Source organism: Pagrus major, chromosome 6 (genome assembly GCF_040436345.1).
Source record: "Pagrus major chromosome 6, Pma_NU_1.0".
Lineage (NCBI taxonomy): Eukaryota > Metazoa > Chordata > Actinopteri > Spariformes > Sparidae > Pagrus > Pagrus major.
In genome coordinates this window covers 22,785,323-22,857,411 of record NC_133220.1, presented here as the reverse complement: position 1 = coordinate 22,857,411, position 72,089 = coordinate 22,785,323, and the positions used below count along the sequence as shown (strand labels likewise).

The 72,089-nt window shown below is 39.1% G+C and overlaps 5 protein-coding genes across 5 annotated transcripts; 2 read left to right on the top strand and 3 right to left on the bottom strand.

Annotated features, from left to right (window-relative positions):
- The first annotated feature begins 7,759 nt into the window (after positions 1-7,759).
- Positions 7,760-10,129, top strand: LOC140997948 (leucine-rich repeat neuronal protein 2-like). The gene has a single exon (XM_073468046.1). The coding sequence runs from the start codon at positions 7,760-7,762 to the stop codon at positions 10,127-10,129; it is 2,370 nt and encodes a 789-aa protein (XP_073324147.1).
- A 7,544-nt stretch (positions 10,130-17,673) lies between these two features.
- On the bottom strand, positions 17,674-40,393 carry elmo2 (engulfment and cell motility 2). Its single transcript, XM_073468619.1, has 23 exons — positions 40,335-40,393; positions 33,954-34,023; positions 33,221-33,319; positions 32,117-32,157; positions 30,975-31,047; positions 30,831-30,881; positions 28,972-29,141; positions 28,689-28,788; positions 28,088-28,239; positions 27,296-27,374; positions 24,387-24,422; positions 23,833-23,883; positions 22,907-23,029; positions 22,069-22,188; positions 21,830-21,934; positions 21,634-21,742; positions 21,304-21,440; positions 19,224-19,387; positions 18,906-19,018; positions 18,707-18,814; positions 18,455-18,537; positions 18,265-18,342; positions 17,674-17,874 (listed from the first exon to the last, which is right to left on the bottom strand). The coding sequence occupies exons 3-23, from the start codon at positions 33,296-33,298 to the stop codon at positions 17,674-17,676; spliced, it is 2,172 nt and encodes a 723-aa protein (XP_073324720.1). The 5' UTR covers positions 33,299-33,319; positions 33,954-34,023; positions 40,335-40,393.
- A 4,474-nt stretch (positions 40,394-44,867) lies between these two features.
- arfgap1 (ADP-ribosylation factor GTPase activating protein 1) lies at positions 44,868-57,249 on the bottom strand. Its single transcript, XM_073468277.1, has 13 exons — positions 57,035-57,249; positions 53,116-53,186; positions 52,358-52,467; positions 51,845-52,016; positions 51,494-51,594; positions 50,086-50,172; positions 49,878-49,992; positions 49,726-49,782; positions 49,576-49,608; positions 48,469-48,525; positions 46,936-46,995; positions 46,324-46,379; positions 44,868-46,210 (listed from the first exon to the last, which is right to left on the bottom strand). Exons 2-13 carry the CDS (start codon positions 53,173-53,175, stop codon positions 45,871-45,873), a joined length of 1,248 nt encoding a protein of 415 aa, XP_073324378.1. The 5' UTR covers positions 53,176-53,186; positions 57,035-57,249; the 3' UTR covers positions 44,868-45,870.
- A 1,450-nt stretch (positions 57,250-58,699) lies between these two features.
- Positions 58,700-60,145, top strand: rh50 (Rh50-like protein). Its single transcript, XM_073468045.1, has one exon. The coding sequence runs from the start codon at positions 58,700-58,702 to the stop codon at positions 60,143-60,145; it is 1,446 nt and encodes a 481-aa protein (XP_073324146.1).
- A 5,083-nt stretch (positions 60,146-65,228) lies between these two features.
- On the bottom strand, positions 65,229-70,276 carry LOC140998581 (signaling threshold-regulating transmembrane adapter 1-like). Its single transcript, XM_073468906.1, has 6 exons — positions 70,140-70,276; positions 66,561-66,680; positions 66,439-66,472; positions 66,246-66,304; positions 66,098-66,168; positions 65,229-65,847 (listed from the first exon to the last, which is right to left on the bottom strand). The coding sequence occupies exons 1-6, from the start codon at positions 70,168-70,170 to the stop codon at positions 65,599-65,601; spliced, it is 564 nt and encodes a 187-aa protein (XP_073325007.1). The 5' UTR covers positions 70,171-70,276; the 3' UTR covers positions 65,229-65,598.
- Between the last annotated feature and the right edge of the window lie 1,813 nt (positions 70,277-72,089).

Sequence of the window (72,089 nt, the reverse complement as noted above, 5' to 3'; positions counted from 1 at the left end):
CTAGTCTGTAAAGAGGATTTAATTTAATTTTGCAGTTTTGACTGTGGGCTATTTTATGTATTTCACTAGTTTATTGATACAGGCGTACCCTTTGCACAAGGTGTGTGCGAGCCTGATTGAGCTCAGAGCACCATTAGAATAAGGCTCAAGTGAAATCGGAAGTTGTCAAAGCTCACAAAATGATTTAAGCTCACACAGTGGAAAATTGAGATCTGGAATTAATGCTCTGCAGTCTGAGCTGTACGTTTCTGAGGATTTAGAGACTACTCCAACATTGAAACAGAAATGAAACAGCTCAACAAGTCTGTTTCATGCAGAGATGAGACACAGCTTCAGCTCTGACAAAAGTTACATTCAGCAGTGTATAGATACAGTAATAAAGATGCTGAAATACAGAAAGAATCACTTTCATCATTGTAACTGCGTCTCTCCTGCTGCTTTGCAACTGGCTCTTCACGACCTGGCATTATAAGCAAGTCTTTAATCTGCAGACGATGGCAGAAAACAAAAAAAATGCCACCAGGAGCCAAAGAAAACTTCTCATGCAGAAAAAGTAACACACTGTAACTAACGCAAGTGACTTTCCTTCGGCTTGTGACACAGGAAAGGAGAAAAGGGGGAGAGAGAGCGAAGCAGGCAGTAGAAAGAGAGGAGGAGAGGGACAGAAGCTCTGCTGCAGAACACACCTCATCTCCATTTTAGCTGGAGGGAGAGAAAGAGAGAGAGACAGAGGGAGAGAGAGATCCAGTCTGTGCCAATTTGCTCTTCAGCTCCAGTGACAGAGAGGGGAGAGCTAGGGAAGTGATATTTCAGGAATCTTAAGAGATCCACAAACGTGTGACTGAGAGGGAGAAGAGGAAGAAAAAAGAAAAAAACAACAACATCCAGACCCGTGAAGCCTCTGCAAAGAAAGACTGACAGCACATGAAGACGAAAAGAGTCGACAGGGAGAGATGTAGCCGGTGCTTCGGTTGCGGTAAGAAACCTGAAATATGTTGAATTTTTTAAGCAAACAGGACAATACAGCGCTCACACAGACATGCAGCCACTCGTGCACACAGTCTCTGTCTCTGAGTGTATTGATTCAAAGGTGCTGGTAGCAGGTGTGTTAGACATGGAGAAGCAAGGGGTCTCTAGTAGCAGAGGGGGGTATATAAATCACAAGTTTGTGTATATTTGTGTCTGTGTTGGCATGCTGGAACAGATTTGGCTTAAATTTTAGTTTTCTTTTTTAATATAGGTTTATTATTAGTATCTGCATCCAGCACCTCTATCTCTGTCAAACATCCCTCTCTCCTGCTCTCTAAATCCTCCCTCTCTCTAGTCCGCCCTGTTGCAGTGTCTCTCTGTGTCGTAGCTGCACAGCACAAACAAACCTTATGCAATGGACCGTTTTAATGCAAGCATGTATTTTCTGCTCCATACTGAATCTCTCCCTCTGTCTATTATTCCATTGTAAGACTTAAAAGCTTTTCTCTCTCTTTCTGTTGGGTTTGGAAAAAAAGCAGAGTCAAATGGAGCCGACACAGAGAGGCATGTTTGACTTGAACTTCTGCAGAAGCATTAATGTGACTGGTCTGAAAATAACACTTTGAATTGCTGTTTCACCTCCACAGGGGTTCTGAAAACTTTCAGGCCATTAACTTCCTGGTAGTTGCCCATTAGAGGATAGAGCCCAACATCTCATCAATTGCCCCACACCTAATTTTCTAAATGAAGACTAGAATTTCATGGCGCAAGCTGTATTGCAAGAAGTGTTTCTGGAAAGTAAAAGAGTTCTTTAGTTTAGCGTCAAATGTCAAATTTTCTCTCCAAAAATAGAAGTGAAGGTAAAAGAAAAAAGCCAAACATTGACATATTTCTCTCTAGAAAACCAAGGTGTGTGATAGTGAGTATAGGGTTTTTAGTTCTTCTTCTCTTACAGCAAACGTTAAGTGTCTGTTACCTTCCTCCAGTCATGAAAGTACCAGACAGGCGAGAGTTTGTGACGTTCTCACAAAAATTACTAACTGTTAAGAAAGTCTAACAAAGGTGATCAAACTAATACCATTTCTAATCTCCTTACTGCACCTACACATCAAGGATACATATAGGGGCAGTAAGTAGTGGAGGTTTGGCAAATATGCATATGTATTGTCTGCGTGGGTGGGTGTGTGGGAGAGAAGTAGATCCATTTTGTGTGCGACAGAATAGTGTCAAGAATCGGTTAAAAAAAACGAAAAAGAAAAATGGAAAAGTGGGTAGATAAGGTATTGATCTGGAGACTTCCAATGAATCTGGTGGGTTAGGGTTGGATATGAAAGTCAAATATTCCAGAAAAATGTGTAGTATTCTGAGAAGCATGGCATGTTAAGAAATAAAGGTTTAGGAGACTGTTAATTAAATAAGAAGTCCAAAATATGCAAAAATACACAACTTTATAAGGACTTCAGTCTGACTACCCTGGTAAAAAAAACAAAAAACTGGACTTTATTGTATTAGAAATAGACTGTAAGTATCCAACGGTTAGTACACTTTCATTAGTATATCTAAAACACATATTTAAAAAAAGAATAGATCTCATTAAGTTCAACTTCAAAAAATAAATATACTATTTCTGCAAAACTTAAAGGTATTTCAGTGTAGTTTTTTGTATTCACACAAGTGTAAAAATTAAACTGATTTGCAAATACTTTAGTGTACTTATGGAAAGTATACTTATTTTCATGTCCTTTGTAATACACTGTTAGTGTGTGTTTCTTATGTTTACTTTAATTTCACTTCACTATATGTGTATTTACATCAACTGACAAACAATGGACTTTCTGTACATTTTAATGTTTACTGCGATGCAAAACTGAAAGTGGTAATTCAGTGTACTCTTTTGTTAGGGTATTGTAAACTGTACATAAGAGTACTTTTTAAATAATATTAAATTGCAAATATTTATAGAGGTAATTAATACTAATAGAAAGTATACTTATACCCATAGTAACAGTAGTGTTAGTATACTTTCTTAATGTGTACTTTAATTTCACTTCATTTAGTATTTTAATGCTGGAAAGATGGTCCTTGCATACAGGAGGGAACTGGGTGAAGACTGATAAATTACCTCAAATGACGTCACTTGAGTCTGCATCAGTTGTGGATGAAGACTACAGGTTTTAATTTTTTTTTTAAGTATAATCTAGGAAACACAATTAGAAGTTAGAGGAAGTTAAAAAGAAGTGAGTTTACCAGAGCTGGTTTAGCTCATGTCTGCTTGAGGTTAGCAACTGGAGGCTACATTAGCCACTAGCATAACATATTTAAATCTCAAATTGAAGTGTTGGAGGTTGAGCTGTATTGTGAGTAATGTACGTAGGTGCCAGGTTTTGACAAGGTAGAAAAGACGTGAAATAAAAACGATGATATACCTGCTGCATCAGTTTGATCATTTTTAACCGTCAGTCCAACAACGTTTGAAGAGTGCAATGCTAAATCTTTTGTGTACTGTTTTATGAGTCTTCACAAAATGGATGGACAAGTGGGATAAGATGTGCTTCATATTAATGTTAGTGCATGATTGATTGATTGATTGATTGATTGATTGATTGATTGATTGATTGATTGACTGTCAGCATTTCAAGAAGGAGGAGTATTGTCAAAGCTACTGAGAGGGGACACGCAATGTGTTTACTGTGAGATTACCTGAAACATTAACTACACTCTTGGATCTGCATCTTTCTTTGAAACATGATCAGGTTGCCCAGTTATATTCAGACACTATTTTGTAAATAGTCATACAACTATTTACATTGGTTCAAGACACATTTCTTCTGTCTCAGCTGTTCGCTGGAGGATCAGGTCAGATTTTGGATTAAGGTCAGTGCAGCTTTTTGCCATTGTTACTCATCCTGGCACGGCCGGGGTATTGCTGCGGATAAAATGTGAGCTACCATGCAGTCATACATACTTTCAAAGAAATCTGAGTCAGATGAGTCAGGGGAGTAATAACGGTCACTGAGGGCAAACATATACACTATTTTTCCACAGGACAAGCGGATTGTGGAGAGCTGGGAGGACACAAAGTTATGAAAGCCGCTGAGTCATACCGATCAATTTTACACTGCTTTTTTGAATAGGTTAAATTACAAGGCAGCGCAGGCCTTTTGAATATCAGCACACAGTCCTGCTTTCCTGAAACTGCCAAAAACACTGTGAGCTTTTGAGAGCGAGTGACAAAAATGGGGGACATCAAAATTAAATGATGAATCCATTATTGAGCAGGTTGCATGTGAAAAGATGAGAGAGTGGAGATGAAAGTGAATGGCTGATAGAGGAGTAAGAAGAGCCCCAGGAGGTAAGAACTGCTCCCGTGTTTTTACTGTTACAGCTCCCAAAGTACACACAAAGTCATGCGAACACACAGCGCTCACTTTGCGCTGCTCACGCAATTAAACTACATGGTGTTTGACTGCTGATAGCTTTTATCCCCATCTCAATAACTATGCTAAATTGAATCTGTCAATTAGTTTTCCTTCCTGTTTGTGGAGAAAACTTGGCAAGCATCTCTCCACACTTTGTCCTCATCCACTAACAGCCTGTACTTCCTGTTAGTCATGTAGATTGCAGACCTCAGTGGCAGATGTAGAGTTTTATCGCACCAGCTGTCAGGAAGGAAAGAGTTTGCGAGTGACAGGAAAGGTTACGAGTTCACCTAATACAAACTTTAATTATAATCACACAGAACTTTGATTTACAGATTATGATTGATTGAGAGGAAATGCAGTTTTTTTGCAGCTTCAGAAATGTGGACATGATGTTCTCTCCTCACTCCAGTCAGTCAGTGTTGTTCCGTCTGTGTTCTTATCAACTGATGCCCAGATTGGACCAAAACAAATTCCTAAGTAAATCTCAAAACACTGAGAGAGAGTGAGGCTGGGAGATTTGTTTCCATGGCAACTACACAGTAAGCCTTGCATGGCTTCTCGGCATGTGTGTAATACCAATATCACATAATACAACTCTTGTGTGTCCCACGAAATTTTGTTTTTCTTATCAGCGTGACAAAAAGAATCATATTGAGGACATTAAGGACAGAAAGAACAGTAAACATTACTCACCCAACGTTGGTTCAACTGCAAGTAAACTTAAATGATTATTCATGAATAGCCATAATGTATAATAATGTAATAATGTATTCAACCAGTTGACAAAGACCCCCGTCTTTGTGCACAACGCCAAAACAAATTAGTTACTGTTGTTGAACCCTTTTAGCTACAGTCCTGATCCTGGTCTCTTCTCAAAGTTCAAGCCCCTCTATGTCTAATGAAAGCACAATAATTTGTTCTGTGACATAAGGAATTCTTGATGATGATTGATGGCCAATTTTAACATTTTCTGCAGTTTTGCATAATCTTAATATTAAAGGTGGGTGTTTTAATGAAACTGTGGAAACTTAAAGCTGCTAAATTCATATTATCAAAAAAACTATGATATGATCAAGTGATAATATGTCATTTAAAATGTGGCACTACCTCTTCTCAGCTCTATGGAGCCCATCAGTGTGTTTCAGCTCATTATTTTGGTTTAACAACCCAAATCTTTAATGTTTTGATTCTCTCTAAGGGCTACTATTAGTGCAGTTTTTAAAGCAGGCAAATGTTTTCAGTGAAGACTCCTAAAAACCCTCTAAACAAGAGGTTCGTAAAGCAGGAGGCAGGCCTCCCCTTAAGGAACTTAAGCACACTAAGTCGTGACCAAACCGGACCTGAACCTGGACATTATCTCTAAAATTTTGTCGAGATACATTCCTCAGGCCGTGGGGTGCGACAGGTCCCAATGGGTTCAGGTCAGGTATCCATGCTCAGGTATCCATGCTATTGAAAACCAGCGCTCTAAACACTATCTGTTCACCAAACAGCAGACGGAATAAGTCAGCAACTCGCTTCTACACAGTGAATATTAGACTAACAGTACATTCATTAGTTGGACAGAAAATTAGACAATAGCCTAATGAATGAATGATAATGTTGCTCCATGTCTGCTGAATGTCTACATACGCAGCTGCTTGCTAACAAATTTGCAATATGTCAGTGTTGTTTATGTCATTCTGCTGCCCTCAAGTGGTCAAAAGAACAGTAATGCAGATTTAATAAAATGATAAAATATGGTTGTACTTTTTATTTATTGTAACCAAAGGTGTAATATGTAAGAATTTTAGTTGAGAACATTTTAAAATTAACTCAAATTATCAAAAGAATGTGAAGAAATAACAGTTTTGTGTATTGTGTTGGAGAGATATCCATCTAAGTTAGCGTGTTAACCAGCTAGCCCCGGCCTGTCCAGGTCCAATGCTCCTGTGCTAGCGGTGTAAACACCCACACTTACCCAATGCTCCAAACTGCACAACTAATTAAGCTACCTGGCTAACGGCGGCTACAGTTAGCAGCAATTAGCGGCAATCGTTGTGATATGCTGCCCCCTATTTGTTTTGAGGATAAATTTGACAGGTGACCAAATCTTACATACTGTAATAACATAACAGTAACTAACACGCATTTTGACCTGTACTCTCATGCTTTGTTCAGTGTACTTTATTAATTCAAATCTTCTGTCGAGAACAGGTTGATACTTGTTGGTCCAACACATAAAACTTCTCCTCATGGAGTGTTTTTGCAAAACTGGTCAGCTAATTACTAGGAATTGTCTCCAATCAGTTAGTGTGGTGTTGCTGTACCATAAATACTGAGCAGTAATGTCGGTCACTCCGGATAAGACTGTCTGTATAATGCTGTAAATGTAAATAATGACATAACTGGTGTGTGTGTGTGTGTGTGCGTGCGTGCGTGCGTGCGTGCGCACAGCCACATCCGAGCAGTCTTTCCCCTTACATCCTTAAGTACAGAAGGCCGATAATATAACAGATCCTTGGGGTCTTTTTAACTGTTACATAATAAATAACATTTATGGGACGCTATGTTCTAACAGGCACTGAATGAGAAGCACTGGCATGAAATATTTAAGAGCTACACGATTTGATCGCTTCTGCATATTTACCTATTCTCCTGTACGCTTTTTCTTCATCCATATATTCCTGCTCTCCTTCTTTCGTTCTTTCACTTTCAGTAATCATGAATTACTCGCTGCATCTATAAATGTGCTACTACAGTCAAGGCAAAGAGGAGACTCTCCTCTACATGCTCTCTCTGTGCTCATCCATCTTCTCTGCAGAAAACATCCTTGAAAACTCCACGTGACCTTGCTAAGACATCTATTGCTTCGGAATTCACACATATTGGGTTTAGATTGGGAACTCATGTGTAATGCTTAAAAATGTGTTTGTATTTAAGTGATACATTTAGTTTTATTAGACCGTATTAAACAGCTAATTCCTTTCGGGTTTTTTTCATTTCTCACTGAATCTCTTCCTTTCTCTTCTTGTGTTTCTGACTAATCAGTGAGCCGCCACGCTGCGAGCCATGAGCCCTCCACCTGTGTCCAGGATATGAGCTGAGAAGCCCGTCATCGAGCTACAGCCATTGTGCCACCTCTGATCTACCACTGCAATCAGTTACACATAAAAACACTTACTATAAAGTGAACACATTTCAGTTTTTCATTTGTGTCTGAAGCCACTGTATATAATCACTTTTATGAATGATGTCACTGAAAAATCTGGTCTACATTTTATTGTTTGCACACACACCTTGAAACTGTTAATACCAGGACTTCAACCAAATTTCTCATAAACTCTTCCTCACCTCGTCTGAATCCGCTCCTGTGACCTGTGAGGATTATGAGGCCGATTTTGGTGTTTCTACAGACACAGTGTCTCCTGTGTGTGTTTGTCGGTGTATGTGTGCCCGGCGTAGTGGGCTCGCTACCTCATGCCCTACCGTGGCACGTCTCCTGCCCATCACGGTGCGTGTGTCAGATCAAGCCGTGGTTCTCCCCTGATTCTGTCTACCATGAAGCTCCCACTGTGGACTGCAATGACTTGCTGTTGACCAAGCTCCCGTTGCCCATACCCACGGACACACACACGCTTCGCCTGCAGAGTAACCTTCTGTCTGAGCTCGACACTGCTGTGCTGCATGGACTCCCCAACCTCACTGACCTTGACCTTTCCCAGAATCGCTTCAGTCGTGTCAGGACAATAACTCAGAGCTCCACCCTGCCAACTCTGCTGTCGCTACACCTGGAGGAAAACCATCTCAGTCGCCTCCCTGATGCCTCCTTCTCCTCGCTGCCAGCTTTGCAGGAACTCTTTCTCAGCCACAACAACTTACACTCAATAGCACCCGGAGCCTTCACCGGGCTGGACTCCCTACTGCGTCTGCATATCAACAACAACAGGCTCACCACTGTTGACCCTCGATGGTTCAGGGCCTTGCCTCGCTTGGAAGTTCTCATGCTCGGTGGAAACCCTGTGGAGGTCCTGCCTGAGCGGGGCTTCCTGGCCTTGAAATCCCTCCGCAGTCTTGTGCTTGGTGGTATGGGTTTGAGAAGCTTGGCTGAAAAAGCACTGGAAGGGTTGGAAGGCTTGGAGAGCCTCTCCTTCTACGATAACCTGCTGACAAAGGTCCCCACTCAGGCCCTTAGGAGAGTGCCAGGACTGAAGTTCCTCGACCTCAACAAGAACCGCATCAAACTGATCGAGACAGGAGACTTCCAAGACATGATCCACCTAAAGGAACTTGGTCTGAACAACATGGAGGAGCTGGTATCCATTGAGAAAGCCGCCCTGGAGAACCTTCCAGAGCTCACCAAGCTCGAGATCACCAACAACCCGCGACTATCCTACATTCATCCACAGGCTTTCCTCCAGCTGAGCAGGCTGGAGAGTCTAATGCTCAACTCCAACTCTCTGAGCGCTCTGCACCAGCACATCATGCTCTCCCTACCGAGACTTCAGGAGGTGAGCTTACACTCCAATCCGCTACGATGTGACTGCCTGTTTCACTGGGCCGCAGAGGAGGCCTCTCACCCTCACATTGAAGACACACAAACAGACACGCGAACGCCCCGGATGGTGCGTTTCATCCAACCCCAGGCCACACTGTGCTCTGAGCCACCAGAGCTGAGAGCCCGCAGGGTGAGAGAGGTGTCCTCCAGGGAGATGTCAGCCTCATGCCTCCCCATGATCCCTACCAGCTCCCTCCCCTCCTACGTCGGAGTAAGAGAGGGAGGGAAACTGATCTTGCACTGCCGTGCTCTTGCAGATCCACAGCCTGAACTGTACTGGGTGACTCCCTCTGGGCTGAGACTTGGTCCTGCACCGAGCCATGCATCCAAAAGTTTACCAGCTCCCGCTCCCTGCCACAGCCTGACAACCTCTGAGGGATATAACCACACATCCGCCTCCAGCATCTCTACCAACCAGGCTCCAGATGACACTCCTTGTAATCCCTCCAAACACTACAGGCTACTGCCTGAGGGAACTCTGGAGATAAACAAGGTCACCCCCAGCGAGGCAGGATTGTACACCTGTGTAGCTGAGAATGCACTGGGAGCTGATACGCGCAGTGTTGCTGTGGGTGTTCATGGCAGAGAAAAAAAGAGAAAGAAGGGGATGGCTGCTTACATGAAGAGATATCCACTATTCAGAGCAGATGCAAGGTTGGAGGTGAGAGAAGTCGGACAACACTATGCCATCCTGTCCTGGCAGAGCGGGCGCAACCTCCCATCAACTCGTCTATCCTGGCAAGCCATATACTCAAATGCACACACACCTACATACACCACACGTATCCTGGCTGGCACACAAAGTTTCAACCTGACCCACCTGCAGGCAGAGACATTTTACCGAGTGTGTCTACATTTAGGGATCAGCGAGGGCACCAAGCATGCCAGTAGGAGATCAAGAGAGAGCAAAAAGACTGAGTGTGTTTCATTCAGGACAAAGGATGTTCCAGAGCCTCAGCCCAGCCTGCAGCTAAGTCCAGAGCTGACCTCCACAGCAGTCACACTACTGCTCCTCGCACTCATCTTGCTGCTGCTGGCAGGTCAGGGCTGCGAGCCCGGTGAGGGGGCAGGAAAGCACCACAGTACCATCCTGCAGGAAGTCAAAAGCCCCAAGGCTCTGATCGTCAATCATAAGACAGACGGGAGCAATGAACACCAGCCAAAGCTGAGCGAGAAACTGCTGTTACATCAGGACTGCTGAGATAATTATGTTTGAGCACATTAAACCCAGATGAGAAACAGTGACACACACACACACACACACACACACACACACACACTTACATACATACAAATGTCAAATATACACTTTGTGAATTACAGCTAGCAGAGAAGAGTCAGAGATCAGAGCGGAGGTGAAGAAAGAGATTTGTATTTATTTTATATACCGTATAAAGTATATATTGACATTGTTTCTGTGTTAAGATGTATTGTAAAGAATGCCTAAACTCTAACCAGGGAAACACAACTGGACAATCAGAAACTCCTGCAGCACAAAGACTGAACACAGGAGAAAGAGTCTGAGCTGCCGACGACCACTGGACTGAAACTAAAGAAAACCTAATTCAATCAAGGGACTGATGTTTCCAGTGGACAGCGGCTCAGACCTCCAGGGTATTCGTCATGTTTCCTCTCTACATGTTTCACAGACTGAACCATACTTTGTCCAAGCAGATGAAGCTATGTCTTCAGAGTGATACTGAATGGAACTCCTGCGTTGATGTAAACAACCTTTTTGCTTAGCTTTCAGTACCTTGGACTGGGTTGTCCATCTTGCAGTACATATACAGTATACTCATCCAGATCCCCTGCCTAACATCCTCTTTCAGTATAAAAGTGATCTAAAAGTGATTGTGTTAAATTCTATTTTGAGCTATTATACAATAAAATCTTTTTAATTTACACAATTTTATTGTTTATTTCTGCCGTCTTGCCACAATATTGAGTTTAGTTGATACAGACAATAAAATGACAATAGAGGGACAAAGCAACAGTTGTTTAAAGGAGCAGTTCACCCAAAATGAAGAATTCAGCAATTATATACTCATCCTCATGCTGATAGAAAGTTGGGTGAGGTTTTGTAGTCCACACATCATTTCTGGAGCTTCACATCAAACCAGCTTTCTCCAAAACAACTGAAGGAAACGGGTACTTGTTTTAAAATGTAAAAAAAAAGAACATGAAATGTTTTTTACAGCTCGTCAGGTGTAATTCAGGTCTCTGGGAGCCCAGAGATCCAAAATTAATTTGAAAAGACATTATTTCCACCGTTTTTAGGCAGAAATATTCACTGTTTTTCAAATCAATCTGGGATCTCTCCACTTCGGGAGACTTGGATAAGCTGTGTGGATCCAAATAATGCTTTTTTTTTTTTCAAAACAAGTCCCCATCTACTTCAGTTGTTAAGGAGAATGCTGCCATGCTGTTTGCTGTGAAATTCCAGACATGTTTTGTGGACTACAAAACTTCACCCAACTTCCCACCAGCAAGAGTCATGAGTGAGTAGATAATTACTGAATTTTAATTTTTGGGTGAACTGTTCCTTAAAGCATAGCATGACAGATGATGGACTTTAACCCAAACTCCCTACATAAAAGCCACATATTAGGGATTCATCTACAGCTACAACTCTCTGCTTCTCTGTATGCAGTAGCTGTTGCTCCGCAGCAGGCATAAGTATGATAATAGCTCAGGACATCTGACACCCACTCAGTAAACACAAGACACAGTGTGTCCCCTGCTGGATAAGACCTGGAACTGAGCGGGGGGTTAAAGGATAGGTTGACATTTTTCAAGAATGTCTTAATACAATACAAACATCCCCACCTGTTCTTCAAGGTACTCGTCACTGTTCCTGGGGAATGGGGGACTAAATCCACAGTCCTCGTTTTGTGTTAAAATGACTTCCAAAAGGTAATATGAGGTTTCAGCAGTCTGAGTCAGTCAAATCAAGGGATAAGCTTCCAAAGTTACAGTGTTTAAAGTCCAAAGTTATTTTGGGGGTTTGACAAACAGGATCTGAGCTGTAGTATTATGAATTTTGTTCTATAAGCCACTTGATTTGTCTAACTGAGACTGATGATACCATGCGAGTATTAAAGAAACATATGAAAAATGTGAATTTATCCTTTAAAGGTGCTATGGTAGGTACAGGTGTCCTCTTATTACCAGTTTGTTCAACTGATTAACAGGATACTGTACATAGTCTAACAGCTGAGCAACTAAATGTTATTCTAAGTGATCCGAAGTAACTAAGTATGTTTACTCAAGTACTGAAGTTTAATAAATAAACAAATACTTGTACTTCACTTGACCATTTCAATTTCATGCTACTTTTTACTTCAGCTACATTTCAGAGGAAAATATGTACTTCATTAAACCTATTTGACAAGTGAAGTTATATGTTCTTTTGGGTTCTTTTTAACAAATTAATGATTCTACATACAGAATAAAAAAATGAAACTGTAAATATAGGATTTTTTTTTAACAAAAACATTCCATACTTTTGGCTGCTAATACTTTTCCTTTAAAAGAACTGTTTAAATGTTGAACCTTTACTTGCAATGAGGTATTTTTTAGATTTTGTGGTATTGCTGCTTCCACATGAAGAGGCTCTGTGGATTCTTCTTATAAACAAACAAAAGTTATATTCACATTCAGTGTAAGTACACTATGTGTATCATTGAGGAAGATGAAACTATTTTATTCCTCTTTTGAATATTATTTTTTATTGACATATCTTGAAAATAACAGATAAACCACACATACATCAACACCCAAAGCCCAACCTAAACATACACTCCACATGCACTCACCCCATATTTTCATGTCATCTTTGAGAAACAAAAATCCTGATTTCCTCTCTAAAACTTAATCTTCAATATACCATAAAGATAGATGTAACATTTCTGCATTTAAATGTCTGATGAATAGATCTTTGTTATACATTTTGTTGGGCTGTGTACTTACAGTATCCCAAATGTTTCCAACAATGTTGAAACCCAGAGAAATCTGTACTTTTATTTGGAGGTAAAGGTGCATTTCATTTGGTTGCCTGTTACAGTGACTTCTGGGAGAGAGTAAGTTCGTGACGTGACTAAAAGTAACCTAAAAAATGGGTTAAGTCTGCGAATATTTCTGTCTGAGTCACGTGAAGACAATTTCATCAACAATGGAGTTCATAACAATGAAGACAACAACTCCCATGATCCTATGCTTATGTCTTTTCTTTTGTTTTGATTAAGAGACCCTGAATGGCAGAAATTACATACCATGAGTTTGATAAGTACAGGTCGGATCTTTAATGAAAAAGAAAGATAACAAAAAAAAGGAACATGCAGTAAAAACAAACCCTCTCAGTTAGACTTTGTATTTATTCACACAAAACATAATACATTTTTTTTCAATAAGGCAACACAATACTGTATATACATACAATGATCTATATGTATACCATATTTAGATTTTATGTTGTTATTTCTCAACTAACAACATGTCATTCTTTACTATCACTAGTAGCAAGTGTAAAATAAATAGTTTAGCAAGTCATGTAAAAGAGTACCAGATGCGAAAACTTCAAGTCATACTGCTAGTACATACAATGCAACAATCCTTTACTCACTGTGTTATTGATATATTTTAGCTGCAGCTGTGTTTTTTCTGAGAGCAGCTTAAGGGTTCAACGACCTACTGGAATATAAAATAACCCTTTTCAGCAGTTAAAGGTGCCCTGTAGGATTTCCTTTAAATACATTCAGTGAAAGATGCACTGTGTAACTTTGAGGTCTAACAAATGTGTAGTGTATTTCCTTATTTGAAATAAAGTGAACACCTTCAATGCCTATTTTCAAAGTGTTTCAAATCTTGTGTTGTTTATATTCATGTTTACTCTTCTTCTACCCTGCCTTTGTTGGCACATTGCTGCATATCTTGGTGAATTATCGCCACCTGTTCATCAGTGGAGTAGTGTGAAACCATTGGCAGGAATGTCTATTGTGTCACGGGCACGAAGACGCCTGTGCACGGGACAAACAATGCCCTCTGATAGAAAACTCCACAGGGAACCTTTAAAATCTGCAACATCAGTGAAAAATCGAAAAAGAAAAACATCTGAAAAAACAAATTCCAAATATATTCCTTTTCACAAACGGCATCAACAGTAATGGCAATTTCTATTATTCCCATTAGCAGTATAAGATACATTAACACTGACATCATCATTAGGTGCTGGCGTGGGTGTCCGAAACGATACGAGGTGCTTGTGCTATGAAAATGTTTTTGTGACTTTTAAAAATATGAAGACAAAAACTTTTTTTTTCAGTGTAAAATGTCCACAGCAATAAGCGTGTTGAATGTACAGTAGAGTGACGCAAAGTGAAAACGCTTTGTTAGTTCAATACCCATTCTCTTCACAGATAAGATTGTACAGTCATTTACAAAAATATACTTCTATTCTGCATTAACAAATGACAGCAGTGATTAGTACTGGTTTAGACAGGACGTTAATAAACACACACAAAGTTTAGAACCAATGACACAATGGAAATAAGATAATGACATCAAGCAATAGTGCTATAACTTATATCGGTGTGTACAGAACAGACAATACTGTATGCTCGTGTGTCAAATTAGCAGTGAGGCCGTGTCACTCAACTGTTATTGGCCTGCCTCCATTCATTTGAGGGTCGTGCTTCTGACACATTAATTAAGACAGCCTAATAGAGCTGCTCTTTTCTCCCGTTCACTTGCGCAGTGTGATTGAAAGTCTGAAAAAAAGCCTTGAAACTGCTGATGAATTCAAACACCAGGGACATCACACGCTCTTGGAATGTCAGCTTTTTTTGTCTGAAACAAAATGGCGGCACTAAAAAGAAGCACCTCTGGAACTGTAATGTCACTTTGTAACTTTTATGTGTACGGTAATACTTAACCCAATTTAGCATTTATAAGCAGTGTATAAACACATGGTTTAAAACACACTATAATGCAGTTTTAAAAGATAAAAGCCAAGGGCAGGGGTAATGTAGGCGTAAGAAGGCTAAGTTCCCTAGATGTACCGCTTTAGTCTATTATTTATATACAGTGATGGGCAGATCCCAGTTATATCCACTGCGGATCAGACAGGCCTGGTCATAAAACATATTCTGACTGAGAGCAGATGGGAATAGGGTGGCTCAACAAATATGTCTTTGATGAGATAAATATTAATGACACCACCTGCAGTGATCCCCAGCAGCAGAAATTATATGTGCATTTCTCCATCAAGAGAGACCCATGTGCACATTTACACACAAAGCACAGAAGCTTTTTGATGAATTAACATTAACATTGATTATTTAAATCTCCTGACACGCCGTCAGGATCAGGAACTTTATTAAATGTTATCTGTTCTTCAACGCATCTGCTTACACACACACAGTTCAGGTTCGTACAGTAAAATATTTTGGAGTAAAGCAGCTGTCCTCCTGATAAATCCTGAGCTCCATCAGAGCTGTCTTAAACATTTTATTTCAGAAACTAGAAATTCAGAAATTCAGTGTCCTCTGGAGAGTTTCCTCTGTCCTGTCAAGTTTATAACTACAGCTTTTGGTTTTACACCTTAAATGTGCCACGATAATTGCTACAGTTACATCACTGTGTGCATGGAAAAGTTTAAAATACTGAAAGCAGCCTCTTTAATCATTGAAGTATGTCTTTAAAGAAAACACCCTATATAAAAGGGCTGTGGTCATTAAAACAAGTAATCAGTGTGATCGTCGGTCAAATATTGGCCTTCCCTATCCTCAGTCTCATCCACTGCCCATGGCAAAATGACATTAATAATGTCTATTAATGTCTTCAATACAAATTGTTAATGCTGCTATAAAGCCTTCAAAACTGGTGTATACCGTTGTAATCATACAAAATCATATATTTTCAGTAGTTTAAAATGCACCTATAGTTTTAATCCTGCTGTAATCAGTATACAGGTCATGTACAGTTAAGAAACGCCTTATAACACATTTTAAACATCTAATACTGTAAGCCAACATATGACTTATTTTTAACTAGTTAAGATATATGATTATATATTATGTTAACTATGTTATACAGTTATAAAACATTCATTAACACTGGCTTAAACACCAGTTATGAATAAGGAGAAGAGAAAATATTACTTTACACTTAAAAATGTCCTTTTATCTTCTAAAGCTTATCATAGCATGTTATGATGTGTCATAAACTATTCATATACTGCTTGTAAATGCTAATGTTACCACAAAATATATAGAGTAAATGACTGATAAGGCAATGCAGTGGCTATGATTTAACATAAAAGGGTCCTATCATCCTTTTTTTTGTTGTTGTTGTATTGGATGTCTTCCATCACGCACATGAAATATTGAGACGATTCCTTACATCCCTCAACATAAACAACTTACACCAAAATCTCAAAAATCTGCACACACAGACACACACAAATACACACAGACACATAAAGTAGGCAAGGGCATTGTCAAGAATCTTAACACCACATACTTGAACTCAGTTAAATGGGATATATTTGCGGAGGAGAGACGTGAGTCAAATGATCTGAAGCAGCATGAGTATTGAGTAAACAGACACCTGACAGATTTATGCTGACAGCACCACTTTTGTGCAGCTGGGATAGTTATGTAATAATTGGTTAGTTGATTGACAGACAATTGATCAGCAAATATGTTGACAATCGTTCACGGACTATTTCTCTGGTTCCTGCTTCTAAAATATGACTATTTGCTGGTTTTCTTAGTCCTCCGTCATAGCAAACTGAATTTCTTTGGGTTTTCTTTTAAGTTTCATTAGTCAGACAAAACAGGCTATGTAAACATGTTAACTTCTGGGAAAATATGAGGGGTATATGTTTTTTTTTTTACTATTTTCTGTTATCTTACAGATCAAATGATGGAGAAAATAATCTGCAGATTAAATGATCGTGAGAACAGTTGTTAGATGCAGCCCTCGGTTTTTGTGTCTCAGAATCAGTTCAGTGACAGGGATCCTGTCAATCCTGTCCATTTTTTAAATTACTCTTCTAACTCTCTCACTGAATTTTAGCTTCTTTTGTTTTCTGAACCGTGAAAGAAAGTTCATGTTCGATCCTCCGTGACATCAACTCTCCCTCCTACTGGAGCGACCTTGAGCAAGACACGGGCTGAATCTCATTTTATGAATGTGTGAGTCTGTCAACTCTCAGCCCACTCGTACGGAAGTCATGTGGAGGGACAAACAGGGTCCACGTGAACATGTGCATGGCTTAATGGATCAATTAAGCAACAATTTGATTTAAATGTGTGTAGACTAATTAGCAGTTTTGTACTTGTCCATTTCCATCATCAGGCACAGCATTCCTGAACTATATTAACAGGTATACAGCTTTAAATAACAAAGAATGGGGAACACAAATCGAGATGTTGCCTGGAGACTGGACTGACAGATTCACTCACTGAATCTCTACCAGCTCCAGGTGCACTGCTCTGTAGTGGACCCTTACCCTCAGAGCTCCCTGTGGAGCTATAAACACATTAGTCCTGATTGACGAACAATACAGCATCACAAACACGGATGGAGAGAAGTCTCCAGGGCTCTGAAAAGTAAATAAAGAAATCCAAAGTAACCTTTTCTGGTGCACACATCTGCGGCTAAACTCATCAAAAGATCGAGGAATACTCATCCTTCACAAACACACACATGCATTACCAACACACACACACTCAAACACACATCTCAGCTGTAGTTGTAGGTGAAGTTGTACGAGCTAGGCTCCTTCGGCACCGGGGGCGGGGCTTCTGGGATGGTGATGTTCTCAAGGTCAAGGAGGCGGAGCTTCATCTCCATGCTGATGAGAGTATCTAGGTCACTGCGCGTCAGGTCACTGCCCATCTCTCTGCCCAGCAGCGCACACAGCCCGTCAGTCCAGATGCAATACTGCTCCAAAAACATCACGCAGACACACACACACACACACACACACACACACAAAGAATACACATGAAGGCTGAGAGTAGTGCATCAAAACAGTCAGTCACTGTAACAAGTTGTAGGTCATATTGTTGATTTGGACGTCCAGATTCATGCAAATATCAAACACATGAATTGTCTTTTGTTGTTGGTCACAAGCTCACATGAATAACTTTAGCCACTGGGGGGCAGCAGAAACAAGCTGAAAACACTGAGGAGAGGAATGTGGGTTTTTAGCTAAAAACAGCCACCTGGTGCAGCTGGGTGCATAGTTAAAGGCTGAGCCAAAACAGTGAGAAAACTAAAACAATGAGCTGAACGACTGAATGAATAGTGCAGCTGTGTCGCTGTACTTACCTCGTACTTATTGGGCGCAACAAAATTGAGTGTCTCATCAGGATCATAGAGGACAGAGAAGGCTAACTCCAGCACCTCCTGAGAGAAACGGGACAAACAACACAGTGTTGCTACACTCAGAGGCAGTAAAGAATAAAAGAGCAGCCGTGTGAGTGGAATGACAATAAAAAACAAATGAAAATGATATTACCTTGTTTTGTTTCAGAGCACTTTTTTCTTTCATATGAGGGCAGTCCTTCCCGGTCACCACAGACTTGATATCAGAGACGGGGACTAGGAGGAATAGAAAAGAAACAACTTCATAATTTGAGAAGTTTATTAAGGTCAGCCTACTGACACAAACAGCACCTTCTGCTAGTGAATGTTTCAACGTGTGTTATGAAACAGTTATTAGCTGGGACGTGGCACCACTTGGAGAAATAAAGGTTGCAGAATATCTTACTCTTGTCACTGAGTAGCTCAAAAGGCACTTCACCCTGAGGTGACTCATCAAGGTCTCCATAGTGCAGCACTTTGTGATTCAGTGAGAGTCTGCAGAACCAAAACTTCTCTGTAAAAACAGGCAGAGAACACCATGTTTAGCTCATAATCAACGGCGATCTTGTAGAAAAAAAAAGGGATTGTATCGATACTGTATGTACCTTGCCTTCGGCGGTTCCCCAGTTTACGGAAGCAGCTTCCCTCACACAGTCGGTTGAGTCTCTGTTGCTTGATGAGTTCCAAGATCTCGGGCTGAATTCTCTCCCGCAGCTCACTGCAGCACAAACAGCGCATTAGCGATAGGGACACACACACAATTGTGTACAATTTACTATTATGAAAACAGAGAAGGGTTGGGATTTGAGATTCATTTTGCAGCAACAAACATAATCTGTTGCTAAGAAAAAGTTACTAAGTCTAGAAATGGACAGGTTAAAACTCTAACAGCACAATTAGAGGTAGTGCAGACACACACTGACATGATTGGTGGAGACTGGAAGTCGTCCTGGCTCATTCGCTCAGACTGCCGCAGGCGCAGAATCTCTGAATAGTTGAGGCCTCGCAGTTTATTCTTCAGCTGGTCTAAAGATGATGGCTTCATTGCCAGAGCCCTGGTGATCTGCTCACGCACCACCTGCATCACCTGGTCGGGGTTTAAGCACGCATGCACACACACACACACACACACACATATGCACCGAATGAGTGAGGAAAGGTGGAATAAAAACATGCCAAAATCCCTAAACTGTTGGCAATTGGCAGAGATATTACTGTCACATATTGTTACAGCTGGAATTCACGGAGCCATTATTTTCCCATTCAGAGACTCGTTCTGCTGACAGACATCTTTCCCCAACTAAAGGCATGAATATTTTAAATATACTACATGGTCCCAGGTATTCTCTAACAATAAATGTCAGTATGAGTGGAAATGTATTTAAATGTGATCATCCAGACAAAACACTGAATTGAAATAGACAGCATTAAGAATATAATTGTCATATATTATTTAACAAACAAAAAACCTTTTAGCTGTCTACTTCAACGGGCTGCTCAGTCACACAGCAGAACAATGCAGCTGCAGTCGTCTCTTAAATGACTTTAAATGTTAAGCCTGATATGACTCACATTCATGCTGAGCAAACCTTGACTGAAGGATGGTGTTTACATAGCGATGAGGATCAGCCACTGTAAACACTGAAAGTGTTTTTCATTTAAACTAATTAACAAGTTGAATGTTTCATCTTCCATCGCCTCTGTTAGTGTTTACTTATCACATAAAGTACTTATAAAGTGTCAGAGTCGTCTGACAGTCAGACTCTGGCTTTTTATAGAAACTGATGAATTTTAACCTGTATAAATGTCCGACAAAAGTAAAAATAACAAAGTTTTATTCTAATGAGAATAAAAATCACTAGGGATGCATGACATGGATTTTTTTCAGCCAGTACGATAACCAATAATTACCTGCTTCTCATGGTTGATACTGATAGGATAACTGAAAACTTCACGTTTTTGTATTCATAAATAAGTATCAACCTGTAGTTTGTGCACACCTGAGAGTAAGAAAGGCTAAGATGTAGTGAGCAAAGATGAATGATTCAATATTTAGCACCTCTAATAAGATTTTTTGTCTTTAAACGTCCACACCAGCGTCAACATGTTAACAACATGTAGCTCTCTCAGCAGCAGTTTATCATGAGCACAATGGGTTGCACCGCCTCTTCTTCTTCTTCTTCTTCTTCTTCTTCTTCTCCTCTGTGTTTATTGATGGATCGCAAACCAACTTGTCAAGGTGCATACCTGCACCTACTGTATCAGAGTTTGTAAATGCTGCACTTGTTAGGTCAATAAGAGCAATTTTGCTTCAGATTTTCGACTCTATTTATCCACTAGAATTCTACCAATACTGATAAATAGCCGATAGTATAAATTTCCTAAATCATGCTAGCAGTAGCCACCTTGCTAACGGAAGCCACCGTGCTAGGGCCTCTGTGAGGTGCACTGAGCTAAATGCTAACGTCAGCATGCTAACATTTTTAACAGGTACAATATTTTGTCAAAGTGAGGAGATCTCCAAATACCCTATGCACTTTCAGCTGCATTCATAAAAGAGAGCTTGGATTAGATTTTGAGCATCTAATCCCAGCTCTCTTTTATGAATTGGTCATGTGTATTCACATTTTAATGAAAGATTTCAAATAACTTTAAAGCAGCATGGTTCCTATATTTGGCTGTTTGGCTCTTAGAGCAATATGTTTGATTAAAACTATTATTTATGCAGTTCATTCATTCAGTCAGCACTTTTGGTTTTTGGCTGCTTCCTTTGATGCTGCCAAAAAAAAAAATCAGCATATTGTCCCAATTTCACCTCTTTTTGATTTCTAAAAGAGAGAAACAAGTTTAATTCTACTTTGTAAAGGGTGTCGTATCCATCGATGTTAAATAAATATCTGTAAAGTCTGCTTAGGTGGCAAGCACACAATGGGAGTTGGGTCGAAGCAGGGAATGTAAGCATGCAGATGAATATAAAGTGAGTGCTTTAATCTCGACTCGGACCTTATTGAAGTCCTCGGCTGTGGCCCTCATCTCCTTCCAGGTTTTATTAAGCAGCTGGATGCAGACACAGAAGAACTCCTCCCATGCCCGGTCATGAGTGAAGAACATGGGGTGGTAGTCGTTGCAGCCCTCATTAGCTGCACAAAAGAAAATATTTCAAAAATGAAAGAAGAGAAAATCAGTATGAGGCATATGTTTCCTCTCTCTCTCACACACATTATCCTTGGCTGGAGTATTAAGTGTCATACCACAATTTCTGATGGCTTTTTAAGACATTTTATGTATAAACGCACAACAGCTACACCTCTTGTCAGACACGGATCTACTTACGCAGTTCTCCAACCTGGAGTATCTCACACAACATTCGAGTGAGTTCGATGGCGCAGCGGCCGAAGGGACATTCGTGCTTGTCCTCGCGGCTGCTGTTCTCCAGGACGATCTGTCATGAGTGAGACGACATGTTAGGTGTGACTAATTTTTCCACCCCTGTGAGATGAGCAACGTCGTGCCTGAAGCAAAAACGAACCCTGATGTACGTGTCCTGGTGAACCTTGGCGAGGTACAGCATGTTGTCCAAAGCCAGCATCCCCGGAGGAGTCTGGGTGAAGTCCATGGCTGGATTCACATGGTTCTGCATTTAAAACAGAAATGACATTAGCTGGGAGAGAACATAACAGCTTAAAAAAAAAATTCTATTTATGTCTACTTATACAGCTGATTTTACAATTGTTACAGAGGAAACTGAGATGTACAGTGGAGACTCACAGTGAAGCCCAGCATCTTATAGTCCTTGGTGTACATGGCCTTTCTCTTTTCTGTACCAGTGGGGTCATTTTCTCCATCGAAAGCAATCCTGCGCAGCTCAAAGATGATGTCTCTCTGAGCCTGAACCACAGCAAGCAAACATGTTATCAATAAATAGTGACACTTTAAACATTACAGCAGCAAAACAATGAAGAACACTTCGAAGGTTTGGATGAATCAGCGGTCAACAAATGGCAGACTGTGATTTCTGACTTTATTCAAAATAAAAAAATATAATCTCAGGAAAATCAGATCAGAAGTTACTTTATGTACATGTCTAAATAACTTTTTCCACTTTTATATTGTGTGAGATACAGTAAGTTCACTTTGTGCATGGAGGTGCAAAAAGTCACATCTACACTGTAGACACTGATGAGAACAAGCAAGAAAATTTGAATTTTCTATCCCACTTTTTACACTTAAACCCAACATAAATAAGGTCTCTGATTATTACAGCATTTGAGGTCACAGATTATTAAACATCACTGAACATGCCATAGATGACTCAAAGGTTAAACGTTTGCTGATTCCAGCCTCTTAAATGAAAGGATTTACTGTTTTTCTTTCATTCATGACAGTAAGTTTTGGGGTTTTGGACAGTTTGTTGGACAAAAGAAGCACTTTAAAAGATGACACTTTGGGCTCTGGGAAATTGCGATGAACATTTTTTACACTTTGACATTTTATTGACTAAACAATTATTCGATCATTTGTGAAAATAATCAGCTGACTAATAAATAATGAAAATACATGTGCTAATGACCTGCCAAACAGATAATACGTTAATCTATATCTTTACCTGGTCATTCGGATCCATTTTGGTCATCATTCGTTCTTCCAAAAGGTTGAAGGTCAGTACCTGCAGCACGTAAAGCTGATGCGCCATCTCTGCTTTGATTGGTCGATTTCCTCTAATAACATGCTGGAAAAGAAGAGTGCAGAGTTAGGAGCAAAGCCTCTATATTGGCAACATCAAATATTGACACACAAAACAAAAAAACAAAAAAAATGAAAATGTCAAATAAATTGTTCTTCTCCACTGACGGGGGAACTAACGATTGTAATATTTGGAAAATCACCTGAAGACAGAAAGCTGCCAATGCTACTTGGCTTTATGGACGGCATATCCTGCATGTGTTTGTTGCAATTATCAATGGCAACCAAACAAGGCAAATATAATGACAAATACAAACAATGTAGCATCATGAAACCCACTGTGAGAGTCCGACAGGCAACCAGGTCTCGTTAACAGAACACAGAGTCAGAGCACACAATGCTGCAGCTGTTCACCATGTTTCCTCGCTCCAGGAAGCAGGACTGCGGCCGACACTTGCAGCCCTTTCAGTCAGTCAGCCACTTTCAGAAGAGTCGGTGGCAAAAGGAATCATTTTCAGAGCAAGATTTCGTTCCACTTCGCGGAACTTGAGCCATATCACATATGCCGGTTCTGTGTCACAGCTCTCTGAGTAAATCTTTCCACCTCCTGAACTGCTGGTCCCTGGGATGAAACTTCCAGCTTCTGACAGCCACCAAACTCCCACAGAGGACAGTCCAACATAAATATTTATGTATAGAGAAAGTTTTCAGATGTTTTAATAGCAACTAGTTTCAACTGCTGCTCATACCTGGATATTTCACAGCTAATAGCCAGCAGAGCAGAGCGTTAACTACGATGTGCAGCTGAAAACTCCAGAAATACTTCTGCAGTTCAGACTCGATACTCACATTGAGGATGATGGATCGCAGGTGTTTCTGAGCCAAAGTGCTTGCCATTTCCTGAGGAGAAATAAAAAGATACATATGTGCAAAATCTCAATGTAGTAGTCAGGAAATATTTTGGAGAGGGGAGTCGTGCAATATTCTTGGTGTGTATGTAGATCTGGGAGTGATACTGTTGCCTAAGACAAGACAATTTCTCCCGAGGGAGACCAAAAAAGGGGCTACTCTAGACACAATAGATGAAGGGAAGATGCTTTACTACACAGAAGAGACTTTACTTGATTCAACCTACATTCAAATGGTAGTTTTAGTCTACATTTGCGGCTCTGGTTTAGATTTCTGACTTTGTGCCCTTCACACTTTCTGTAAGACGTGACGACACGCTCTAACTCCTGTCAATCTGTCAACACAGTCTGCCTGCTGCTGCAGCGAGCTACGGTTCTATCTTATATTTGCGTGGATTATGCGGTGGCACAGAAAGAGCGAGAGAGCGAAGGATGGGAGGAGGAGGACTGTGGGGTGAAGAGGACGGTATGGGATGCTGAGGGATGTGTACTCACAGTGAGGTGCTGCTCCAGCGGGTTAGTATACTCCTCCTACAGGTTGAAGGGAGGGAGGAGGGACGTGGGTGTAACAGCAATGGAAACAGAGAGTGCACACACGGACAATGAGATACAGGGATACATCACCGGCACAGCATGCAATAAGGACGGAATAAGAACATGAAACAACAGTCAAATACAGACTTTAAGTGGTCACGACATATAACTGTTTTAAAACATCACATAACGTGTCAGACGACTACGCATTTATTGGTTTATTCATCTGGGTTTGAAAGCATTTTACAAAGAACTGTGAAATTTCATCAACCCACAGAGGAAAAGTTGATATTTTAACCACCATTCATGTATGAAAATCACTGTGGTGTCCTGGAAGCTGCCTTATCTAGAAAACGGGATCTGTAAAAGAGTTTTTTCACTGCAAAAAAAATCCTATCCATTAACAAGATAGACATCAAAACAATAACTTTCCAAAAACTATAAAAAAAACTGTGTGAAAATATCCGTATATCTACATTTAAAAGATTAACTTCACTCTGATGCACTCAATGATCTGGAGTTTCAGTGCTGTTCATAATCAGTTCAGCAGTACAGTGTGTACTGTGTCCCTCTGCTGTATTTATATCAAAAGAACTGACTCAGTTCGCCCTCCAGTGGTCAATGACAGCAGCAGGAGATGAATGCATGTTCAAGGACAACTGTTGGAACATGCAGTACATCAGATGGCCCAAAGAAAGGAAATGTAATAACTCACAGAAAAAAAGGTAAATAATACACCTCTTCTTCTCATTGTGTCTTTCAGCCCTCCGCCTTCACACACACTCTCTTTCATTACTTTAAAACCGATTGAGGACCCTTCTGATGATCTGAGGAACCCATTTCAATAATTACCTCAAAATGTATTGAAAATGTTACCAGTATCATTTAATAATAATATTCTGCTGTTTTCTAACATGCTCTTTATAGATGACTTGTAGTTTCTTTGATACATCCGCAGTAAATTCTTGCTTAATTTATGGGTAATTTTCAATAAATCTTATGGTAATTATTGTGGTAACTAGGGCATAATTTCGAAGATATTTTCAATATGTTACTTGGTAATTAGCACATACTTAACATGAAACTTGCGGACCTGTCAAATGAAGTGTAACTGAAGTCTATTACTGTATAAACATTTTCAGTTTCAATTTACCCTAAATTCAATGTAAAGTGATTTACAATCAGCCTGATATGTCACTGCCTCGTCAACTTGATGTTGTTGTCTTGTGATATTTGGCCAAATTTAAGTGATAACCACAAAACATTTGATCAAATTGTTCAGACGAATTATTAAAAGAATCATCCAACATGAGCTGCATTCACTATTTGCGATTACCCCCCTGCAACCAGTGCCGTGTAACATCAACATTTCAGATGTGAAGCAGCCACATTATTAATATAGCTTAGAGTTGATTTGTGAACTTTCTGCATGTGTTACAAGCATAAATTGACATTTGCAGCACAATTAGATTGTGGCGGTACTGTACTTTGAAAACCTTTTGTTGCTCATAACTTTCTCTGTCATCACTTTTAAACGTCAATATAACTGCTCTTACATGACAACTGTTGACTGCTGTAAAACATTTTGTGAGCTGTGATCAAATTTCTTACTTGCTCTGTTGGCTGACGACAGAAAACAGATGTTTAAAAAGAAATAAAACCCTAAATCACATGAGGTGACGGTTCACGCAGGACTAATTATCATATGACCTATGTGTTATATGGCAGGTAACATTCGTGGGAATTATGGACATGGCAGATTAGGATCACAGACATCCTCCACAGCTATTAGAAATGACTTCTCAGGTAAATACTAGCGCTGTGTGTGATACAAAACAAGTGTTCTGTTTTTCTGTGGTCAAAACTAAATATATACACTGTCAGTAACTCATCATTTAACTTGAGGCATTAACTGAAATATCCAACATGGAGACCCGTCATTATAAACGTGACACCCACACAAACTCACACAGGACAAAACAGCGAATGACACAGGATGAAACAGTGAGCCGGTGCAGCATTTGAGCTGGGATTGAAGTTATCACTGCAGGGTGAGTCGAGCAAAATGAGCCGTTATGACAGTGATGAGTAACACACTGGACAGATATCCAAAGACGTGCTCGCTCCTTTAGTTTCTGAGCATTTGGCTGTGCTGCAAAGACATTTCAGGCTCAGAATGCATCCGTTTGAAGATGTTTCTGTTTGGCTACGTCCAATCAAACTGAACTTGCTGTCGTAATTTAGCATATTTGAACCTACCTGAATGATTTTTCATGCCGCATTTGTTAAATCCTGCCTACGCTGCTAACAATGCCAAGATGTCATATTTTCACACTCTGCTCTCCATCATAAGCACATTATGATGATACATGATATCCAGTACCACCAGCTGGCATCGTGTCTGATCCTTGAGACAATTAGAAATGAGCACCTTTCACTGAAATAAGCCTGCAAATAAATCCTTAATAATCAAGTCATCCCTTAGTTACAGCTGGGAGGCTCGTCTACCTCGCTGAGCGATGCTGAAATAACTGCAGCATAACCAATGTGCGAACTTCAAAGGAAAGCGAGCACTATTTTGAGTGAGTGTGTCATTGCAGTGGTGACAGAATCCACAACATGACAGCTGGCAGACAGACGCCTATTCACGGGATTAGCTTTAGTAACTAACCTAACGCTGCAGCCAGGGTGAGGCAATATCTGCAGCTCTCTGACACCCAAAGACACACGACTATCATGAATAAATGTCAGTTTATTATCCATGGGTGGCTTTTATTAGAGTGTAACGTGAGGATGGAACATTATTAGTATTCTAGTTATGTCTATCTGTTTTGTGTATTTAGTCCTTTTCTCTATTGCTGTGCACTGACCTGCCGCCTGTCCTCTGGTGCCTTCAGGAAAAGAGCATTGATGAGGGCGATGGCGTAGGTTTGGATCTCCTGGTTTGACCTGAAGGGATACCAAGCAATGTAACAACCAGTTAGAAGCCTCGTGCTCCACAAGTCTCTCCATACAAAGTTTAAACTACAGGCAACTATGCTACATAACAATCCATCTAAATTTCAGCAATGTCAAACAATTTTTAAAAGACATTCTTTCACACTTACAGTTTTTAATGAGACTCAAACTGGCCTGTTATTCTTAATTTTGTTTTTAAAGCAGTTAAACTAGTATACTGAGAATTTAAAGAAATATTAGCTTTATTTTCACGACCATAAAAAGACCAAAACCAACAATGAATTGATCCTCCTGACAAGAATCGCCTGAGTAACCACACCAAATACAGCTTGTTCTTCAGCACTATTTACTTCAGTAAAAATGTACATGAAATGTGCATGTGACTCTTATTTTAAAGATTTACATCTTCAGGAGCCAATGGGCTTTGGGCTGAGAGCCACAAGCAGGATAGCGAAGCAGGAAAGTTTTGAGAGGTGGACTAACACATTGTTGGTTTGGGTTTTTCATGGGATTTGTTGACAATACGAAAAATATAGAATAACACCATCTCATCTAAGCATCCTAAACTCTCTTTAAAACAGCGCCACGATCCAAATTCTGTGGCATATTTCTAATATTTTACTCCTGCAGTTACTTCATTCACTCCTCCTCCCCACCCGACATATCAGAGTGCGTGAAGCCCCTGTGCGTGTGTGTGTGCTCACACTTGCAGGTGCCCGATGAGCTGTCCCACGGTGATCTCCTGCGCCACTCGATGGTACAGGCTGTGGCTGTTGAGGACCATACTCTCGAGGATGGCGAGGGAGCGCTGCAGGATGGACACATCCACCATTGGCTGGTTCACGTAGCCTGCAATCTGGGGGAGGAGGACAGAGGAGGAGATGACTCTGAGTCAACTCGAGTGGGCTTGAAAGTTTCTGAGACGCCCCAACAAGAGCATGTGATCCATAAAAAGTTAAATCCCTCTCCTAATGAAAAAATAAATCTAAATGTGAAAGAAAACCACAAGTTCAGAAAGTTTCTCCCTGAGTGACAGTCAAGGCCAAGCTGAAGTTTGCAGAAGAAAACTAAGTCACATACACACTGAAGGAGCTCGGCATAGTGCTCGGAGTAGCTAGGCAACGGCACCCACTCATTTCCAGTACGTAGGAAGAAAGGAAGGTAAAGTAATTAAATAAAAGCTTATGAATAAAAGAATAAAAAATACGGACCTTGAAATTTTAAACAATAGAGATTTGTCCAGTGGGCTGCATGTGAAACTGTACTGTGTGGGATTATGAGCTGTTCTTTTGATGGAGGACGTACCTGTTTGATGAAGGAGAGGGAGATAAGGTCCCAGGACACAATGCCGTGGTCCATCAGCTCCAGGAAGGCGGTGAGAGTGAAGGCCAGCATTTCGCCGAAGCTGAAGGAAGCAAAGAGCAATTAGTGCAGCCCGTTTTACACCATCTGTCCTGGACAGTCCTAACCAGATTCAAACTCCCCCTCAGCTGCATAGCTTTAACCATTCACAGCACTCAATGCAGCATGAGCCTGGTGTAGAACTTGCAACCATCATCGCCGTCAGAAAACATCATTTAGTGCTCACTGGGTGCCACTCTCGACCAGACGTGCCAGCGTCCCGATGCCCTCCATATTGATGAACTCTGTGGCGAAGGTTGGGTCTGCGGACAGCTTGGCGAGCTCCTTTAGAGCCTCCAGGCGAGCGTCGATACCATGGGATTGGATCCTCTCCAGGAGCTGACGAGCAGCACGGGCCTATGAGCCAGAGAATAACACATCTCTCTCATGATAAGTTTACCTCACCCACAAGTTCACTGAATTATGAAAGGCTCATGGAAAAGTTCTTACTAACGGTTTGTTGTTGTATTTAGGACTCACATATTTGAACACTAATGTAATGTCTCTGTGTACTTTTGAGCTAAATGACCCCGACCAATACTCGAATAACAGAGTAAAAACATTCCAATATAGATAAATTGGCCGATATATTAATATAAATTCAATATAATTTTTTATTCACAATGATCCCTAAAATGTGGTTTTCAAACACCACTTGACAATATCTGCCAACCAATATACGTCTAGCACTAACTGTTAAAGGTGGCGGGTCTGACTGACCAACAAAAAGCGTCAGCATCTGATTGTTGTGGAATTTCGGCTCGCTTGACCATTCAGGAGAGATGAAGAAGACTCAGAGACACCGATGACTTACGCTGAGATAGTTTATAAAACATGGCCATGGAGGAGCAAAATAACAGCACGTCTGTCTGCACAGAGGGATGCCATGATTATCCTCACAAGTCTTCAAATGCTCAAATTATAGCTACAGCTTCAGGAAGCATCCCTCCCATACATGGTTATCTGTTTAACAACATAGCAAGGGGGGTGAATGCAGAGTTTCTCACTTCTAGCCAAATGAGGGATAGGAGGAAAATAGGTCACAGACACTAAGTCTGCTAACATAGATAGATCGAAGGCCTCCTTACAAGTTTACGCAAACAGTCAGCTTTGCCTTGGCTTGGTTCTTCAGACATCTGTTCTGTAGACATATCTACAGTAGCTTTGAATATCACTATCCTTATCCAGACTTTAACGTCTGTACAGGATACGTTTGACCTCCTATCGTATGAGGACAGAATGACCTGGGAGAATCATATTTTCTTCCCACACTGACGGGTTGGCAATGAGACTCAATAATCAACTGTCTTACAAATTGGACCTTTAAAGCTTATCTTATGTGTTGTCACCAAACACGGGTTTCCTTCTCCTTTTGCATTTCAGGATCATTTTTGGTTGAATTAATTTGATGAGACTACAATCTATTAAAAAAAGAAGCACAAATAACACGATTTACTATGTAATGGCAGGTGGGCTTCAACTGGACATGTTAAAGAAGCCTATATGATACAAATTATACCTGCCTTCATCCAAAATATTTCACTGTGTTTAGATGACTATAAAATGTGAGCGAAAGAGAACTTCAATATTAAACATAAAGGACTCTATTGTTGGAAATATAGACACACAGCGTTAAGACAAGCTCAACTACTTTAAAAACGATTGGCCAAAGTTGAACTAGACAGTCAGTGTGTAAGCTGTGATATCTTGTTCAACAGTGCACTGAGTAGGACGTCTGGTGTTTCGGTGGTGGAGGCGTGAGGTGCACCCACTGTGCACTTGGAGGCAGGGTGGGATTAGTGAGAATATATTATCATACATTATCACTGAGTGTGTTAGAATGCTGGTATAAAATCCACTCATTTCATTCTTTTAAAAAGCAGTGCTCTCGTATCGAGTGCAGACAAGCGTTTATCGAGAAAAAAATTTGCAAAACGCACGACAAAATAAGAGTAAAATTTGAGTGAGGTGCCAAAATACACATCAATTAGTCATTGAAGAAATAGAGAAGACTCGAGTGAACGGGAACAAACAAAGGTGACTCACAGGTGAAATGGCTAATCGAAGGATGGTCCCGTTCTTGATATCACCACGGCTCTAAAAGATAAGAAAACATGAATGTTTCTGCATGTTCAACACTGATTTACAATGCCATTGACACAAGCTTAGGAAGAAAACAGTGAAGCTCACCTGCTCTGTGATGTAAAGCTGAGGGCCGTCAGCGTAACGCAGAGCAAACTGCTCTGAGCCGGACAGAGACCAGCTGAGGACAGAGAGAAAAAAGTCTGTTAAGAAGTAAAAATTCAATAAATAAAGTGTTAGACTCCTACTAAAGAGGAAGCAGTGGGACATAAAGTAAACTTTGTTTGGTGTTTTACTGCAGCACTCTCTAGTATGCAAGAACAAAACGTTGCTGAAACTCAGATCGCTCCCTCCAGCATTTACACAAGTGGCAAAACTGAGAGATTGTGGAGGAGAATTATTCAGTGGGTGTTAACAGTGAAGTGCAAGGGATTTTCAGTTTCAAATGGAAAAAGGGAGGCAGTGGGTAGATGCAGCCACGAGGTGGACGGGCCAGATGAAATCCTGCAATATTCATCCCTGAAGCAAAAGCAAGAGAGCACCCGAAATCACAGTTTAAGACTAAAGGAGAAATGATAGAAGGTTCAAATGAAAAAAAATAGGAGAGGATGGTTATGTAAGATGTCAACAGTCAGATCATATCCTTGAGTGCTGTGTGTCTACACAACTGTGCACCAACTATGAACGGTTATTACAAGGTAGATTTAATGTAAGAACAGGTATCACAGGCAGTCTTTCTTCTCCCTACACATGCTGTTGTTTTGACAGAACCAGCAGGTAGCGCAGCCATCTCTAAATAAACAAGTTCAACAGGCGTTTATTGAATATAATAATATTAAGAGTGATAAACAATAACTCAAAGTGTCAGTAGAGTTCCTCTGGGTTTGGAGATTAAGACATTTCTTTGCTGATTTATGGCAAAGAGCAAAGGGTTGGGCTGCTGTCCTTCTTTCAGAGCTTTAAATGTTTTTTTGCAATGACAGCTGGAGGCAACACATAACCAAAGAAATCACTTTCAACGTTTTACATCATTTGCAGCTGAAGCCAAAGAAAAAATGTTTACTCTCCAAACTGTAACATACACTTCAGTATTCATTTCAATTGTGTTCTTGTTTGTCTGCAATTATAGCTGCTTCCTATACGTGACCTAAATAAAACCTCTATTCAATCATTTGGTAAAGGAACAAGAAAGTCATTAAAAATTATCAGGAAAGTCTTCAAATATTAAAGGTAATAAAGCTAATGCTTACCCATCACATACTTCCCGAATTATTGAGGACAAAGGCCTTTTCTGCAAACAGACAAAACACATTGCAAACGTACAACATCAAAACATAGATAAAAACATAGTTACAGTGCTTAAGAATCATGAGACACAGGTGAAATAGTAAAAGAAAGCAGGGCTACACGGTCACTTGAAATCTTAACATTAATCCTAAAAGTGGAGAGAAAAGGGATAGCAGAAATGTGTTCTCCTTTTGTGGAGTTAACTAATAGCCAAGCAGCAGCGTTTTAAACAGGTTGATGGCAAGAGATGGTTTAAAGGGTGATACTGGCAGGGGCAATCAGCAGGATTTCAGACTTGGAATCCTTTAGTGTCAGCAAGTTGTGTGACATCCAGCACTTAATGTGTGAGAGGCAGGATAACACTCAATTCATCAGGTTGTTTGAATCACTGGGGACATAAAGCTAAGTATCGTCCTTGTTGGAGTCGGTTTCAGATAATATGACCCAACAGAAGCATGTGACTAGACAGCTACAAGGGGCCTGGGATTGACCCTTGGGGGATGCCACGGAAAGGAGAGGGTTTAGCCAATTAAAACAGTGAAACTTCTGTTAGTGCGGTAGAAGCAGAACCATTTTAATGCTCAGCCCTTAATGCCAACCCATTGTTCCATGTGGCTGATTAAAATTGAGTGGTCCACTGTGTCAAAAGTTGAACTGAGATCGAGGAGGATTAAATTGAGGAGTCTCCAAACAGTAGCAGTAAGTCATTTGATACCTTTACCAGAGGAGTTTCTGCACTGCTGTGAACTTGAAACCAGACTAACATTCTTTAAAGTTGTTATGGTTATTCATAAAAGAAATTAATTATGACTTTTGTAAAATGTTAGTCCCTCTGCCATGTTTTTAAATTGTATTTCATTGCAATCTACTGTATTACTCATTAAGAGTTACTCATTATGGCAGCCACTAAGGTACTTACACTACATTCAAAACAGATTAAAGCTGCATAATTCATTAAACAATCATATTACTCTCTGAAGGTTCAGCCACCGACAGCTAGAAGAAGTTGAGGTTATTAGAGGCAAACTGGAGATGTACTTAATATCATGTTTTATGCAAACACAGACCTGGTCCATCTCTATAAGCTGAGCGTTAGCACCAGGCCATTCAATAGCCACCTTCACGATGTCAGCAGGGGGCGGCATGGCTGTTTTTATCGTAGCACCCTGCAGAAGAAAAAATAAATGAGTTTTTCTTCTAGTACGGCTGTCCATCAGAATCAACTGAAAACACAACACATATGAACATTGAATCACCTTTAAAAGTGCTACAGTACATGTAAGAATTGGCCACCTGTCACCTGGAGTTCATACTCCAAACAAACAGGGGGCAGCATATCACCAGAATCACCACGAACTGCTTTTAACTGTAGCTGCCGTGAGCTAGTTAGCTCAGTTAGCCATGCAGCTAGCGCTCCTATTAGCTGACTCTGCACTGAGGGGGAGTGTTGGTATTGTTTACAAAGTGTCTAAGGGATAGCTAGTTAGCATGCTAACGACAGAAGATATCTCTGCAATACAATACAGTACCTAATGTAGATGTCTTTGGCATTACGTCAAAACTGTCATTTCTTCTTATTTTGTTCATTTTTGAATGTATTAAACTAAAATTATTACATATTGCACCTTTAAATGCCATTAAAATGTTAAATGATGATAACTTACCTATTCAGACTGTGAGTATTATTATATCACTCTGCACTCCTACAGTATGTCAAAATGTTTGGACCCTCACTGCGTTTCTGGTTTTCAGTCTGATTGATTAACTTCAGAATAATATGAACTTATTGTAATACATCACCGAATGGAGAAGTGTTGAGGGGGTCAGTCACTCTCACAGCTCTGCTGTTTAAACCACTGTGTCAGCTCCTCTGTGAACACAAACCCACACAGCCGTCATTGTCAGTACAAAACCTTGTTTTCCTTAAAGCCCCAAAGATCCAGTTTTGCGCCACCCCTGCATTTTTTCCACCTCTGAACTCAATCTGCCAGTGAACAGATCAATAAGCATGACTGTTTTACAAAACCACACACACACACACACACACACACACACACACACACACACACACACACACACACACACACACACACACACACACACACACACACACACACACACACACACACACACACACACACACACACACACAGATCTTGACTGGGCCAAGCCTTCTGCCTACAAGGCTCTGGGTTTGCTGCACTTCGTTGCCTTCGAAATGTTATTATTATTGCCAGTCAGAATATCTTTTCATTTCTTTCGTGTTACACATTTCTTAACCAATTTTTTTGACGTTCCACTTGTAAGTGTCCAACCAAAATAGCTTTGTTCCGGTCCTTGCTGCATCGGGTACAGATTTAAGAAGCTGAACTGTGTTTCTGTTGTGGAGAACTAGAAAGACACAACTTAGTATGAAACACAGCTCTTTCATTGTGGGACTTGTCATTAAATAACTGTGAAGTAAAGTCTGTGCATTTATTTTGCTCATCACACATTTATCGTATTTGTTGGCTGATAACAAACAACTGCAGCACCAAAATGCCAAAGACATGTTTGAGGTCTGTTGGAAACAAATGTGTCTGTTAGTCCACCAAACAGCAGTGACAAGTTAATTTTTCAACTATAATACTATAATTTTTCTAACAAGATTTGTTAACATTGTAGACTTTCTCCCTCCTCTCAGAATCCTTGAGGAACATGTATCACAATTTTCTTGCATTTCTGCAGATTATTGCCAGCGCTGGGTGGAGTGGCACAGCTGGGTGTGTTGTTGGCATGCATATCAGCTATGTGATGTGTCCGTGGCACATCTGAATGCAGCTGGACCAGTCATTCTATCTTGTTCGAGGAAACAGTGCGCATTTTGATGCACAGATAAGCACCTGTTATCCAGAACGGATACTTCAATTCAATTGTATGCCACCAGTGCCAGGCTCTTTCAGTAGTACACAGACTTGTTCAGTTTTGTACACACCAAACTGGTCGGCTATGAAAACGCTACCAAAAGCGTCAGGTAGCCACTGCTTACATCACCTCCTTTCTAAAAAGTCTCCTAAAATTAGCTCCTGAACCATGATGTTTTTATTTCCAACAGAGAAAGGCCCGGTTGTGATACATACAGGGTGACGGAGCAGAAACATGGCTGCCTTTTTTTATGGTAAATTCTGATTGTAGCAGACAGGAAACAGTAAGTGTGTTGTAGCGTCTTGTACTAACCATTGATTGAAAATATGACATCAGCATAATTATGCACGGACCAGATACATGAATTCACTTCAGAAAGGAAAACACTGGCCACATATTTGTGCAGTATAAAGATACACAGATGGATAATATGGATAGTGTAAAGTTGCTGATGGTATTTTGGTGCAGGTCGAGGCTTTTCATTGGTATTCTAGAGATCTAATGATAAACTTGGCCATAATTCATTTTGATCATCAGCTGATTTAATGCACAGACAGCAGAGACTTAAGAAGAAGAGAGAGAGAGAACTGCCACCTAATCCATTGGCGGGTGTAGATGCTGCACTTGTTAGGTCAATGAAAGCAATTTGGCTACTTATTCTCTTCTCTATTTATCGGCTATAAAATTAATTGATACCCATAATTGGCAAATTATATACATTTCCCAATATTGATTCATCAGCCGATATACGGATATCGTATATGCCTTAAGTAAGCACTATTCGGGATCACCATACTTGATAATACAGGGTCCACAGATTTATTACAAGGTCCCCTTACTCTATTCACATTTCAATTTTAATTAAATTTAAGGAATGAATTCATCAATAAATTGTATGTAGCATATACCCACAAAACTGTGCAGGGATAGTGACAAATTAGAACAAAATGGAAAATAAAGGACTGACCATCTGCTCTGATATTTAACTGCAAACTCTCATGCTGATTACATATTTATACTAATTCATCTGTTTCATTCACATCATTGCAAAGGCACACTACAGTATTATTTACCCAGAAACGTTGCTTATTTTATAAGCCAAATTATCTCAAATTTAACACTAAATCCTGCGAGTGCACTGATTAACAAGAGGAACAAGAGGAGCAACGGCAGTGACCGCTCTTTGGCAGCAGAAAGACATCTTTGTCTCTGTTCTGACATGAAGTGAGCATAAAAAGCTGTCCGACAGACTCTGCTGGTGATTGGAAGAAGGTGGTAAAGAAGAAAAAAGACAATGCCGTTCTCCAAATGGCTCTTTACATTCAGGACACTTTCAGATACTAAACACTTTGTGTGGCTTACAGCTGCTTGTTTGAAAAGACATCTTGATCATTCTGGATGAAACAAACCAACCTGAGCCAGCCTGAACGAAAGACGTCATCCCTGGATATTTACCTGTGTTGTAGTGAATTTGTAAGGAGCTTGAATGTTTGTTTGATTCTATAAATATGTTCGCCTGCCAGTTCACATCAGCAATGGCTCTGACGTCTGATGCCGATGTCCTTTGATCTCTCAGAAAACAAAGGATATTTTGCTCTCAAACACAAGTTTATTCTTTTGACATGACAGGCTCAGGCTCTGGCTCCCTGTGATGAAAACATTTCAATGTTGGAATAAAAATTGAGGCTGTGGTACTATGAATAATAAACCAAGCTTGAATCTTTTTATCTTGACGACTTAGAACCACGGGGACGTTGCACTGAATTTTTCACACAATTTGTCACAAATCAAGACGGATTAACTGACTCAGATAGGGTGATCTATTATTATGCGATTAACATCAACTACAATAAATAAAAGGTGGATTCTGCAAATGATACAGAGTGAAAACTGCCAATCAAATTCAGATTCTAACCAGCCATCTGCACGAGAAACGGCACCGCCTCCGCATGTTCAAGCGGACTGTCAATCACCTCACATAATGTGTGATCTCTGAGCCTGCCCTGCTGGACAAGTTTGCTCTGGTACAAAGACAAACATAATTTGAGAAGGTTTTCCACAAGTTCTGGTATAAATCTACATTTTTCTGCACTGATATTTAGTTTAAGATTTGCACAATGTTACGCAGTGTTAAGGTACAGTGTGTTGTTGTCTATATGCAACACAGTTGTTTTCCCCAGCTGTACACATATAATTGTGCAGTATGTAGGACTATTGACATTTATGATTCATCATCTATTAACTGAATCATATTAGAGCCTGATCGATTTATCAGTTGGCTGATATTGATTGGTATCGGTATCAGCATGGTGTCCTATATGCGCTGATAAGAAAACTTCTTTTTTTTTGTAAAAAGAGATGTTAGGGGTGATTTATAATTATTAAATTCCCAGTGAAGTTTACTGTTTCAGTGCACTGGTGTCATTTTAAACAAAAATTATTGTTATTATTATTATTGTTAAACAGTCGTTTTTCATGTACAGGCTATTTGAAAATGTTTCAAGTTCCCTTAACATCGGGAAATCCTTCAAATTCTGTTTTCTATCAAAATGCCTGATTATTTCACCAAGCATGCCACACTTGTAGATTAGGGGTGTCCGTTAAACCGATATTGACAATAACCGTGATATTTAAAAAATCAAATATCAATATTGTGTAAATAATCCAGCATGTCTTGAATCTTTTTGATTCTTTTCATCTTCCCTCCCGTCACAGTGGGTGGCCATAGCGCACCTTAAAGCTTGTTGCACCCACCATAAAAATAACAAAACAACAAGCTGGAATAGAGGGGTTTTTTTTGGATTACATATAAAATTAATTTGATTTATGGCATTTTTTTCCTCGGATTTTCTATAGCTTTCGCAATAATATCGTTGAAGTCGTGAAGTCTTTTGGCAAAGATAAACGTGTAGTGAAAATCTGACAGCCCTACAATAGATGAAAGTGGAGCTCCACCATTATTCACTCATGACTTTCACAGAACTACTGAAGGGAGCACGAAGTAAATTAAAAAAGGTCACCAAGTAATCTGACTTGTATCAACCCGCCAGCGAGGAATCACAACACTGTCAGGTCCCTGCTGCAGCTCACAGAGGCCGCGACAGAACTTAATGGAAAAATTCACATGTTAAGCACAATGAGTGATGAGTCAAGAGCTGAAAGCCGAGCAAAAAAAAAGGCTACTAAATGATGACAAATCACCATACAAGAGAATTAAGAATATAAGCCATACAAGCCATTTTCTTTAGGTTTGAAAGCCAGTTATCACAACATCTGACCCAAAACTATCCTAAAGTTGTGTATGTTTTTAATCGATCTTTTGGGATATCCTGTAAAACATGGCTGCGGCAGTTTTGTTTGACATCTGTAACCATTTCTACTTTTCACTATAGAGAACTAGGAAACTTTTGCAACAGGTACTACCTCAGTATAGCAAATGTACAGCCAACATTGTAGCCACATATACACCAAGTGGACAGAAAGCAGAAACCAGGTGTGCACTGCAACGTAATTCAGCTTCTTAGTGGGAAAAGCACAGGTGTTAGTGATAATATCAATGATGGCTCTGTTCTTTAAGTCATGACAGTGTGACGGTGAGCCAGCATGCACGATACCAGCAGCCTGAAGAGAAAAAAGCTGAATGAATTCAGCCACGATCACTTTTATCATTCACACCTCAGCTTTTCCTGCGTTGGCTGTCTATGATGGAGAGGAGAAGTAGTCTCACATCCTCCTGGATCCATTCTCTTCGTATTTATGTTTACAGTTTATCTATAACGTTGTCATCCTGATTGTCCACGCTGTGATTTTACTGTGTTGATCTATTCTGCACACACATGATTTATTGCATTTCTGCACATCATGGAGGAGAGATGCTCTCCCCCTCAGGTTTCTTTCATAGTTTTGCCTGTAAAAGGGATTTTGGGAAAATGTGATCTTATCTGAATTGGGTGTGTCATGTCCTGTACAGATTGTAAAGCCCCTTGAGGCAAATTTGTGATATTGGCCTGTATAAATCAAATTTCCTTCACTTGACTCTGCCAGGGTGGAACAGGGATGTTTACTGACGACAGCTGCAGAAGTGATGGGAGCTGTTTTCCATCTTTGATACTGTTTTTGTCTGGTTTCCTCCCTGTAGCCCAGTCACCTCCCTGGTATCAGACTGGTCTTAGACTGGTATCAGACTGGTATTAGACTGGTATCAGACTGGTATTAGACTGGTATCAGACTGGTATTAGACTGTAACTGGGCTGCTGCACTGGGAGGTTTTCACTTATTTAGCCGCACGCGCTGTGGGGCCGCTGGTAGCATAGCAACAGCAGCATGAAAGGAAACCCACAGTGAGCCTGAGAAGACTCCCAACTTCTTCTTCTTGTGTCCCCGACACCACTTCACACCGCGACCCGGATGTTTCTGACGCCATTTTACTTTTCCTATAATGTGGTTTGGGGGCTCCTGTCTGCGCCGCCTCAAATAAAACATCCACACATGTGAAGCGTCTAACTTTTAGAGTAGCTAGTTAGCTAGGCTAACTAGTTGAATATGCGGACTGGCGCCCCCTCTGGTTACACGATGCTTATTAAGAGGGTGACTGCTCTGTCAGTGGAGAAAAAAACATGGAAAATAAAAATGACTGATCATGAGAAAATGATTTAATTAAAACAAATTGACAGTCTTTCAACATGTCTCATGAACAGTCATCCGCTTGCGTGTTAGGAGATGGACCGTTTGCTGCCATGACTATTACCCAGACGTCTGCAGTCTCTGTTCATACCAATGTCAATACACTATACTTCTACCAGGAGCCTCAACATAACTTATAAAAAGGTTTAAAGGCCTGATTATAGGTGATCGATCAGGCTAGGCTGGAGCTATTGTAACCAGGGGGAGCCCACAGACTGATGCAGCAACGGCTGAATAAATGCAACCCAGTGATGTTTAGCGAGATCAATCACAACTCGTAATATTACCGATACACGAAACAGCGGCAGCATTAGCTCTCGTTAATCTCTGTATGAAAGTGACACCAAACAGCAAACTCACTCGCTATTACAGTCAGTGGCAGCGTTATTCCTCAAAAGGCGGCTAATGTTATTCAGTCATCAGTCCCCGTCTGCTCCTCCATTGCAGTCAGTCAGGATGCAGCCTCTCTCTCTCTCGACTCTCTCGGCCGATGTTCAGATGATGTCCTGATGCTTTCTGCCTCTACTTTAAACGCCTGTATGATTTTTACTGTAAGCTACTTAACTGCTAATGTCGGTGCTCAGTGTTACTCACCCTGTGACTGGGCCATCGATGATGCTCTCAGTATCCCCCTCTCTCCCTCTCAAGTGAAGCACTTTTGGAAAGGAGACACGTTTCCACGCCTTGTAGGCGGGACACGATGTAAATGTCACCATCTGCAAATGAGGCAGGCCCTTCATCTCTATCATCCTTCACACTCAAACTGACATCTTCCTCAAATACAGTCTGGCACTGAAGGGAAGATGCGACATCAGTGTTTGTGTAGGTGCAGTAATGTGAGTCATGATCTTTGACAGGGGGTATGTTAGTGAGGTTTAAAAGCATTCTGCTGTACAGAGGATGTATAACTCATAATTGAGGAGGACTATTTAATCTAGGTCTAATTTTTATTTTCTTCCCAAGTGGTTTGTACCTTAAAAGAAAATCTTAAACTGAGAATATCACCAAATAAAATTCAAATTATGTGTGGCACAAATGCTTAATATTTAATGATCCAGAAAAGGGTTGCCACACCCATTTGACACATTAAAGCGTGATCACAGGTCTTGGGGAGTACTACTACATACATGAAAAAAAGGAGGATAAAGCCATTTGTGGCTCCACAGGATGCTGCAGGTGATCTGATTCGCCTCCAGTAATGTCACTCAGTGGCTAAGTTGCATTTTGGGTAATGTTGTCAATTTTGATCATTTGTTTTTAAATGGTCGATCATGAGTGCGTGTTATAACAGCGCAATGCTCAACCAGTTTTCCAACCTGGTGCCTACATTACCCACAATGCAACGTAGCCACTGTGCATCAGTGGAGGCAATTTATCAAATTAAATGCAGCTTCCTCTGGAGCCACAAAAGGCTTTTTACTACTCTTTTCACATGTGCAGTAGTACACCTCAAGACCTGTAAACAAAGAGAAATGTGTAAAACTGGTGAAGTTGGCCTTTAAAAGTGTACTCTATGGTCATATGTCTAGCGCCTCCTTGCCACTAGGTGGCCCAGACGGGGGGAGATATTCAAATAATTACATAAAATAATGTTTAAAATACATTATAAAAATATTTTAGAAGTATAAAAACCTAATTAAAATCTCTGATATAAAACTTTATTTTATTGTTTATATATTTATTAACATTCACCACGTTAAAAGTCAGGAGAAATCATCTGTAAATGGAAAAATCTGAGTATGTAAAGACGCATATTAATGTAAAATGTAAAACGGATATAAATGAAATGTGATACAAGGCTTTACTTTTCCAATAAATATATGACTAACCTACTGCAAATTAAGTTTTAAACATTAAAGTTTATACAGTGTATCAATAGATAAGCTTGATAAATATAGCTAACTAAATTAATGACCATAATAATAATCATTATACAGTGTTATACGAGTCCAGTGCTAGACCAATAGACTGCTTTTCAAAACCTAGCGTCTACATTACCTACAATGCAACGTAGCCACTGAGTGACATTACTGGATTTATCCGATTACATGCAGCTTCCTCTTGAGCCACAAAAGACTTTACACTACTTTAGTGTGTAAACATGGTGGAGTAACCCTTTAGTAATTTATCCCTCTGACCCGAAACAACCTCTTTTGCCTAACCTTTTTTATATTGTGTATCAAGTTTCCCTTACGATAGGGTCAACAAATGGCTCTATATTCTGCACAACACAAGCAACAAGTGAAATATTATTGCAATCACGGCACAATACATTTTTATTGAGCACAGAAACCATGTGTACAGGAAAAATATCCACAGCCTCAACTGAGTAGGTAACACTGGCTCACCTCATGGGATGGCTGCTGGTGAAGGGGCAAGCAGACGACTGCACTTAAACTCAACGTATTTAGCTCCATGTTACATCTCATGCATGACATCAAAAATAGTATTTCTGACACAATAGTTTCATCAACAAACACAGACATACCCAATCTCAAATGTTCGACAGGCACAGACACTGAGTTCAGTTGCAGCTCTGGAAAGTTAAAGTTTAGAATTAGATTACATCAGGTTTATAAAAAAGAAAAATCAATCATCATATATCAAAACCTATGGGATGCATTTCAGTCAATGACACATTCTGCAGTTTATCCATGTTTCAAGTGTACCAGTCACCTCAGGACATTCACCGATAAAAAAAATTATGGTATTTCAGAACTATAAGCTCTTTTACAGATTTTAGATCAGTGACTGTTCAGATAGTTCCCTTTTTTTTATAATGTGAGAGATCACACCACTTTTTTCATTCATACAAAAAACAAAATAGCTGACATAAAGCTTCAGAAATATAGGGAAAGCTGAGGGTGACAATATATCATTTGACATTATCTATGATGTTGATTTACTGACATGTACACCTCACTGCAGAGACACACAGGCAAACTGACATCAACAGAAAGCAATCACAGCTGTTTCAGGTTTGTAACACATGACCATACATGAGCACAGCTGCAGAGGTTCAGCAACACAATTCAGCCGGGAGTGATCTTTTTTTTTTACATCGTCACTGAGAACACACCAACACTGCAGACCCATCTTTGTTGCTTTGCTTTAACACACTTTTTTCAGCAAAGACATAATGAGCCACAGCAAACTGAGCCTGCTGTAAGAAACATCTACATCAAAACAATCCTGAAAGGGGAAGGTAAAAAATGCATGTTCACAACTGAGAAATTGGCAGTAAACTGAAGGTTTCTTAGAGGTAGGAAATGGGCAAGGAATAAAGTTTATCCTTCACATGTTAAAACCTGTGACAGCAAATTATTATTTTTACCAACATGAGGCTCACTGAGTCAGCCTATACAAGTACAGCAAAATTTAACAACAGAAAAACAATCCAGCAGCTATATTGCACTGGTATACTGCTCTGTGGGGCAGTTAATAACTGACTACCAAGCCTCAAAGAATAAGATGCAAACCCAACATCTTAAGATGAAGTTCTCCCAGGTGCGACTATGTTGGTCACACTTGCACCCAAAAATCTGTCCAATGGGACAAAGCATTTTCATTGGTTGCACTGTCGCGCCTAAAATTTTGAGCTATTAAACAATGAGATGATCGCATGTATTTGCACCTTTTTTCCTGTTTATAATAATTTACGTAAAGAAATTAAATTAAAATGTATTATCGGCTGCACCTACATGAAAAAGCTAGGCGCACCAGTGCAACCAGTGTGACAAATTAACCTGGAGCTGTGAGCTGTCTTCTGATATTAGTTAATAACTTTATCTTCATGTTGTAAAGTTTTACACAAATTAAGACAAATCAAACCATGGCACTGGAATTGGTACGAGCGTAATTTAACTTGAGTCTTGTTTGAGTGGTTTGCATCATATATGAAGACTGAGCATCTGTAGGTTATAACATGTACAAACAAATGAAACATTTGAGTCATTTACAGCATGATAAAGTTAGAACACCTTATGTTACAGGGAATTAAAGGCCACATAGGAAAGTTAGGAGCTGCAAAATTTGCTGAGGTCTAAACCTCAACAGCTCATTTGAATTTAAGATTACCAGACTATTAGTCTTCTACAATACCCAATTTCACACTGAATACATTCCTACTTGTTCAAACAATTAGCTTCTTATGATACATTTGCATCTACGATGAACAATGTGAGTCCAGCTGCCATTTCATCTGACTGAGGGATGCACCAGGTTGAGTAAATAAATACACAACAAGTGTCTGAGAGCTATGATGATCCAAGCAGCCAGCGTATAATGAGCCTGCTCCACGATTCAGATGTTAATACGAGTGTGAAGATATCTGTGACACCAATTCATGATGATACATAATGACCGAGGTGCGATGACACAGATGAGGAGAGCAGCTCACACAGAGTTGCTTCATACAAGATGAGATTTACGATTCAGTTGAGGTCACAAGTAATAGGCTCACAGGCAACACCATGCAGTTAACGATGTAGTCTACGGTCCCCATCTGTGTCCAGTTCTTGAGACACAGTGTCCAACCTCGCATACAGTATCGACAGTATATCACCCTGCAATGTGTGATATATTATCTACAATAAACTGTATATATAATAATCAGATGCAGTTTTTTAAAGTTTTGAAAATAATATTTTGAAATTATGGATGAAATAATTGCCTTTACTCATTCGCCATTACTCACTGTCATGTTTTTATGAGAGAACGCAATTTTGTCAAAATGCTTGAGTTTAATGACTTCACAACAAGTTAAGTCAGCCTGTCCTCACTGTGAGAACTGCCATTTGAAAGTTGGCCTGCACTAAATTTCTATTAAATTCATTCATTAAGGTCAGAGGGAAAAAACATTGCATAATTTTACAATAAATTCTCGTCTCCCCTAGTTGATTAATTACTATTCTCAGGTGTTGTGACAGTTTATTATAATTAAATGCTTCTGAAGGTAATTTTTTTAAGCAAATTGTGTCATATTTTAAACACAAAACGATGAATTTCAGCTGAAATTTAGTTTAACTGCAAGTGAAAACCTTTGCAAAGAATATTTGAATGTGAGTCACAAACAAAAAAAGTATAACCACAATATTGTATCAACCAATCAAAATTAATTGAAACAGCTCATTGATTTTAATTTAATACATCAATTTTAAGAAAAAGCTACGTTTTAAGTCAGCTTGTCTCCATGACACCAATGACACTGATACAATACATGTATTTATCATAAACCAATCTAACCAACAGAGGGTCTCTCATTGATAAACTTCATTTGATCAGGACATACTGAATTTATCTTTTAAGCATAATTTTCTGGTCTTGATAACATGACAATGTTGTTTCAGCAGCTATTTGTTTTCAAACACCTGGACTATTTGCACATTTATAACAAAAAAGACCCACACAAACAAATAATATCATAAAGGTCACTGAGCCCAACTCAGTCCACGTTCGAATATTTTAATTTCAAATTTACATACCCACAACATTTTTGTTTTAGAACAGCCAATTTGTTACAGTGGTTATTTGTTTTTTTAATCAAACACTTTCTGACAGCATGGAATGAGCTCCATTTCATCAATCTAAAAAAAACAAATGTGCAAAAGGTCCAGGAGCACAACAAATCAACTTGATTGACGCACAGAAAATAATGTCATTGTGTTTAGTCAATCATACCGTATCTACAAGGATTTATATTTACAATGTCAGATTTTCTCTTTCATGCAGCATTTTTTATCTGGTGGATTTAGAACAAGTATCATTAAACCCCTGACACAGTATGAACACTGGCTCATTCACCATTAAGAGTATTATATTTGGGCAAGTAATGATCATATCTACACTGATTTATCTTAATTCCTTTTATGGTAATTTACAATAAAATAAATGACTGCAAGTCAATATACTTGTACATCTTAAGAATATTCATTTTATAATGAGATCAACTTAACCCTGGGCTTCATTTATTGTTTCTTGGATTTATAATAAATATATTTTGAATGGACTAAAAGGAACTTTGCTGACGCGGCTCTTTCCCTCAAAGTGCCAGTGAGATAACAGAGAGAGAAACAGAAGGGAAAAGGCCAGAGTGGGGAAAAAGGAGAGGAGATGTATGGTTGTGAGGTCACTACCATTCTGCATTATCCCAGGCTTCCTCGGCAGGTTTCGTGGGACTCTTCTTCGTCTTACCATCCGCGTTCTCCCAGTTGTTGTCCCAGGCCTCCCAGCTTTCCTCTGTGCTGTGTTTGTTGTTGGATGCTGCTTCGGAGCCCCAATTGTCCCAACTGTCAGAGCTCTTCTTTGCAGAATTATCTGCGATGGTCCAGCTGTCACTGCTGGGAGATTTCTTGGCCTTTAAGGAGGTGTTGCTGCCAAAGGTTTCCCAGAAGTCCTTTGAGACAGGCTGGCTAGAACTGCCCTGATATCCCTCAGTGGCATCCATGTTCTGGTAGCTCTCTCCAGCAGACCTGAACAATCAAAACGCATAGAAATGTTTGAATACATCATGGTGCATTAAAGAACACAGTACAAAAGATTTTGTATGTGGGAGATTTATATTGTGTGAAGTTGTTATTATTACCCATCTTCCGGTTTTCCCATGAACATAGTAGACAATTTTGCACCAGCTCCCTGAACCTAAAGAACAGAGAACACTTGAGCTGACAACATTTTTATGTATTTGACTCTTCAAGTGTTAAAACATCATGACTTTGTTAAAAACAAACAAGACTAATACACAGTATTTTACTGAAACAGAACTAAATGCAAAAGCAAAAACTAAATTTTACAGACGTGACAATGGAAAGAACCTAAATACTGTAAACTATCAATATTAGATAAACAACAGATCACACATATTATTCTGCAATTTTAATTTTAGCAACAGTCACAGAGGCAGTAATAGTTCAACTGTACACAGATGTTGACTACTAAGTACTCACCACCAGATTAAAAATGGCAGCAAGAAAAATGAGAGATTACATTAAATTAGTATTGTTCAAACATTTATCATCACAGCAAAACCAGTCTCCGTTGAGGTTATGACACTGGGGGGGACTGCATCTGCAGTTTAAACATATCTGCACTAAGAGGCTCAGCTAAGGCCAGATGCATGTTGGATCAGAGCTACTGTTCCTCGCTCAGGAGACTGGTTTTGCCTCTGTACAGCGTGGCAGATGTCTGCCCTTCCTACCTTAGATGCCAGCCCAGTCATGCTGACTGCCATTTCATCTAGTAATTTGCCATCTTTCACCTGGATGAGCCAAATTATTATTAAAGACGAATAAAAACAACAATCTCCATCCACATATGTTTGTTAAAACAGAACATTTAGTGAACAGTTTGCATTTGATTGTGAGAAAAGTGATTTCTACTGATAATCAACATGAGAAGACGGTTACATTTTGTTTGAGCCAAACAACAGGTTATTCTTCTCAAGATATCTCCCAATTAATGCAGCTACAACAATTTTGCAAAAGATTAAGATGATTGTTACAAAAGCACATTCTACAGATACCTTATATCACTAATGCCAGCTGTACATTAAAAGACAAAATCATCATGTTTAATACCAGTCTCTCTCAGTCACTGGTCCCTTCAATCAAACCTAGAGAGTAAACCGGCACTCAGCAGGGTGAAAGAGATTTTTAACTAATTAAAAACTAACATTTATCTTCCTGCATTTAGATGTATAATGTTTTCTTAGAGCAACACACAACTCATTTCACAACACTAAAAGACACATCCGGGAGCTGCTCACTTGACAGTAAAAATTGGCGCAGTTATGTGGAAGCGTTGATGTGAAAACACTCACCATGACCTCAGGGATGGTGACATATTATTCACTTTATACGTGTTGCTAAAAACAAAGCTTATTTTCATGCAAAAGCTCAAACACACTGAATCTGCAAAGCCAGTGAGCAATTAATTGTCAGTTGAGGAGCTCCAGGCTGTGTCATCTCATGTTTACTGAACTCAAAACTAAGAAACCTGAGGACCAAGAAAGTGCACTTCATCTTTTGCCATAGATCAGTGAAGCTTGGTGTAAGTCCCTCTCTAGCCAAATTAGAGGGTTTTTTTTATTCAGTTACCTTGCCAGATAAATGGAAAATAATTTGGTCAAGATCTTTATATTAAATATAGATTTTCTTATTTGTGAAGGTGGGTGTGGCCCAGCTTTAAAGCTAAATTTTTGTATGTATCATTGGTATTAGGATTACAATGTCTGATGCCAAAGTGACAGGCTCTGTATGTTTAAGGATAAAGGTGGCTAACCTAATCAACATCCAAACCTTTTAAAAAACAAATGCATTCAATAAGTTACTTTGAAACTATAAAGTGAACACCGAATGCCTTTGAAATGAGGCATGAAACCACAAAAATGACTTTGGCTCCTAAAAATACATAAATGTACTTTAAGGCCTTGTCCAGTGACTGTGCTGAGAGTTTACACTGACTCACATCCGTTCCCAAATAAACAGTTCATGGCTGTAAGCTTCTGCAAATCCCATGCTGAGTCACAAACTGGGAGAAACAAAGGTTTGATTTTTTTCTGCAACCTTGAAACAGCAGCTTTTGTCGTTTAATGTAAGCTGGCATAAAGCAGATAAACTGGCACAGACAAGCGTTGTAGAAAATAGCACATTCACATCTGAAGCTGTTTATTTGTCTTTTCTAAAGCGCTCTATCCCACCACCAAGTCAACAACTTCAAACATCAATGTTACCTTTTCTTGGGTAGGTTTGATAACATTCTCATTTAATGTCTGTCCTAACTCTGTGGCCTAGTAGGAAGTGAGAGGGGAGAATTCACTTGAATGAAACAGAGTTTAACATTCACAGTAGAGCAAGACACTGAGCTGCTTGTTCTGCAGTTACATGAAGTGACTGATCATTCCCCATTCACCATGACACTGAACGAGCACTAGAGGGTGTAATGGTTCAAACAAAGAGCATCATCAGTGAACAGTAAAAGAAAGCATGCTTCCTTTTTTACTTGCTAAGCTTGGCAGAGTTGCCTGTACGAAGAATCTATAATTTTTCCTCAGGATTGTTGACGTGTTACCTTTTTAATAGAAAAAGAATGAAATAACTGACAAATGCCTATACACCAAAAAAGTCTACATAAAGTGCCAAACTTCAAGGAGATGCACTGATATCCTAATTTGTTTACACACCATTACACCTCTACAGCGCTGTTAGCAGTCAACAAAAAAACTGTAATGCATGAATGGATAACCTTTTATCAATGGATGTGAGTGAACAGTTGATGAAACAGTTTCTATATTAAGGGTAGGAATAAAAGGCAACCCCTAACCCACAATACAGTTACCAACTGTCTTTCACATCCATAAACTGAAAGTGCAGGTACCAAGACAGACACGATGCTTTGTTTCAAGATATCCAAGCAGAAGCATGTGTTGATGACATTCACCATTTTGCTGTTAAAAAAAATGGAAAAACTAACAAGCTGACAAAAATTATAAAAATGTTATGTTAAAATGTTAAAATTAAAATTAAAATAAACATGATGCTGAAAAAAGCGCCATGCACCCATTATCTGCTTTACCGGTTCTGGGGGCGCTTTATAGCCCTTTAACTACGTCCAGAGAAGGCAAGAGATATTGAAGGTAGTAATACAGTTATTACAGCTTGATAGTGCATATACATGTTATCAGATTTACCAAGCAAAATGTCATACAATTTGTGAATACACTACTAATTTAATAAAGTAAGAGGGTATTACTCAAAAAGACAGTAAAGTTTAACAGTTAAATGTAATCCTGACAGACAAAAAACATTGTTAGCAGTACTGTTAACAGCGTCAGTCTTACCTTTAAGGTTGCTTGGTTTGCCAGTTTTGTTGTCTGTATAAGGGAAAAATAACCTTTATTTTCTCAAAAGGGTTATTTTTTTATGCAGAACTGACTCAAATACAATGGTGCACAAATATGATACAACATTTATTGTGTAAATACACTTACATTATCTTTAGCGATGGAGGCAAACTTGCTGGCTCCAACCGTGAAACTACTCCAACCCTGCCAAAAAAGAAAAAAAGAAAGACTGTCACAGGGCAAGAATAAGTACAACAGAAAGTAAAATTCTACCAAAAGTTATATATATGTTGACCTACTGAATAAATAGAAGACATGGCATTGTTCATGAAGTCATCCTCTTTCTTCTCTGGGGTCACTGTGTTACCGAAGCCAACATAACGATTCTCTTGATTCCCACTGTAACCCCCTCCACTGAAGAAACAGAAAAAAACACTTTATTAAGAAAGAAACAACAGAAGTGCAACTGCAAAATAAAATACATTTTAATGAGTATGATGATCTTACCTCTGATATGAGTTAACGTCATCACTCAACCAGTCTTCAAAAGCTTTGTCGCTAGATCTCGCTGAGTTTTGTCCCGGTCCGCTGGAGCTATGGAACAGAAACATTTATTCACTGTTGTAATGAGAAAAATAAGCAAGCAAAGTTATTTATATAGCACCTTTCACAGACACCACAGAATCCAGAGATCTCAAGCATGCTGGGAGACTATTCCAAAGCTTGGGGGCTGCTGATTGAAAGGAGCAACCACCCCGAGTCCTGGGATGTGTCCTAGGAACTCTAAGAAAACCCTGGGTGGAGGACCTAAGGCCTCGACTTGTAGTGTAGGGGTATAGAAGGTCACTCAAGCAGTGCGGAGCCATGTAAAGCTCTATAAGTGAGCACCAAGATTTTAAAATGGATTCTAAAATTAACAGGAAGCCAGTGCAAGGAAGTTAAAATCGGTGTGATATGTGACCACTTCTTGGATTGTGTTAGGAGCCTGGCAGCAGCATTTTGGACAGTTTGTAGGCGGTGTAATGAGGAATTGCTTAGGCCAGTGAGGAGAGAATTGCAGTAGTCTAAGCGTCAAAGATTATGCCAAGATTACTCAGACTCGGTTTACAGGATGACAATAGGGTACCAAGTTTCTGCCTGATATCTGAATGAGTTTTCTGGGGCAACAATCAAGACTTGACTAAAAGTGCTTGAGGATGGTTTCATTTTTCCTAGCAAGGCTACAATATTACTTATGGACACAGGAGAAAATGAGTTTAAGATGGATGGGTGGGAAAAACTCAGTGAGAGGACTGGATGAGGGTAAGATATTTTTTCCTAATGTTAGCAACCTTGCCTATAAAATGACAGTTCTCTCTGTTAGAGAAGATTGGTAAGTTAGAAGTGCTGGGAGAGACAAAATTGTTTATAGTTCTTATTGGAAGATATTAGGTTGGAGAAGTAAGAAGCTCTCTCAGCCTTTCTACATACTATAGCAAGACCACCACCACGGCTGGTAAACCGGGGAGTACTGATAATTTAGGATAAATGACTTATTTCCAATAGACCATGCATTGATCATGGCCATTTTAACAGGGGAAGGTGGTGTAGCAGAGGGGTACGCAGAGGAGCGGGACAGCTGGCGGAGACTGTCAGTGCAGACACCACCATTAAATGTGCGCTGTAGACAGTAAGGTCTGTCTGTACTAATGGTCTTGATGATTTCGGTGACTGGTGAAAGAGGTAAAGGTAAACAACCCCAATAGGGCTAGCGGGTGGGATAGTACTCAAGAGGTGATATCATAGGTAGAAAGGAAGAAACCCTGGGAAGGGGGTGTGTAGTGTAAACAGTCAATACTGGCAGTACTGTACAGTGTAACAACTGTCCTGTATCTGACATTAACTGGGCTTTGTTAACAATTTCTTCCACTTTTACCGATGAGTCGATGAAAGACTGGTCTTGGGTTGAGGAGATGTCCAGTTTCTGGCAGAGGATGTGTCAATGGACCACTCCTTACCCTCTGCTAAAGTTGCAACCTGTCATATACAGAGTACGTGAAGAATGAGAAGGAATCTTGTGAACTTTCGCAAGATAGACATCTCACAGAGGCCTCATCCAAAACTGGATGCCAACAGATTTCAATATAAAGATATCTATTGATTCAGCATGCACACTACAATTCTGTCCATCATCATATCCATCACATCATCCATCATAATAGAGTCTTCTTTCTGCAAGACAAATAAACACCTTTCAATTAGAGACCATTAGTTCTATTCACTTTACCTTGTCTCTAAAGAGTGCAGCAGCCTTGCTGTTGTATTTCTCCTGTAAAGTCCAGGTGGGATCATAATCATCTTGGAGTTCAAGAAACAGGCGGAATTTTCCATTTCCACCCGCCTTCATCTTCTCAAGCTCGATATCTTTCCACTTATCCATGGTGACAGAGCGCACAAAACTGCAGACAGGGCAGAAGATATCAGGCTGAAATGTTTAAGCATTAATGAATGAAAGCTAAACCCCGAGTTCTGTGGGCTGTTCAACCATGCATTTCAAATAGATCTTTCACCTTGGTGTTCCAACAACACTTTTGATTCCTATGTGGTGAATTGTAAGAAGTTTATATAAAGCCTCAGTGTTTTCCTTTATGATTCAATTTCAAAGTTTGCTGACTTAAACAATTAACACAATTATCTAAATGGTTATGTGAGATTAACAGACACAATACAGTATATGCTGTATACCATGTGAACATCTCCGAACCACATCAACACCATAATACATTTTTAATATTCTTACCTGAGATGTACTCCCAGGCCCCTGTGCTTGCCAGAGCACTCAAGACAGATCCAGATCCCATAGGTCACACTAACCCACTGAGGGTTAAAAGCCCCACACTCAAAACATAGCTGTAAAAAGAACAAGACACATTGAACAATCAATTAGTTGACCCACCTCTTGAGTAAAAACTACAGAGAAGGATTTCCAATGGATAAGATGACAAATAGACTGACACTGTATTTGAAGGAAAATAGTTAAACACCTGAAGTTCATTAAAACCTATGTGTTTTAACATTGTACAGGATCATTTCACACTCGCTGAAGTTCTTGAGAGTGAAGATCAAGAATCTTTTTATCCTAACTTTTACAATAAAAAAAAATCTCTGTAATGTAAACATTTACTTGATTGATGCTTAAACAGTGAGTTAGTCCAAGTATGTGGTAAGTAAATAATACAGACCAAAACACATTTATTTATATAATGCATCTATTTTTAGGTTAGGAGACATTATATCTGTCCTACTGATTTTGCCAAAGATGCATGCCAACAAGATGTTCACTGGCAGCAATATTCTCCATTAAAATGACTCCCACCATTTATTTGAACAAGGATGAAAGCTGGGAAATCTGTGAAGTATTGTGGGAAGGTGCTACATTTCAAGCCTCCCAAACACCTGCTACCTGCTATGTGAATAATAATGTTCCAGTGAGGTGACACTATTCTGAAGTGAAGAAGTGAATGTAAGCCACAAAAAGAAGTTGCCTTGAAGACTTACATTATTCTCATCTTGGGTTCTCACTTCCTTCAGAACTCTTCTGGTCCTTGGACTCGCCATCTTGGCCCACACTGGAAAATAATTTTCTATTTAGTTAATAAAGCAGAGTACAGAAATATTATAAACAAATTATGCTCCTGGGAGTTAAACTGAACCCAAATTTATGTTACCAAGCTACATCTTAAAAATTGGAAGCAAAACCAGAGCATTTTTTCAGGTTCAAGAGAGAGAATGAGAAAAACAACCCTAAAATAGAAAAGACACCTTATTTTTATCATAAAATAGAAGTCAGTTTTAATTTGTAAATTTGATCCAGTGTGTCCGAAATCTGGATAGTCAAGAAAGAAACTGTTGTGATAAAGCCATCTAAAACAAACTTGGAACTGCTCCATACACAACAGGCTTTGAGATGGACTGCTCCTCGCCTGGAAAGTGGATGAAAGCAGCAGTCTGCACCCATGGCAAGTGACAAAGGCTGCCGTAAAACCTTCCCAGAATGATACAGGAAGTCAGCTTAATATTCAGACTGTAAGTTACTGCTGACCAATAGAAAAATAGATTTTTGAAGGTTGTTCTATACCTGTACATAAAAAAAAAATCTAACTTTTAGAGGTCACAAATAATTGTTTACTCGTGGGGACACTCTGAGGGATCAGTTAATCTTTGGATTATATTTTCTGGTTACTAAATTATTTATTTGGTCTATAAAATGTGTCAGAAAATAGTAAAAACAATTCCAAGGTGATGTTTTCAGTACTGTTTTGTTCTAACAACTGTCCAAATACAGCAAACCCTCACATATTAGAGGTTGGAACCAGTGAATGTTTGGTATTTTTACATTTTAAATTAAATTGTTGTTAATTACTTTTCTGTGAAAAAACTCAATGATTACCCAACTTATTGTTTTGGAAATAATTATGAGATTTTATTCTCTAATTAAAGACAAATTATTTTACAAAGAAATTTCAGGTAGTGGCTCTGCCCACCTCAAACCTATTACCATCTTAGCATAAAGACATTTCTGCAGCCGCCTCATTGCCCACAGCACTGTGACACTACAGCAAGTCAGCAGAGACCTCAAACCAGCAGGCATTGTGCAGTGATGTCAAATTATCATATTTATGGTTGTTAATGATTAATCATTAATTGATTATTTGCTGTAAGAATTTAACCGGGTTGGATTTTGTTGGGCCAGTTGTAAACTAGCCACAGACAGGAGCCCCGCAATTAAAGTTAGGTCATTATTTAGTGTTATTTACTTATCATTCAGGTAACTCTGTTTTTAACTTCAAATGATGCCTACTTTGTTTTCACATCATTCATAGATCATGTCAATGGTTACTGTCCAACATGTTTCTTAAATTAGCAGCGTTTAAACAATGGTTGATTGTTAAGGCAGCTGACTATCAATAAAATAAATTGTTTAGCATTTGCATCCCTAATTGTTACTGCAAAGGCAGCAGTGATGGTGACACAGGTACACATTCAGGGATGTTATCCCCACCTTTTTTTCATTTGAGACATGAACCTTTGGCACAGCAGTCAGGGTAGGAAAAGCACAGGTGTTTCTAATACTCTTAAAGGCTGCGACAGGTGACAGTCAGTCATCACTTCAGGGTCAATGGACCTACACCAAAACATGTCACCTAAAGATACCATCATATAAATATTCCCATCTTAGAACACATACGTTTGAAGTGGAGCTGTCTACATTGCTATTTGTTCACAAAAGAACAATGAATTGATCCTACCATGATGTCTATGAAGTCTATCTTACTCCTCTGTGCTATAAACCACCGATGGCATGAAAAACTATCAAAACACATCAGTGAGCCACACTACTAGATCACTGGTTGACGTGTTTCTGCAATACAATGAACATGGACACTGTAGCTCATTTTGAGCCAAATCCTAGTCAAGTAAATACAAAAAAAGTAAATACTCAGTATAGCACAACATATATATTACTGTACGGCTGTAAACAGTACCTAACATATACACTATTTACTCCTATTACAATATGATAGCTAACAACAAGTGCCCAGCTGTTTTAGGAAGGAACAGTTTTTTAGTGACACTATATTTGTTTATGTTAAAGAGATTTACGTAGTCAGTAAGAATAAATGGGCCTGGGACTGAGAGCCACAGACAGTGAAGGAAAGTCATAAAGTATTAGGAGGAGGCATTGTTGGCTTTGGTCCTTTCATGTAATTTGATTACAATAACAAAAATAATGGGAAAAAAAAGTAAGATGTAAATTATGTTTTTACAGACAGATTATTTGTTCTACAATATGTGAGAAAAATGTGAAAAATTCACATTACAGTTTCACAGAGAGTATGGTGACATGTTCAAATCCAAATTTTGTTTGACATACCCAAATAGGTTATATTAACAATGACATGATTGTCATCTGTTAAAAAGGCTTTTTTTCTCAATATGGCAAGATTTTCCTCACTCGAGTCGAGGGTCTAAGGACAGAGGATGTCATTCACTGTACTTATTGTAAAGTCCACTGAGGCAATGTGATTGTGATTTTGGGCTATACAAATAAAATTGATTTGATTGATTTGTCTAAACTAGGGCTGCACAGTAATATCAGCATGTCATCATATCCGCTAATAAAGGCATTAAAATTAAATACCGACTTCGGCCTGTAATCAACAGCTCTGCTGATATGACAGGCCAATGACAACACAAGATACTTTATGTATCTGCAATCGATGCAAAAAATATGCCATATATTGGTTTTGGCAATCAGCCAAAATGAGATGGAAAATATCAGCTTATCAGATATTCACATAAATCCAAAGATCATTGGAACAGTGCAAAGTACAGTATAGCTGTATGTATTTGGGTGAATTATCAGACAGGTGTGATGTTTTCACAGGGAGGCACCTTTTAAAAGTCCATACAGGCATTCAGGTGAATGTGAGGGAACACATCACCAGCGATGCTTCTTTTAGCAAAATAGAGGAAGAAATGTTTCTCATCTCAATCCAACTTTGGCAATTTTTGTGATTTCTGGATTTCTGATTGCTTTTGATGGATATTCTTTTAAAGGGGCACTATGTAGATTTGGAGAAATTCAAACTCAGAATTGTAATATTCACAAACTCAGAATTTTTTTTTTTTTTTGAATGAACAAGCTGTTCTCAGAGGAAAATAAGGTAACCAGAACCCTGTTTGAAGCAAGAAAGGTGGCAGGGTCCACCAAATATAAACAAAGTAAAACAGTATGAAATCGTGTTGTCCTTTAAGGACAGTTTGTTTATTCAGTCATGAAAACAAAGACAGTTTGTTTATCTAGTTTGTTTAGGCATTTAAAAATCAAAAACCAGTCAATGAAGATCTTTCTCTTGTGATTAAAATGTATTCCTGAAAACAACATAGTGCACCTTTAAGAAAACAAAGTCCAGCTTGTGAGGACAGATGATAATTTTAATTTGTCAACAAAAGAAAGCTTGTTGTTTAAACTAATCAGATCGTTTTAATATGTCATTTTATTATGCTAATATTTTCTTGAAGGCCTAAATGCAAATAACCATTATTATATAGTTATTAGACAAACAACATGTCGCAAATGTCTCCCAGCTCGTGTTGCCTTCTGTCTCTTAAAAATTCAGTCACTAATGTTAAAACAATTAAAGGGTTCCCGACAGAACTGCAGTCGTGTCAACGCTCCTCGACTCGTAGCTAACAAACACTACAGATGACATACATCTGGTTCCGTGTATATTTAACAATGTGTGTCAATAGCATCATGATGGTTTAGAGATGTCTTGCTTCACTTTATTGTTTAAAGCTTGTTTTCAACTGGACATCTCGCCAAATTGTACAAATTAGAGTGAATTGATGTGATGACTGACTGACAATGCTAACGTTAACGTTAGCCGTGGCTAGCTAACTGATCCGTTACCTGTCTGTGATTGATGGACAACGAAGACGCTGTTTTCAGAGGCTCTGCTGGCTCCGCCGGTAAACTCTATGAAGGCTTTTCTGCTGTGGCGGAGGCACAGCAAGTATTATACTGTCACAGGCTGTGTAAGGCTCACAGAGGTGTATTATAAAGCTGGTCTGCTGATGTTATACACCGGTAGCCATGTTCCTGTTTGCATACGTTGGCAGTGCAATGCATCATGGGAGTCGTTCGCCTCCTCGTCTCTTTTCTTCTTCGTCTCTTTTTATGCTCTCTGTCTCTGCTGCCTCCGCTGCTTCGGAGGGCAGACGTGGAAGTGAACCAGGCCGTGATGTGCATCAAGGTAGGCTACATTTCTTTAAAATGACCACCTCATAACAACCCATAAAATCTAAATTATGTTTGTGTGTTTGTGAGTTAGCAGAACTTAGCTTATTCTAGGCTAAACTGAAACTACTACTACTCTAATAGGTCTGTACAGCCGACATTTTAACATTTTAGGAAAGTAAAGATGTGTGATATTAATATGAATGACCTTAGTGACAGCTATATTCTGTTCAGGTGTTTCAACAAATAATGTTACTGAGCTAGCATGCACAATAACAGGACCCTGAAACTGAGCTAAAATGAATTTAGTCATGATTGATCTTATTATTCACACCTGGGGTTCTCCTGCTGTCAAATGACAAAATGTCTTCTGTGAGAAAGAGTCCCTATGTCACTGTCTTTGCCTCATGTAAAGCACTTTGAATAACTCTGTGTTTGAAAGGTTCTATACAAATGTATATATATATATATATATTATATCCTACATACTTAGCTAATACTTAAATACTAACATGAAATTCAACTGGCACATAGATCATCATATTATAGATAATACATAGAATTGTGTATCTATTAATTCCTACAATTATAAGAACAACAAAAATGAGCATCTTGATGACAAGAGTTAGCATATCTGTAGCAAACACCGTCATGTCCCCTGTCTGTTATGGAAAGCCATTTTATCAGTATTAAATTAAAAACATTTTTTTAAAAAGTAATACATTGCAAAATAAATAAAATGGGTAATACATACACACACATACATCGTTTTTTATTTAAAAAGAAAAATCAACACCTATGTATTTATTTATTGAAATAATTTATTTATATTTATTTTTGGATACATTTTCCACAATTATTTATTTTGTGAGTTATTTCATGGGCACATTTATTTTGTATTCATATTTATTTATTTATTTATTTATTTACTATTAACTAAAATGACATTACATAATCTGGAGCTTAGCAAACACATTTGTTGCATGTCCCTCCCCATTTTCTCAAACACAAGCTTACAAAGGCAAAAGTCCATACATTCTTAAATCTCAAAATTGTTTTGTCCAGCTTCAAACTAATATTGCAACACCCTGCAGAAAAGTTTGAAAAGTTGTGGGCTCATTTCATTGTGAGCACCACATTTCCATGTTTACTGCTTATTTTTTCTGTTTAGCACAGCTTGGGTAGGACAAAGGAATAAAGTCCAGTCCTGTTGATTTACAGTGTTGTGTGTGGGGACATGCGCTTTACCCACTGCTATTAGCTGCTCTTATCTGATAAAATAGTGGTATAAAAGAGGTTTTGCTGCAGCTGGGGAGAAACTGTGAGTTGTGCATCATTATGAATGTGTCTACCAGTTTGAAGGTGCGCCTGCCGGCGTTCGTGCTAGTGTTAGAGGTTGTCATGATAGCTCTTTATGCTGTCTTTGTAACTTATGATGACAATGCCAATGCTAAAATGCAGAACAATGAGACCAACCCAATGGATAACTCCCTGTATCGAGACTATCCCTACTTTGCCGACGTGCAGGTGATGATCTTCATCGGTTTCGGCTGCCTGCTGGCCTTCTTCCGATTCTACGGCTTCAGTGGGATGGTCTTCAACTTTCTCACAGCTACATTTGCGATCCAGTGGGCCATCCTGATGCAAGGTTTCTTCCAGTTTTACTACGACGGTCAAATCCACCTGGGGGTGATCAACCTGCTGAATGCAGAGTTCGCCTGTGCTGTGGTGCTCATCTCTTTCGGAGCCGTGCTTGGGAAGACAGGTCCTGTTCAGCTCCTGGTCATGGCTCTGCTGGAGGTCCCTATCTTTGCTGTGACAGAGTGGGCGGTATTGAAATACATTAGGATCAACGATGCTGGTGGCAGTATTCTTATTCACCTGTTTGCCTGCTACTTTGGTCTAGGGGCGACATTTGTGCTGTACCGACCGAGCCTGAACAAGGGACATGCTAAAGAGATTACTAGTTATCATTCTGACATCCTCTCTGTAATGGGGACCCTGTTCCTCTGGGTGTTCTGGCCTTCATTCAACTCTGCTCTGACCTTGAAGGGTGACGACCAACACAGAGCAGTACTCCACACTTTTATAGGCCTAAGTTCATCCACCATCACTGCCTTCGCACTCTCTGCAGTGTTCAATAAGAGAGGCAAGCTGACGATGGCTGATATTCAGAATGTGACTCTGGCAGGTGGTGTGACTGTTGGGGCTTCTGTAGACATGATGATTTCCCCTGTAGGTGCATACGCTCTGGGCATAATGGGCTGTACTGCCTGTTTCTTTGGCTACAGGTACCTGACCCCCTTTATGGCCCAACGCCTGAGGATCCAAGACCAGTGTGGTATTCACAACCTCCACGGGCTCACCGGCCTCATATCATCCACAGCAGGGATCTGCGCCATCCTCTTAGCCACTGAGGAAACCTACGGGCCCAGCATGTACCAGATATTTTCCCATCGTGCTCCACCTGTGGGAGATCCAAAGCTCCTGGAACTGCAGCAGCTGATTCCTGGGCTGAAGCCGGGCTTAGGTCGCACTGCGAAGGAACAAGCTCTCTACCAGGTGGCAGCTATCTTCTCCACCATTGCAGCATCGATAGTCGGTGGGCTGCTCACTGGTTTTGTCATGAATCTGTCCTTCATGGCATCCCCATCTGATGAGGGCTGCTTCAATGATGAGGTTTTCTTTGACATGCCCTCTGACTTTGACAGTGCTGAAGAGCTCAAGACCCCCATAACCTCTGATGAAAAACTAGAAATGAGCTCTACAAACTCCAAAGTCTAATCTGTCACAGAGAAACATATGAGTCAGTCCAGGTTTAAATTTTCATTTCCGCTGTTTTAAAAATGCAGATATGTTTTACAGATATGTGATTGGGTATTATGGGTATTATGCCTGTTTATGAAATAAAATGTGTTGGGGATTTGAGCTGAAGGGTTTTTCAGCAAAAGATGTTTAGTGTTGAAAACGTTTTGTATGTAAAATATCAGTGGTAAGTAAATGTGTAAAATATGAGTTTGATTAAAAATACTTATGTTGTGTGTTATAAATTTGAAATAAATGAGTTAAAAAATACACTGATGTATCTTTTTTATTATTTAAAACCTGTTTATTAATTTTTTCTAGCGCACATATTTAAGCCGTGCTGTCACAGATTGATTTAATAAAATACATAATTAATGGCAACCTCACTGTGTACTGCCTCCTCAGTTAATTGCTCGACATTGTCCTTGTGGTATGAAAGGCTGCCAACATGAATCACCTCCTGTGTGTTGCATGTTTAATTACAGGGCTGGACTACAAAGAGAAAAACAATTAAAATGGGCATATAGAGGAGCACTTAAAGATAATATATTAAATATCTAATGTTACTAAAAAGAAGCAGAAGAAAAGCGTAAAACATGACAGTTTTAATAATATAATGTTTTTGATGTGGTAATCTCAAGGATCCTGTAACACTCCTGTAACACATTATTACACATCATACTGTAATGTGAAGGTCAGTGTAATAAGACAATGAACCCCAGTGGTCGTTTTATTAAATTAGACTTAAAAAGTAAAAATAGCATCTCCTTCTCACTTAAGATTATAGTGAGCTATAAGACATTTGGATTAAATTAGTTAAATTAGTGAATGATGTTTCTTATGATGTCTATATATATTCATGGCTAAGTTTAATTCACTTTGCACTGGAAACACATCAACTGTATGGATTCCTTCTTTGAACCATAACCATTTACTATTTCTAAGCAGTACAGGCATATATTTTCTGATGTGTAAAAATGAATAAGCTACTATTTGAAACTAGTGTTCTGAGTACATATACTAAATACATGAGTTCTTGAATTTTGTTGCAGAACTATTCCAGATACAGTAATTCATGTTCTCAGTATTATCACTAATTCACTCTTTTCCTCTATTTTTGACTCATGAGCTGATGCAAGCAAAATTCCCCCAGTGTGGGATCAGCAATATTTATCTTATCTTGTGACATTTTGCATGTGACTTGTGTTGGTTTCTTTTGCACTTTCACCTAAATGCATATGGAATGCTATTTGAGTCAATGTAAAATAACAAAATAAATGCATAGATAAATAAATATGCGTAAAATGGGTAATAAATATATGAACAAATGTCAACAAAAATGTATAAATAAGTCAATATAGTTCAATTAATGAATAAATAGGTTTTTATTTTAAAAGGGCAACTTTTATTTATTTCAGGGGACTTTTATTTCATAATACCTCATTTATTTTATTAAGGTGTAATTTACAAATGTTATATTTCAAATAAAAACCCATTTATTTATTTATTGAACTATAATGACTAATTTATATATTTATTTTATATTTATTGCCCCATTTTATTTTTTAATATTCATATTCATTTGTTTATTTAATATTGACTAAAATGGCTTTTCATATATGTAGACCCACCAACAGAAAGGACTGAATTAATAGGCCCTCCTCAAATCTGAGTATGTGCATGCTCTCTGTCTCCTACATAAACACATGGATGTCTTCGCTGTTATTGACATCATCCTCTTTCTCACAGGTGGTGGCTCATTCACTGACACGAGCTACCACTTGGCCCGTAACGTTAGCTGTTGTGTTAGCCTCCTGGCTATAGTTCACATCTTTTGCCTGGCTGAGAGCAGCTGACTGAAAAAGAGTTGGTCATTAAATTATTATTTGGGAATAAAGCTCTTGCATGCTCCCTCTGTCTCTTCGCCATTATTTTTTTGAATTTTTTGAACATTAGCTAAAAGTTGAGATCAGTACATTTTTCAGGTCATGTGGCCCACACCATTTTCAGGAGAGGGCGTTAACATTATGAAACAGGCTACATTCTACTAAAACAATAATAAATATTTTTATTATTATTGTTGTGAGTTATGACTCAAGTATTTTGGTTCAAAATAATATTCTAATTCAGATGAACATGAATATTGCTGGCTTCCATGGCCCCCTCGAGCAGCTTGCCTTTTACCTCCTTTATGGGTGGCCCTGCCTATATGCCACCCAGCTTTAATAATACAGTATCTCCTAACAAATAGAACGTAAAACATCAAGCAGATGTATTTATCTCAGCAACCTATATACATCTGCTTATTGTCATTCCTGACAACTTTTCTGGGGATCAAGGAAGCGTGAACTCGTCTGTGTCTGACTCCTCAATTGGAAAGTCTGTTGATTTACACGATTACTTCTGTCATATAGGCCCTACCACTCTGTCATGTCAGGTCTTTTTTTTTATTACTATTTGGCGTAAGAGTAAACCACGAGTCGTATCTTACTAAAATAAACAACACGTTTGAGTCAATAAAAAGTTTATTGTTTCGATAAGACGATAAGTTTCAGATAACAGGTGTTATTTTGTCCAGCCTCGGTTGTGATTGCCTGCATTGGAGTGCATGCTATTAGTTACAAAGGTTGAAGATTTTTCTCCATCACTACAGTCTTTTTTTATTAAATGATAGAGACAACAAAGTGTCTTATCTAATCGTGTTCAATAGGATTGCAAAGTTCCAATCAGTTTCCAGTTAACTGCATTCTGTGTAAAGTTTTAAAGTTTATCTCACACAGCGCTGATACACACTTTGATGTTGATTTGATCATCCGCTTCATGGAAAATTCTTTATCGGAAAATTGGGTGTCACGTATATAGACTGAGAATGATTTGGGCTGCTAAATAAGCACTTACATCACATTTTCAAGAGGATATAGCACATATAATATAAACATTTCCTCGATTAGTTTATTAGTGTTATCAAGAACATAACACCACTCGGGTCAAGACTACTTTGAAATTTGACCTCTAATAAATAACTGTCTGATAAGTAAAAGTGTGATGTACTGTAGTTACCTCTGCTGCTTTGTGTGGTTGCCTACAAAGATTTGAGTTCACATTCAAGGCAAAGCAAAGCAAGTTTCAAAGTGCTTCCCAGAGGCAGAGCCCCTTTAATCCAATCACGACTAGTCCACTATCAAACTCAATAGCCCTGTATCACTATAAATTTTGAACCACCCATTACTTCTTAACCATTTTTTAAGCTTTCCAAATGCATCAAGATTCATGCATTGTCCCCTGAGAAACTAATGACAATGCTGAAAAACAGCAATGTTAAAGAAAGTGAGAAAAAAATTCCTGGATGCTTCCCTTTATGTGGATCCGCACAAGTTAATAGGGTCTATTCTGGGCCGAGACCCATCCCCCATCCAAGTTTTGTGGAAATCCTTCCTGTAGTTTTTGTGTAATCCTGCTGACAAACCAACAAACAAACATAGGCGAAAGTATAACCTCCTTTTGAAGGTTAGAAGACATTATGAAAATATTAAAATTGCATTTAAAATACAATAAAACTAAAGCAAGCAAATAAATAGTTACAGATTAAGAAGTTATTTAACTAATATATTGGAAAGCCGCAATAAACAAATGGGGAATACATACTGCTGCTGAGGACTGCAGTGGCCTCCAGTATACCGGTCACATGCTCTACCAGGTGAGCTATCAGGCCACCCCATTTTTAGACATTTTTATGCAGAATGCCTACATATCATATCTTTAATGCTACACAAATGTCAGCCATCATGTTATCATGTAATTTTTTGTCTTCTCACTCTTATTAAAATCATGATTACAGTTACAGCACTGATTCTGTATTGAATTTTATAGTTACTTAATACTCTTCACAGTCGCTGAAATAGTGGTTAGAAGTAGATAACGGAGTGTCAGTCATGTGAACTACCTCGTTCTGTTCAAGGACAATCTCACAGATGTACTGCAATTAGCTATTAATCATTAGAAAAGCTTATTGTCTTCCACACTGATTATTACTTCGTTAACTGTTTTATCACTGCCATCGTTATATAATATTATGTAAAATGCAAAGTACAACACTGATAAATGATAAAGACTTATTTTACAGGACAGGTGATGTGTGACAGGAAACACAGAGGAAGTGACGGGGGGATGACATGCAGCAAAGGACCACAGGTTGGAATTGAGCCCGGGGCTGCTGCAGCGAGGACACAGCCTCTGTACGTGGGGTGCATACTCTATCAAATGAGCTCCTGAGGCACCCCATTAAAACTTACTTTAAACAAACTTTACTACTTTTTTCATTCCGTTTGATTTAGAGTTACAAATTAACTCAGTAACCCTTTTTTCGGGTCAGGGATTTGTCAGGTTTAAACATTAATGTGACATTAATTAAACCTCAGGAAAGATTACAGCAAGGAGGGACTATAATTTATAACACCACTGACTTTATGAGTAGGGATTAAAAGATATTGATGGAGACAGATATTGATCTATGGGAAACTGCCTTATCGACAATGTTTTTAGTTTGCCAGGTATTTATCTGTCGGTCTGTCTTGGACAGATATAGTCAGTCCAAGACAGTTATACAGTCAGACAGTTGTAGTCTAATGTAAGATATAGTCACCAAACTTCACGGGAGTGTAGTTGAGATCAAAATGAAGGCCAAGTTCGATGATGGATGTGGTCCGGACAAGGGGGCCAAAACTAGGGAGTTTGCCCCCTCACACTTTAAGCCTCTGGCCGCATGATGATGCAGTCATGAAACTTCCATCCATCCATCTTGCAAAGTATTTTTGAAGTCCTCCCACAGTTTTGCTTATTGTTACTTCAGTTGGATGTTTACTGTGTAGAATAGTTTTATGTGCAAACTTTGACATTTCTCATTCATCTGATGAATGCAGAAAGTTTCTCCGTGCTCACCTTGAATCTGAGTTTAACACGGGTGTACAAGCTAGTTTGAAAGAATTATGAGAAAAGCTGAAACTTGAAATTTAACATTTTGGTTGAAAAAACATATCAGACACAAATAATTAGTCAAGCAGAGTATTTTTATGTCTTAAACATGGGGAGCTTTAATAATCCATGGTTATCATTTCAGTAAAGATACAATTATTTAACACAATTAATTAATACCAGTGTGACTTATTACAGAACCAAGAAAATATATAGGAAGTTTGCAAGTATATGCTTTCTTACAGAAACATCAGCAACATTAAAACAAGGCCAAAAATGCTTTGAACATTCTCCAGTAAAAACAATTCAGATAGTAAGCGGTTAAAGGTTTGACTTTCACTACATCACTACACAGAAGGGTTGTGAATTTTGATATAATGTCAAACATTAAACAGTGCCATCTTGTGGTGACAGGTTGAAGTTACACAAAGATGATCTCAGCATCCGTAGTCAACCTTCCCTCAGAGATGGTTGGCATAGCCCTCTCCACTGTCCGCAGTGTCGACGGTTTTGGCGCGCTGAGTTTGCACAGATGCATACAGATCAGACATGGTGGAGAGCGCGTCTGTGTTTCCTTCATCATCCTTCTCTGACTCCGTCGGCTCCTCTAAATGAACTACATCTGAGTACTGGATCTGTGGAGAGCTGCGGCCAGACTGCAGCCTGGGAGCCTTCAGGCTCAGGTTGGCGTAGCATTCCTGAGTTTTGGACTGGACAGAGAAACACAAAACAAATTATTTATTGTCTTCACACAACATTGTATGCACAAGACAGGTATATAATGAGCATTTTAGCAAAGTTATCCAGTTTGGTCCAACACTATCCTGTCCTTCTGACCCAGTTTTTTCATGTTGCTGCTTCTGTTTATATTTTTAAGCTTTAAGCTTTGTTGCTGTGCAGGTTAGAGTTATGTGTGAAGGTGCAGAGAATGATGTGGACCTCAGTCTTTGTAAAGACTACCTGTGAGTCATAATTGACCCTTGGTTGATCCCTTGAGTGTGAAGGATCCGTTTCAGCGAGCAAAGTCATGCCTGTGGAAAACAACATCACACTGTAAGACACAGATGAAGGCTCAGAGAGATACACATGTACAGTACAGAGCACTTACTTGTCTGCATGTAGCTTATGTTTCCATAAATAGGATTATCCTCCATCTGCCTTGGACTCCTACTTAAAATCAACAAACAGTGAGATTTTTTTTAAAAAAATTGTTTGGCAAAGATTTCTAAAAATACAGAACATTACAGAGGACATCATCATTTTGCCTTTCCCTTTGAACAGTGAATATACAGGCTACATACCTTTGTCTTTTCCTTCTACGACACATCCCATTTCCTGTTGCAGTATAAAGAATGATACAATCACCATCAGATGCAGGAAATTGATTGGTTTTCAGTGGATTTTGTAAAAAGCTTGTTATTACCTGAGCAGCATCGTGACACACAGCAAAAAATATTCCAAAAGAGTGAGAGCAACAGCAGTGCACCAATAACTCCCAACATCGCGTGCAGATTAGTTGGCTGAGACCAAAAACCGTCCCCACCTAGAGAAACACAGAAAAATAATTGTATTCATCCTGGATCATCTAAACAATTGAAGATGCTGTCCAGACCTGTTTTAACAGACGAAAATACTGTGGTAATATTCGTCTTTGAAATTGTATCAATCCTGTTGCCATGTTTGTGGCAACCCAAACAGGTATTTTAAGCCAAGGTATGACGTTTTCCTAACCCTAACCAAGTGGTTTTTGTGCCTAAACCTAAGCAGAGAATAAGCACAGTGATGTGAAAGAAAAATAAGTTTTAACTTATCTGTAGTTTGGCAGAAACTTACTTTGCCAACATTTATTCTGGTGACTCATTTGCTACTGCTCCCAGCTCAAGTGGCCAGAATAAAATGTTGGCATTTTACATTTCTGCAAACCATAGACACCATGGTTCTAATTTGTATGTCATAAATACCATATAAACATTTCTACAATATGTGTAATTTCAGGTTCACATTACGCGCAATATCAGCTGAGAGGTGGAGGGGATTGTTCAAGACATTGTTTCAACACTTGTAAGCATGAAACCTCGGGATATTTTTTACTAGGACATCAGATCATTTCCAGCCATGCTTGTGGGGATAATAAGCCAAAATCTTTTCCTTACACTAACCAAGTGGTTTTTGTGCCTTAGCCTAAACAGACCATAAACACAGCGATGTCACAACATAAAACAGAACACTGAACACAAAGAAACATGAAGTTGCAACATAAAGAAAGTTTAAGTTTCAACATATCCGCGGTTTGCAGAAACATTGCATGTATTCTGGCGAATGCATTGCACCACCGCATTGCCAAAGAAAAATACTAGGGAAAGTTTACTCTTACTGTAGAAAGTATGAAACAATAATGCATATAATACATTGATTTGGCATAAAATATTTAATAAAACAATTTGACCATACAGTGAAATTAAGTGAGCACACATCAATTTTGCAGGAACAAAGGGTTTTTTTGTGTTCACCTGCTGTTACTTTCTAATGCCATCCATGCGTGACCTCATTATACAGTATGGGCAGGTAGGTTGTAAGTTGGGCACACAACTGGAGAGAGCTTCAGCTGACTGAATGCGGCTCCCTGAGTCTTTTGTCTGGGTTTGTCACATGGACTACAATTGTAGCTACCTTTTGGTTTGTAATTGGGAGTGAGGCGGGGCTCAAGGGATTTGTTCAGTTGGATGTATTATAAAACTAGCTAAATAAGATGGTCATTGCATGAGCCTAAAACCAGGTTTGTTAAAAAGACAACAGCCAAACAGTTAGAGGTGTAAGCTTCTGTTTCAATCCCTGCTGTGAAAAAACAAGGCGTTAAAACAAATTATGGAAAGATGCTGCAGCAGTGGGGCCCTTAAGCAAGAGATTTACATTTCTTCAGTGGATCTGCTCAGTCGTCAGCAGCAGAAGATGTGGTTTTTCTGAGAAGCTCGCGCACATGGATGTGTGAACTACGTGATTGCACGGTGCAGTAGGTTTTTGTTGCAAGAGTACAAGCTCAGCAAAACATGTTGGATACGTTTCCTACCTGAAAAAAACATTTGCAAAGTGTCATTTCAGTCCAACATACAGAAGGAGACTACACCAACATTTCACTGAACCAATATCTTGCTTGAATACAGTAAAATATTAAATCAAAACACTTTTTATTTTACTACATAATAACATCAAATGGAAAATCCTATAGGTGTTGTTCAACATTTTCCTACAAATTTTAATTGAATTTAGCTAGACAAGATGTATTTGGTATCTTGTGAATGTGAGTGTGTTTCACTGGCTGCCTTCATGTAGTCACACTTTCATCTGAGAGTTTCTGAAATGAATAATTATATCCCATTGTAACCATGGTAGCATCACAATAGAGTACGCATAGTTCGATTGGTAATTATGAAGTTGTTCATGAATGAAAATCTGTGTGTGAGGTGTCAAGGAAGATATTTTGAGTGGGAGAGAGATGCATAAAACACATGCTGACCTTTAAGTGCATTTAACCTGACCCCACAGAGATAGTACTTTATATTTAATTCAAAAATTGTGGAATGAATAAAAGGAATAACACCCAAGTGCAAACCTCTTATTCCTGCCTTTTTAAAATCGCTCCAGTGTGCACTCATGAGTTAGTCTGACACATTCATCCCACAATTTTGGTGTCTTTCTTTTGGCTTGGTACAGACATAATTTATTTAATGTAGAATTCATTATTTTGGGGGTGCAGCAGTACTATCTGTAGACACCACATTAATGTATTATGGCCTTATAATATTGTTATGGCAAACAGGTTATCAAACCTTTTGTCTATTAAAACACAGAGCAGCATTAACATTGATTCAGAGTTGTATTTATTTTTTCCACCTGATGAATCTAATTCTAGTATTAACTCTCTTTCCAGCTCTGTTCTGGTCTCCACCACCAAATATGAGAGAAATATCAGGCTAAAGCTGCTAAATATACTAGCTAGTCACTAACATTGTCTGTCTGCTGTTTGGTGCTGGTCAAGTAGTATTCAGTGAGTTTTTTGTAGAGGTTTGTGACTGCCTGCTGCAGCTGAAAAAATGCTTAGTGAGTAAAACAACATTAGAAGTAAATCTGCAGGTATTAAAACCAAAACAATGAGATGCTAAAAAGATGCTAGAAGCACCATGAAGAGCTGAAGAGAACTGCAGTCAGATGATAAACACTACAAGTACGACAAGATAGTCTCTACAAGTGACCGTTTTCAAATTAGACACATTTGACCAATTTAAAGATATTAATAGGAAAAGCTTTATGTTGGTTGTCAATAGATGAACCCTTCCTGTACTTAGCAGGAAAAACACACCACCCTCTGGGTGGGTGCTGGTTTCTGTCACCACAGACCCACAAACAGTGTTTGCAAGTACTAAAGCAACTGGGAAGCTGATCAGTAATCAAAAAGGTGACAAAAGAATCCCCATTTCAGTTCACAATTGCTCCGTGTATTAACTTAATTTACAAATTCTATTTGTCATGTATTTATCTTGATGATCTCTTAGCAGAAGATGTAGCTCTAGAAAAAAACATGGGCTGAGTCCTCTCCCATATCAACACAATATAATGAATATACAATGTAACCTAACTAGTCCTTTTGGTAACCACCAGCTCCACAGACTGAGATAAGCTGTACTTAATGCTGCTGTTGTGGCTGACTTGACCTAACTCTTTCCCACTGTCACCATAACAAATTTACCACTATATTTCAGTAAATCCAGTGTAGGCAACGATCAGCTTCTAGCTGTTGCAGTCACAGCTCTTGCACTTAATATCATATGTGATTGCTGCCAAACGTTCCTGTTGATCTGCTGGTCTTATTCTTATCATGAATATTGCGCATGTTCGACCTTTTAGAGGCAATCAATCAAACAATCACACATAAAACCATACGTAAAGAATTATCATGTTACGGCTCATTTAGATGACATTTCATATAGCTTCAATCAAGACTTACATTTTGATGTTGTTGTGTTGTTATCCATCATGGCAATGAAGTTTATCCAAGGTCAAGTCTCTCTGTCTCTCCTACAGAACTGTGTATGTGATAAACAAGGCTACAGCATCTGTGGCATGTCTATGCTCACACAGTGTGATGCTATTCAACAGAAGAAGCTGTTTTTCAAAGGGCTGTTGACACATTACAGGATGTGTGCTTTTGCAGAAAACCACAAACTTTATTTAGAGTGAGTGCAACATGAGGGAACATGCAGTCACACTGTGAACCTAGTGAGACAATATTAAGGAATATTGTCACAGAAAAAAAGATACAATTTTAAGTTTCCACTTAAATTTTGCAGAAATAAATTGTATACTACCTGATCTCTTCTTAAATTGGCTCACTTTAAGGTTATGAAAAAAAACATTTATTCTTTTTTAAAAATATTACATACACAGTACATTCACCTGTTTGTATCAACTATTAAGTATGTTGATTTGCTTTCTTCCTGAGGGTTAGGGAAGATCCATAAATTAACCCCATTAAGTATTTTGAATATAAAAAGTCACATCTAACATATAATATATTAGTCAGTATGAAGGCTCTGTGGATTTTTGTGTTGTGCTGGCAGCCGGTTGTTAGTTTACATTAGCCGACTCCATTTCTAAACTAATGTAAGTTACTGTTGCTCTCTGTTAGCGGAGGATGTGTTAAAGTCACATCCTTTGGACTGTGGCAGAACATCCGAGTCCTTTACAACCAAGAGAGACGGGTCGTGTTACAATCCACTCACATATGGCCAATAATTAATACATGTAAATTGCTAAAAATTGCTACATAAAGCCTCTTAAATATTATTATTTCATCATGTTTTTGTGTAAAAGATATTTTAAAGAAACAAAGGTTATGGGTGAATTCCCTTTGAACCCTCAACATTCAAAGAAACAGGATATATTATTATGTCAAATGAAAATGATGCATTAACTCATCAGCAAGATGCAATGACACATTTGCTGTTATCCCATTGGCCACAAACCTCTTTATAAAGTATGTTGTGAGCTGCTGGGACAAAACTAAACCAGTGATGACTGAGACTAGCCAGTAAGTGCTAAAAAAAGTGTAGCACTTTTACCTCGAGGAACAATATAGTGTCGTGTTTTTTTTTGTTTGTTTTTTTTTGATTGTTTTTTACTCTTATCATGATGACCTCATAAAAAGGAAGCAAACCTCAATGTGTAGGTGGAGCTGCTAAAGCTGAGCTATGGCCTGGAAAACCACACAATTTGCTATTGTGAAATAAATGAGGAAGTAGAGGTAAGGTAACCAGAGAGACATTTAAAGACCGTGTTTATATGCTGGTTGTAAGTCCTGTCCTGGTCTTGGTGATTTGATTAATCAGTTGGCTGTAAAAGGTTAAATTAATCACCAATTTTTTTAATAATCAATTAATCAGTTTGAGTAATTTTAAATCACACATTTTTTCGTGTGGTTTTCTATTTTTCTTTTCTTTTTTCATACATGCACACTGGGGACTTTTTCACATTCGAAAATAAGGTCGATCCAGTGGCAACTCAGATCTGACGCATCCTTGTTGTCAGGTCTGTTTTGACACATCCCGCCCACCAACACCGGATGAGTGGTTTCCAGCAAGGTGTGTGGGCTAATAGGTCAAGCCATGTCCACACTTCACATCAGTCTACAAAGTATTTCAAGAGATGGATCTGCTTGAGTAAGAAGTCACGATGTGCTACTGAATGCTCTTGAGATGGTTTTATGGCACCGTGGGAGATCAGGAATAGTTAGAGAAATAAAATAGATGCACCTCCATGGGAGCAAAGAAAACATCAGGTGGAGGTGATCAGTGTTTATAACAGCACACAAAATATACGCTGGTGTTTTTAGTGTTTGATGCAGTGACCAAAACTAAAGCTGCACTAATCACTGTGCAGCATTATTTTTCCACTGGAT

Coding starts and splice junctions, on each gene's coding strand:
- elmo2 (XM_073468619.1), bottom strand. CDS start 33,298: ATGCCGCCCCCTGCTGACATCGTGAAGGTGGCTATTGAATGGCCTGGT. Junction 31,048..32,116: donor ATTCGGGAAGTATGTGATGG/GTAAGCATTAGC, acceptor CTCTGTCCTCAG/CTGGTCTCTGTCCGGCTCAG. Junction 19,019..19,223: donor TTCCAGTCTCCACCAATCAT/GTCAGTGTGTGT, acceptor TTTGTGCTGCAG/TGAGCTGCGGGAGAGAATTC.
- arfgap1 (XM_073468277.1), bottom strand. CDS start 53,175: ATGGCGAGTCCAAGGACCAGAAGAGTTCTGAAGGAAGTGAGAACCCAA. Junction 49,783..49,877: donor CCATGTCTTCTATTTATTCA/GTAGGTCAACAT, acceptor CTTTTTTGGCAG/GGTTGGAGTAGTTTCACGGT. Junction 49,609..49,725: donor CCTCCATCGCTAAAGATAAT/GTAAGTGTATTT, acceptor TCCCTTATACAG/ACAACAAAACTGGCAAACCA.
- LOC140998581 (XM_073468906.1), bottom strand. CDS start 70,170: ATGATGGATAACAACACAACAACATCAAAAT. Junction 66,169..66,245: donor CATAAGCTACATGCAGACAA/GTAAGTGCTCTG, acceptor TGTTTTCCACAG/GCATGACTTTGCTCGCTGAA. Junction 65,848..66,097: donor GGGTCAATTATGACTCACAG/GTAGTCTTTACA, acceptor TTCTCTGTCCAG/TCCAAAACTCAGGAATGCTA.
- LOC140997948 (XM_073468046.1), top strand. CDS start 7,760: ATGAGGCCGATTTTGGTGTTTCTACAGACACAGTGTCTCCTGTGTGTG.
- rh50 (XM_073468045.1), top strand. CDS start 58,700: ATGAATGTGTCTACCAGTTTGAAGGTGCGCCTGCCGGCGTTCGTGCTA.